Source organism: Talpa europaea, assembly GCF_964194135.1.
Source record: "Talpa europaea genome assembly, chromosome: 2".
NCBI lineage: Eukaryota > Metazoa > Chordata > Mammalia > Eulipotyphla > Talpidae > Talpa > Talpa europaea.
Window position 1 is genome coordinate 32767609 of NC_140068.1, and position 72089 is coordinate 32839697.

A 72089-nucleotide genomic window follows, 5' to 3' on the forward strand; every position below is an offset into this window, starting at 1 on the left:
TTAGAAGTATATGGAAATTAAAGATACCTAATTAGCACAGTGAATATGATAGCCAGAAAATATGTTAAAATACTTGATTCACCAGTTAACAGTATAGTTTTCCAGCTACTAACTCACTCATTTCATCTGTGACTACAAGTGAATATATAATCAGGCTTTGTAAAGAATATCTTTATAGTTCAGTTACATTGCATTCTACTAAAAAAGAAGCCAATATAAGTCAATTGGAGTGAAACAAACTAGTGAGAAATTATTGTTTTTTGAAAAAGAAAAAAAAAACTCATTTCATTGAATGTAATTTCGTATGTATTTTGTCATTTTTGCCATTAGTTAAAGTTAGGTTGTTTTGTTGTTTTTTAGTATAGTAGAGAAAAATATCCTTATTTTTTTCTAGGTAAGAGTCAGAAAAACATTACAGATTTGCTTTAGCTATTATGCTGATCCAAATGATTCTAAGAATCATTAAAATGATGACTACCATATCTCACTTTATTGAAGGAAAAAAAGATATTTTGGACACATTAGTGAATACCAACTCTAATTCTTTGTTAAAAGAGTAAAGAAATGTATAAACATTAGGTTTATTTCCACAGCATTTTTCAAAATTCTAGTAACTGGTTTTATGTATAAGCTACGTTCCTTACATAATAATCTACTTCAATAGACTAAACTTCACACATTACATAGAAAAGCCAGTGCACCTTTGGAATATCTAAATTTTACTTCAAACTCTGGTGTTTTGTTTAATTTTAAAGAGGTCATCTGACTTTCCACTATTTCCTAATGAATAAAAAACTTAGTCTCTCTTGGTTCCCACAAAATGTTGAAAATGAAATTCTGTAGCTTTTTGAAGCATTTATAAGAATTTAAGCTTTTTAAAAGGTCTCATTTATAACCCAAACTATTTCATTGTTATACTTGTGCCTTTTAATTTGCAAGGGTATATAGTGTCAAAAGAATTGCAATTACACCCTGAAAAATAATTTTTATACTATCCTAATTTGATGTTAATTTACATTACAGAAACAAATTGCAATCCAAGTCTCCTAAGCATAATTGGGTACAATACAACAAGCACTGTCCCAAAGGAAGGGCAGTCTGTCCAGTGGTGGCATGCTCAAGGAATTATAGGCCTAATCCTGTTTTTATTATGTGTTTTTTATTCAAGGTAAGAAAAATTATAGGAAAATTGTGGATTTTTTTAGTACAATTATGAACCTTTTTTTTTAAATGATCTTGTCCTTCTGTTTTCTTGAACTCTTCCATTGCAGCATCCGCACTTCAAACAATAGTCAGGTTAATAAACTGACTCTAACAAGTGATGAATCAACATTAATAGAAGATGGTGGACCCAGAAGTGATGGGTCACTGGAAGATGGAGATGATGCACACCGAGCTGTAGACAATGAAAGGGGTGGTGTCACTTACAGTTATTCCTTCTTTCACTTCATGCTTTTCCTGGCTTCACTTTACATCATGATGACCCTTACCAACTGGTACAGGTACTTGTATTTTGTCACAACTTTGCATGTAAAAATTCCAACCAATGCTTTGTTGATTCCATTGTATGTTAAGTCCTCAAAGTTGTTGATAGTCTCCTGCAAACTGCAACTTAACTTGAAATCATGTATAATGAAAGCCAGTCCTCTACATCATTTTGTTCAGTCAACCAGGATTTTTTTTTAATCTACATTAAAACGAAATGTTGTTGAAGGAAATAATATTCAATACCTGCTATACTTTTTATTTCCAAATGTATTTCAAAATAGATATAACCAGCTAAATAGATCAGTGTGAGAAATCGGACTTCCTTGCTTTATTAACAACAGTGTATATTTCCAAATCTTAGTGACTGAAATAGAAAATCTTATGAAACTCTTACAGAAATATACGTTGACAATTGATCCAACAATGTTTTTCTATATTTTAAAACTGCAACCAGTAGTGCATAAAAGTAGATGAATCCTTAGAACTCAAGACTGCAATTTATGATTTCTTATTACTTCAAATCTAGTGGATTTTTTTTTTTTTTTTTTGTATCTGGTAAGAGGTAGTGATTTGCATTATTATTTTTATAAGGAATTCTAATTTTGTCCAGTTGATCACTAAAAGATGTAAGATACAAGTTGAACTGTGTGGTTTGGACCATTGTTTTTGTTACTTTTTGTTGTTGTTGCAAGAAGACTTTGAATATTAGCAAAAGGTATAGAAAAAGGAAAAGGCTTTGGGTTTGTTTTTTGGTGGTTTTTTTTTTTTTTTTTTTGCCTTATTTCTTTGACAGCAGCATTTATTGTTGGGGGGGTGAGGGGGAAACAAACCTTTTTTTTAATTCCCACTGCATCATATTAAGGTTTAAGAATCCAAGCAGTTCTGAATAATTCACACCTTTAAATGTTGAGATGTTTGATCAAAACTATGTTTTCGAATGTTTTATTAACACAGAAATCACCTTAATTTGGAATATATTTCCTTCCCAGTTTCTTAAATCTGATGAAGTGGAGGGTAGTGCACAGGGTTCCCTTATACTTTGAATAGATTATATTCTTGACAGGACAGGGTAAGATTGCTAAATCTTACTATGTTAGTGTTATTTAGTATCCAGAGGTCACACTCCATTCCTTTGCTATCTAATAACTACTAATTCAGAAATAACATAGAAAGCGTAAGTATTATATAAAAGAGCTACTTTAGAAATTTCTATATTTAACTCCTCTAAAGAAATTTGACTCTTCACATTAGCTACTGAAGAGGTAGAGAAACAAGGCAACTTATTAATCTAGCAACTGTCTACTGTTATCAAATTGTATACACAGAACACTTCTGAAGTAATGAAACTTAGTAGCTTAATGGCTGATATCCAAACTCCTTTTTTTGTTTCCTTTAATTTTAGGTATGAACCTTCACGTGAGATGAAAAGTCAGTGGACAGCTGTCTGGGTGAAAATCTCTTCTAGCTGGATTGGCATTGTGCTGTATGTTTGGACACTAGTGGCACCACTTGTTCTTACAAATCGTGATTTTGACTGAATGGGACCTCTAGCATGAAAGTCCCACTTAGATCATTGTTTATTTGAAATTAACAGTATTTCCAACTTTTGTTAAGTTGTGTATGTGTGAACTTCCCATGTAACCTCTCCAGTGTCTGGCATGTATTAGATTTTACAAGCTTGCCATTTTATTCATTATATTCTTGCCAAGCTCATTGATGTGTGTGTTAGAATGAATCAAAGAATTTTTTGAGTATGATGGTAAGTTAGGAAAAGTAGTTAGATTTATCATTGCTGCACATGTGAAATTAAGAGTAAAAACTGCTTAACAATTTGATTTTTAAATTGTGTAGGAACTTGCTGACTTACAAAGTATACAAAGAAACATACTTTGTAAAAAAGACTGCCTTTTGAAATATTTGATGCCTTGCACTATGGGAGACTGCAAAAAATGTCACTTTCTAAGATCAGAATTTACACAGGAAAGAGGGTTTGATGGACAACTGTGTAGCTTATGCAGGAAATTGAGGCACAGAGCCTTCAAAGATTGTCACATTGGTAGGTACTAAATTGAATACCCAACTAAGTTATAATAATTCTGAGCTAGGGATAGTCTCCCATACCAATAGTGAATTTCGTTATTATAACAAAATTTTGTTATTATAAATACAGAAGTATGGCTTCAATGGTGATGCTAGGGGTCAAAAGACAGAGTTTTAAGAGAGATAATTGCGCTAAAAGGAAGTTATGAAAATCACTTTGAAAGTTCTTTCTGAAAATCAAAGATGGACAGGAAGAAACTGCTAAATACTTGACCATAGTATGTAAGCAAAATCTAGTCAGTGTTTGTTTAAAAAAATGAAACTGAAGTACAGACTTAAACATTTCAGAGGCAAAGCTAGGAAAATCCAAGTCTGCCAAAAATAACCCATATTCTTTCAGGCAATGGAAAATAATTTCTATTCAAAGTAAATGCATAATAGATTTTACACCTCATTAGTAATCTATGTGATGTGGATTGCTGGTGTCTAGCATGCCTTCTACCTGTAAACTTGAGGTCAGGAGTATGATGGAATGCTGTAGTATAAAATGCTTACAGTACACTGTACAGTTCAAAAGGTTTTTAAATGCTTTTGTATTTACTGCCATCTAATCAAAAATAGATTATAATCTTTCAACCTGCAAATCAAGCATTATGATTGTTAGCTTCGATAGAAACTTAGTTATTTGTGATATTAGTGACTTAATGAATCAGAAAATCTACATTTGCTTCTTTTAACAATGCAAATGAAATGTAACAATTCAAATTAATTCCCCAATTTTATTGTGTGTGGATACTGTGGTTCCATGATTTTGAATGGCTGTCTGTGTTCTATCTAAAATAAATGAATTCAGAAGAAGTATGTTGTGATTTAATTATTTAGCAAGTCAAATTTAGGTGGCTGTAATACTTACCTACTAAACTCCTGTGTAAAAATAACCTGGTACTAGATAACTGTTCAATTTTTGATTGAGTTGTTTTAAAGTGATTTGTATCTTTTGGTCCTCTGTAAGTAACTTCTAAAGTTGGATCTCAGAGGTAATTAAAGCAATATTCTCCTCCTATACGCACTTAGTGAAGGTGGATCAGTTTGGAGATTTTTTTTTAATCCATGTGATAGATAGCCTACACCTGCTGTGTCCTCCAGACATTTTTCCTGAGTTGCCAACTGATGGTTCTTTCTCCAGCATTTACAGTATATTTTTTACAAACCCATTACTAAAAAAAATAAAGGTAATATGATGTTCTAATCCACAAGATACATTTAAAATGGTCTAAAGTTTCTATGGGCAAGACAATGTCCATAAAATTCTTGGGTATTTCCCCCAAAGAAAGAAAAACTTAACATTCACATAAAAACCTGTATACAAATGTTTTTAGTCACTTGATTTAATAGCTTAAGCTGGAAACAACTCTGATGTTAATTCAGCAGGTGAATGCTTAAACACAAAATGATGCCTCCTACATTGGTATACTACTGAAGAAGGAATGAACTACTGGAATACACTATTTGTGTGGATCATGAGAGGAATGCTGCATTAAAACAGCCAATCCCCTGTTTTATGTGATCAAATATTAAACAGATTACACTTAAATGTAAGACAAACACCTAGACTTTACAACAGGAATAAAGCTCCTTAACCTAAGTCTTAGTAATGACTTCTCGATAGGATATCTAATGCACAAAACCAGAATCTAACAGGTGGATTACAACTAAAAACCTTATGCAACTTACAGAATGGGCAAAAAGAGACCAACACTTACAGAATGGGAAAAAATATTTGCAGATCATATCTGATAGGGGAATCAATACAACTAATAGCAAGAAAGCTGAGTAGACATTTTCACAAAGATATACAAAAAGTCAACAGGTAAATAAAAACATGCTAAATGTCACTAGGGAAATACAATCTAAAGTTACAGTATCACATCTGTTAGAATGGCCATCATCAAACAACATGCCAGGTAAATGTTGGCATGAATGTGGAGAAAAGAAAGTCTTGGTGCACTGTTAGATTATAAATTAGTGTAACTATGGAAATAATAGAGAGGGTCCTCAAAAAGTTAAAAATAGGACTACCATCTGATCTAGCAAGTCCACTTTTGGGAATATATCCATAGGAAATGAAAACACTAACTTGAAAAGGTTATCTGCAATCCCCATGTTCTCAGCAGCAGCATTAATAATCACAAGGACAGACACAACCTAAGTGTCCACTTAATAGATGAACGGTTAATGTATATATGGCATCTATACACACAGTCATGAATCACAATAATGAAGATATGTTGTGAGAAAAAAGTCTTTAGGCAATTTTGCCATTGTATGAATGTCAGAGTAAATACACAAACCTAGGTCAAACAGCCTATAAACCTTATCTAATGCAGCCTATTGGGACCTCTCTCATATGAGTCTTTATTGACCAGAAGGTTAAGTGACGCATGACTATATAATGAAATAGTAAACCACTGTTTACAAAAAAACAAAACTAGAAAATCCTATCATTGGTGACACATGGATGGACCACATATTAGGCTACATAAAGTAAGAAAACTACTGTATGATTTCACACAGAGAATCAAAAACCAAACTCAGAGCCTTGTGATTAACAGAGGCAGAGGTGGGCAGTGGAGTAATGTGGTCAAAGGTACAAATTTGCAGTTACAAGATAAATAGTAGGAAATAATATATAACATGATGACTACAGGTAACACTGCTATATGAAATATAGGAAAGTTGTTTAAAAAGAGTAAATCCTAAGCATTTTCATCACATTACAACAATACAAAGCATCATGAAAGTACTAGGAACAAATGGCAACAAATGTGCAAATTCATAAAAACAACATTCCGAGACTAAATCAGGAAGACAGAAAACTTGAACTGATCATGACTAAGGAAACTGTAACAGTAATCACTAGCTTCCCCCAAAACAAAAGCCCAGGATCAGATGGACTCACTAGTGAACTCTACCAAACTTTTAAAGAATACCCATCCTTCTCAATCTCTTGTGTAAAACTTAAAGGGAGGGAAAACTACCAACTGCATTCAACGAAGCCAACAATATCTGCTTCCAAAACTTGACAAGGGCAATACTAAAAAAGGTGAATCTCTGATGAACATGGATGTAAAACCTGAACAAAAATACCAGCAACCTGAATTCAGTATTACAGTAAAAGAAACATACCATGACCAGGTTGACCCCATACCATCCCTGGTTTACCCCATTCCATCCCTCCAGGGATGGAGGATGGTTTAACGTATGCAAATCAATGAACATGAGACACCACATTAACAAAAGGACAAAAGACATATGATCATATTAATACACAGAAAAAAACATTTGACAAGATCCAACATCGTTTTATGATAAAACCCCTTAATATATTAGATAAGTCATATATGATAAGCCCACAGCCAAGATCATACTCAATGATGAAAACAGAAAGCTTTTTCACTAATATCAGGATTATGAAATTCTTTTCCATTTCCACTAGGATTCAATATAGTGTTGAAAGTGGTAACAAGTGCAATTAGATAGGAAAAAGATATAAAAAGGTAACCAATTGGAAAGGAAGTAAACTATCACTACTTGCAGATGATATACATAGAAATTCCTAAAGATGCCAGTAAAAAGCTATTAAAAATAATGTGATTACAGGGCCTCCCCAGTGGCGCAGCAGTTGAGCGCTGGGCTGCGAAGCTGCCCACAGCCTCTGCAGCACCGGTTCGATCCCCGGCCACCGGGCAAGGGTCCCACATGGCACGTAGACCTCTCCTTTCCCCTGCTGCTCCCCTCAGCAGTGTACTTTGATCCTTTTGCCTGCTCTGCTCCCTGCTCTGGCTCTGGTGAATTCTCTCACCCTCCCGTGCTTCTGACTGTACCCAGTGCTTGTATAAATAAATATATGATATAAATAAATATCTAAATAAATCTTAAAAAAATAATGTGATTATAGTAAAGTTAAGATTACAAAATTAACACACAAGCATATGAGTAGTGTTTCTGTGTGCAAATAATAAACAGAAGTAATCAGGAAAACAATCCCATTTACAATCACAGCAAAAGTTACTAATACCTTGTAATAAATTTAATCAAAGAAGTGAAAGATTAGTACACTGACAACTATTAAGACATTGTTGCAAGAAATGAAATAGAGACAAAAGGAAAGATATTTTGTGCTCATGGATTGGAAAAATTAACATAGCAAAAATGGTTACACTATCTAAAGCAAAACACAGATTAAATGCAACCCCTATCAAAATCCCAATGGCATTCTTCACAGGAACAGAACCAAAAAACTATGAAATTTATATGGAACTATGAAAGATCCCAATTAGCAAAAAAACCCTTCTGAGAAAAAAGTCCAAAAGTGGAGAGATCATGCTCTTTGACTTTACTACAAAGAAATTACAATTAAAACAACATAGTATTGGAATAAACACACACACGGATGAAAGAGGATCAAGACCCCAGAAATAAAACCACTTATGTACTATTAATTTATGACAAAGCCGCCAAGCATTTAAATGAAGCAAGGAAAGTATCTTCAATAAATGGTGTTGGGAAAACTGGACAGCCAGATATGAAAGAATGAAACTAGACAACACACTAATAGTATACACAGAAATTAGCTCATAATGGATTTTATAAAGACTTGAACATAAGAACTGAAGCCATAAAATACATGGAAAAAAACAATCAATGCTTCTTTTCCTTAGAGATATGTTTAAAGACTCAACTTCAAAAGCAAGGAAAACAAAGCTAAAATAAACAAATGGGATTACATCAAATTAGAAAGCTTCTGGACAGTAGAAGAAATTTGCATCAAAACAAAGATGCCCTACCGAATGGGAGATGCTTGCAAACATCTGACAAAGGATATAAATCCAAAATATACAAAGACTCATAAAACACAACAATAAATTTCCCTATTAAAAAATGACAAAGGATATAAATAAATAGTTCTCCAAAGACAACATACAGATTGCTAACAGGCACATGAAAAGATATGCATGTCTTGTAGGGAAATGCAAATCAAGACATACACCTCATATTTGTGAGAACAGCTACTATCCCAAAGATAAGAAACAAGTACTAGGGATGTGAAGAGAAAGGAATCCTTGTATACTCTCGGTAGGAATGTACACTGGTGCAGCTATTATGCAAAGCAATATGGCGATTCCTCAAAAATTGTAAAATAAGAAATTTCATTACTATCCAGTTATCCCACCACTGGGCATTACCTGAAAAATACAAATGCTTTATTCAAAGAGATACATATGTCACCTTGTTTACCGCAGCATTATTAACAGCCAAGAGATAGAAACTCAAAATATCCGTGGGCAGAGACTGATAAACGTGGAATATATACACAATGAATACCACTCAGCTATTTAAGAAAGGATGAAAATCTGCCGCTTACAACATGAATGGACCTAAAGGTTATTATGTTTAGTGAAATAAATGAGACAAGGCAAACATCATATAATTTCACTCTTATGTGGTATGAAGAGAAAACAAAGGGATGAACTATGTAAAAACAAAAACTCAGATAATTAGTGGTCACCAGAGAGGAAGGGGGAAGAAGGGTGGCGAAGCAGGGGAAAAGGAATCAGTTGGATGTTAAGGGGTACAGAATTGGACTTGCACTGGTAAGCTTAATGTAGTACAAACATGCTTGGTTTTTAATGATGCATACCTGAAATGTTATGTTTTACTTCAAGGAAAAAAAATTCATGTCACCAGAATCTTTTTCATTTTATTATATCTATATGAGATATCCATGTAAGTTAGCTTATACATCTATGTTAGCTGAGCCTAATGCTCACATGTTCATATAAAATTACATATAAAATATTTTCAACTATCATTTCCTAGTATGTATAAATCAAAGAATCATGTTGTATGCCTTTAACTTAAACAGTGGTATCTGTCAATTATTTCTCAATAAACCTGGGAGTGGGTTGGGGAGGGAAGCCAATTCCAAAGGTTGTATAAAGTATTATCTCATTATGGAAAAGGGGAGCTTAGTAGTACCTGGAATCAGTGAAGAGAGGGACCATTGTGGATGAGCTGAATGTTTTAAAAGAAATTACCAAATTGTTTCCCAATTGACTATCATTTCATATTCATACCATAAATGCAATTAGCAATTCAGTTTCTTCGCATACTCATAAGCATTTGACGTTGTCATTTTTTATTTTAGCCGTTCTTAATAGGAATGTTGTGATATCTGACTGTGGTTTAAATTTGCCTTTCCCAAATGACGAACGACGTGAAGTATCTTTTTATGTGCTTTTTTTGATGCTCTTTGATGAAATGTCTATTTATATCTTTTGACCATTTTCTAATTGCATTGTTTTTTTTAACTACTGTTAAGTCTCAAGAGCTATTTCCTCGTCCTTTCTTAAATTGTTTGCAAATATTTTTTCCAGCCTGGAACTTTGCCTTTCCACCCTCCTAGAGGGTGTTTTACAAAAATATGTTTATCCTTTATCTTACTTTTTATTGGCTAAAAAGTTTGTAACACTATGACAGACCAGAAAAACACATCTGTGTACTGGACAGAAAGATGTTCTATTCCCCTACCATTATTTTCTTTGCACTGAGAGATAGGATGAAGAGAGATTTTGTTCCTCTTTTAGTGAGTATATTGATGTTATCCAGAGAAAAAGAAGCAATCAAATATGTATACATATGGAGAAAAACATTACAAATATTTAACTCATTAACTATGAAGATTGTTGTACAAGTCCAAAATCTGTGCATGGGGCTGGTAGACCAGGATACATAAAAGACCATTATTTGTAGGTAGGGATGCCTGAGTTGTTCTTGAGACTGCATGGTAGGCATCACAGAACTTTTAGGCTCATAAAAATGTTTGACAGTTCAATCTATTAAGTCAACACTAACAACAGTGAAAAGTCTAGTAAATAGCTTGTACCTTTGATATATATTGAAAAAGGCACTTCACTACTTTGCCCTTTCTTCCCTACAAATTAAATGTCCAATCTAATTATGGGGAAAATGCCAGGTAACCCAAAACTGAGAGACATTCTACAAAACACCAGGCCAATGGTCCTTAAAACTGTCAAAGTTCCAGTTTATCTGTATTGTAATTACCATGCTTGGTACCTTGAAATGCACTGATTTGCTTTATGGCATAATTAATGGCAACCACTTCTTAAAAAGTAGTTCTCATATGCTTGAAACAAAGTTCAAGACCCTAATTCTTCCACGTATTATTTGGTCATTTTTCCAGTCTGCAGACCATTTGTTCTTACACTTCAGCCTTTAAACTCCAGATTATTCATACGAAACACAGTGATATACCCTAAAAGAATATATAGCTCTCTAAGTCACAAGCTATCTCCCAGGGCCCTACTTCTATCTCCCTGAGGTAACAGAATGTTGGAAGTAAAATGGAGAGGCAGGGTACCCACTAGGTTAACTGTCTTCATAATGTGGTACTCCATATTGTACAAAGGCAGCTTCCTCTGCTAAAAACAAGCTGGATTACCTTTCAAGAAATCCATTTCCAGACTTTCAATTTCCACATGTATTCTTTCCTAAAGTTGATCTACATGAAAAGATACCTCAGGACAAGGCACCATCTTTCTTAACAAGTACTCTTTTCACATTTGACAAAACAAAGATACACCTATTTATCTGTTCTGAATCTTGCTAATAAGTTACTTTTGATTAAACCTCTAAAAACATTAAACAGACAATTTTACATATTGGAAAGAGAGTGGTACTAAGTAGTAAAAAAAAATCCTTGTAGTTCAGATGGTTTCTACTTTTTCGCTTTGAACAAAAGGATGACCTAAACCACCAGCTGATAAACTAACAAAATTCCTCCCAATCTCTCTACTTACTGTTTTGAATATAAACAGAACTTTACATCTATAACAGGAAAAAGAAAATTAATGCTCTATTGATAATTATAACATTCACCTCTAGATAAAAGATGAATTTCCAGTAAAATTTTATGCTTAACAGCAGATCAAAATTTGGATTATACTGTATTAGTGAGTACTAAGAACTGTAACAGATAACCAAAAAAATAAAATTCAGAGACAGGAGATAGTAAAAGTTTGTCTTCTCTTTACCTAAAGTGTACAACGGGTGTCTAGGATTAATGACAGCGCTCTCCTAAGCAGCAGAAGCCACATATTACTCTGCATCAAGTCAGTGAAGGAGTAAAGGGCAAGGAGGATTGCATGGAGGAAGTTTTCAAAGATCAGACCTAGAACTTCTGTAAATCACTTCTCCTGTTTTATGTATTAAAACTCAGTCACATAGTCACCCTGTTTACAAAGGTGGAAGAAATCTAACTGCATGATAGGAATAGGAAATCATCTGGTAGTCCGTTAACAGTCTCTGCCAAATACATCTGTACCATTTTGATCCGCTGTATTGATAATTTGCTACAACGTTTTTTTTAATGCTTACAATCTTAAGGCAAAAGGAAACAACTTCAAATATACATGTAGAGAGATGCATTTTCAATGTATGACTTCCACGCATAATAAAAATAGGATTAATATTATTGAAGGACAGAGAGGATAAATGCTGGTTCATATCAAATCAGTATGATATTTAGATGTTTTCAGGTTAATTTAAAAGACGCATGTAACAATAAAACAGAAGTATTAACAATGATCTAAATTCCTTCCAACTATTAAAACTAAAGATTGAAAAAAATCTTAAATGTCATCTCAGAAAGTACTAGGGGTATAAAACTTTTCAAAATTATTTTTACAGTACTTTTACTGCTCCAAAATGAACCCAAGGAATATACACTTGATCACAACTCACAGTGAGGAAGGGAAGGAAAAAAGTCTCTATAAAGTTTTCTCTATACTTGAGCTCCTCTCCTCACCTTAACCCTTCTCTAGGGAACATGATCTCTACAGCATATATGGGAAAACCTTCCAGAGTCTTAAAATAATTCATCAACATTTTAGGATATGGTAGGGGTTTCCTATGACTGTGCTAGGCTTTACTATGAATTTTACATCACCATAAGAGAAATTATAGGATAACAAGAAACAGAATATGGCCAACATGAAGGCTATCTGTAATTCCTTATCAAATACCTCTGTAAAATATTCAGATATTAACTGCCCTGTTCCAATTCTCTGCTTGAAAACGGAATTAAGTGATCAAAGAGGTCCCCTGGCCATTTATATTAAGTCTCTACGATCCTCCTGAGCAACTGTTCCAATAGGAAAAGGTGATCTGATGATCTCTCTTATCTCTCTGGGCAAAAATTAGAGGCCCTTGGTAGCATCTAGTGATAATGTCTTACCTCATTTGGGACAATGAGAGGTATATTTCTCTCAGTTCTTTATTAGAAACAGAAAGCAAGCCAATATAATTTTTAAACAAAGAAGAATTTTAAAACACATTAAATTTAGAGACATTATATTCCTTCTTTGTTGTAATACAGAGTTTGTCTTTTGAGATGAGGCACAAAGATCTGATGTGACTCACATTAAGAAGGGACAACTGACACAGTTTACAGTTTAAGTCTATCTAATTTCAATGAAAAGGAAAAATCATTAACAAGTGGGTATCACCTACAAAGGAGGCACGTAACAGACACCAGTACACAACATTCATTATATTTATTTTACTAAATAGTATGGTTCAAAAAAAAAAAAAAAAAACCCAGAAAAATTTTACTTAGAACTAGTCCAGTGAAGTGGACAGGGTTGATGCCATCCCATCCACTTCAGTCTACATATATAGAGCTGGAACCATATAAGACAGCAAGCACTCATGTATACTTTGCCTTTCCTTTTGAACATGAACTTCTCTGAACCAAGAAAGACAAAGAAAGTTTTACAAGATACAGGCACTTTATGTTCCCAGTTTTAAAAGTATGCCAAGTGAAAAATACTTAATGAAAGTAACTGGAACAGACGAAGTTTTAGGAATTCTACCATTAGCTCTAGTGACTTACACTCAATGGGAACAGACAGCATCAAACAAGTAAGACAAACAAAAGTTTAACTGGGGTTAATAGGCATATATGTAAAAAAAGAAATCCAATTTACTATAATTGAAGGGAAACTGCCATTTGAATCCAACTTAAAGATATGCCAATAATGTGCATTAAATCTTGTGTACCTAAATAGCTGAGTAACACCTGAAAGCTTTGCAAGAGTGTGTGGTTAGTGAGAAAAGCAAAAGGTGCTTTCTATTCCACAGTATCTGATTAGACAAAACAAAGCAATTTACAAAAAAAAAGTACCAAATGATACTTTAAAATAAATAGTTCATCATTTTGATGAATATATACATACATTGTCCACTTCCTGGGGATTTAGCTATCTAAAAGTGGCATGTCACTATCCAGAGGTGCAGGAGCAAGTTCACATAAATAAAACAGTGTAGCTTCACTAGCTTCAGCTTCAGTCAATGGTTCCAGGCGTACAAGCTTACTCTGTGTTGGTTCTGGATCCAGGCTGCTATCCAGAAGCTCATCAACTTCTATGGGTTTATCTATAGTAGACATAACTTCTGAAGAGGCTGTACTTCCCTGATCAACAGTAGAAGCAGGGTTCCCATCCAGGAATGCAAGAAGTGGAAAAGCAGTGTACTGGATAAGCTGCTTGTCTATACAAAAGATTAGAAAAGTGTTCTTTTATCACCAGGTCATATATACAGAGTTCAAGCTGAAGATGGAAAAAGAAATGTGCACATATGCAATCACTACCCTTACCTAGTTTAACAAGAAATATGACAGTGTGTGAGAGTAAATTTAAAATGTGCAAGTCAGGAAAGTTAAGTCTTACTCAATAATTAAGAAATGATGGTTCTTTCAGTTCTCCTAAGGTTAAATGGGAAAAAAAAGAACCACAAGAAATTTGCCAAACTACTACCTCATCATTTTTCCCTATAGGCTGATCCTTGATATATTATGCATAAAACTGAGACCATACATTTTGTGTTCAACTGTTAATTTCAATGAGGCCTCTCCTCAGGTCATCAATAGATTCTAGAAACTGTGCCTCTAAACTAAATGATGTTTTATTTACTCTCAGTTGGGGTTATTTTCTTCTCATCAGCATTATAAAGAAATGATGTTGAATGCTATTTGGCTAGAAATAGTTTTTACGTTAATTTTTAAAAATCTATAAAAATTAAGAGTGTGTGTGTGTGGGGGGTGTGTCTGTGTGTATGTACATATACCTACCTGCTTTGGGTTTAGATTTTCTTCCCTCTTCTGAAACTGGCTGAACTACATTGTTCTTGGCAGTTTCTAATCCTTTATTCTCGGACTAAAAGAGAAAAAAATATAAAAATATTTGCTTCATATTTTATGTTTCTGAAAAACAGCAAAAGTTATTTTAAAAACCTGGCACAATGTATGAATATTGGTATACTATCTGAAATATACAAGAAGGGTAAGAATCAGGAAAGAGAAAGACATTTAAGTAGAAATAGCAAGACTGTCTAAGAAAAACTATTGCTGTCATCAAGTGGATGAAACAAAAGAAACTGAACTAGGATAGTAGTTAAGTATGAAAGGAAGAGGGGCATTCCAACAGAATAGACATAATTTGTCAAGGGTAAAAGATGGGAATGAATCACAGATGATTGGTTTCAAATTGCTAATTAAAAGATAATTCTTCAAGCAAACTCATTTTAAACAGTTTAAAGTGTAAAGTGACTAGGTGTATTACACAGTTCTCTTTACTCATAAAACAGAGTATTTCCCATAAGTAAACATATTAAGAGTAGCTCAGGATAACATGGTGACATCCTTAAAACTATTTCTCTCTATATTTGGAAGCCTTAAAGTTGAGGTGGTGTTTCTTCATTTCCATTTTGTGACTCTTTCAGTTCTTTGCTGTCATCTGAATTGCTTCTTGCAACCACTGTCTTCTCTCCTTCCATCTAACTGGAAGGGGATTCAATCTTTAATGCTGTTAAGTTCTTCAGTGCTCTTTTCAACGATGTTCAATTTGAGGTGCAGAGGTTCACAATGTTTCTGAACAGCTGTAAGTCTCGGATATGTGCATGCTGATTAAGCATATATAACAAACATGCTAATTCCCATTATTCCCCTGTGTTTATCATAAAATGAAGCAGTAAAGTTTCCACAATGGAGAGAAAATAACGCCCCCCTCATATAATAAAAACTACTTAAACCTTTCAAAAATTTTACATAAAAATATGTTCTCATTTATCATTCATAATAAACATTAATGTATAATAAAGCCACATTAATGCAAAACCATTATTATTATTTCCTAAGATAGGTATTTTTCAAGGATGTCACTGTTATTATTTGAAAATGTAAGAACCAGGATAACAAAGGGGTTTCATCTCCCATGCAAATATGTATTCGTTAGTAGTGATCACTTAGATTTCTGTACTGAAGTGTGTAAGGCATCCTGATTTATGAGGAAAGTACTGTAATCCATAAAACAGAATGATAGCTGATATGCCAATTATGAAAAAATTAATCTTGATTCTGTAAGTATAATGAAAAGTCTCTCTCAAATTTATCTGTTGTATAATACTGTAAAATAATATGCCATTGGCTTTTAGCTTATTTATGAAAACTGGACTTATTATTCTTTGGAATAAGGAAGGTGATCCAGAAATGGCTCAATGCCTAGCAATAAACAAATAACACAGCACAATCACTAAATGAATGTATGATATGGGTCTAACATTCAGTAATATGATCACATTTATTGAAATATAAATCTAGGCAAATTACAGCCTACATGCCCAATTCATCTGACTGTTTTTGTAGATAAAGTTTTATTGGAACACAGCCACACTCATTCTGTTATTGTCCATGGCTGCTTTAACACTACAATTGCAAAGTGAGTAATTGTGAAAGAAACCATATAAAGAGCAAAACTGAAATATTTACTAACAGGTCTAGAACAGAAAAAATATGCCAATCCCTAAAATCATTCAGATATTAAGCTCATAATCAATTTTCTAGTTCAACAATTTATAACTTCCATCAACTTCAAGTTACCTATACTATAAACTGAATATGCAAAAAATATAGATTCTCACGTATGACAAATGTCAGAAAATTTCTACCCACCCCCTCTCTTATCACTTTTATTTTATCTGATATGCATTCATTTTTAGATTACTAATGCAGAGTTTGAACAAATCTCTGAGGACCTGATGTACCTCTGAGTTCAATGAAGAACAGGGATTACTGAAAACTTGTATAAATATAAGAGTAAAATATACACCTGTTCAAGACAATAAGCTACACAAAGTTAACAGGATGTTTTTCAAACATCTGCTCTAACAACTTCAAATGGTCCTTTATTATACATTAAAGACTAGTTGTAAAGAAATAACTTATCTATTCCCAACTGCAGTTCCTATATGTTTAAAAAAAAACAACAAAACCATTACTTAAAAAAAGTCCAAAATGCATCCTACATTGTTTCAACTTACCTAGCCTACAATTAGTATAAATCCCTGCACTTTTACTGTATGCTAATAAATGAAGGAACTTATAGAAGACTATAGGTACCAATAATTTTTTTTAACAAAAAATGCTGTGAATTGCTTTTAGAAGGTTTAAGAATATAAAATTAAGCACATAAAACATGAAACAGTCATTTTAATAATTTGTTTCAGTAATATACCTGAATTTGCCAAATTTAGTCAGATAATCTCCCAGCAACCTGAGCACTAATTTCATCCTGGCAGTTAGCTACACAAGTGCCAGTAGAATTGGGCAGTAATTTGCCCCATAATCAAAAGCTGATTTTTACTCTAGAATTTTACTATCTTGATCACACATATTAGGTGAGAATATAAAATGCTTTTTATAACTTGGAGTGATACTGCTCTCTCTACTTACTAGGACTTTTTTCAGATTCTTACAGCTATGGGTCCTGAGCAACATGAATTAAAACTTACTTTTGTATTATTGATGTAATCTGTGGGATTCATCTGCACAGAACTAGTGAAAAGCTGAAAGACCAAACAAGAAAGATGATAAGTTTAAAAATATTAAAAAAGAATTAACTGTGTGTTCAAAAATTTTATACAGCCATGTTGGGTGAAGATATGTAGCTCCTGCACTAAGAAGTTTCCATACAGTAAAACAAGTTTGGAAGAGAGAAGCAAGAAAAGCAGAAAGAAAAACAAACAAATAGCAAACTATCCCGTGAATTAGATGTTAAGAATTTTTCTATAAAAGTGTCATTTGTCTCACTTGAGACAAAAGGTGTTTTTCCCCACCTCCCACTCTCATTTGTTAATTTTTTTCCTTCCTAATGTCTTTTGCCTTAAGTAGCACCAGGACTGAGTTTCTTGCCCTGACACTAAGCCTTTACTAACTACCTGGCTAAATGCGATAAACTTGAACAATCTGCTCTATGACAGTGGTTCCTAGATTATACCTGAAGTGAAACTCTGACAAAATGGCATACCTACTTGTTTATTTTCCCCTCAACTAGCAAGGGGATGCTAAGACCACTGCTTATTGAGTTTCTTAAACCAGTCAGTTTACAGACAAAAGTTTTTTAAGTCGTAAGTTTCAAAGTCATTCATTCTGCAAGGATATTTGAGCATCTAAGAAATAACTGACATCATGAAGAATACAAGATGAAGACACTATTCCTGCTCTCTAGGAGCTTACAATCTAAAAGGCAAGATAAGAACAAAATCCAACAGCAACATATGATCAGATATAATCTAGTATCATATAATGTATGATGGGTCTCAAAAGTACTAAAGAGTTTTAAGAGAAAGATAAAGAAGGAAAATACACAGATACAGATAGACAGACACAGACAGACTCATATACACAGGATCAATAAAAAGTCTTGACGAAGCTATGCAATATGGATCAATCTCTACATATGGTTAAAACAAGAGAATGTAGGGAAAAGTATGTTATAGCATTATCGACAACAGAAGGAGGAATAGTTGTGGACTAACTTTTAAAAACAGGTAAGACAACTACTGCAAATAAAATAAAATAATACAGAGTTGAGTAAGGTGTAAACATAAAGTTCAAAAAAGTAGAGAAAGGTCAAGCTAAGTGGACAAATCCACATTCTGTCAGCAATGAGAGTCTTGGGAAAGGTATGAGCAATGAAATATAGTGATCAGAGCATTTTAGTACAATAAGTATACCAATGACTCACAGGATATAATGAAATGCACAAAGACCATAGGTAGAATCTGCTTCTTCCACACTTTCTAAACACTGATCCTCTCCTTAAAGTTCCATATTCATGGTAGCCCTAAAAATTTTCCAACTCTTCCTTTCCTTTCATTAACTAGTCCTTCTTTCATACCACCTCTACTGATCCATGAAACAGAAGAAACTCTTTCCTTAAGAATAGATAGCTATTCATGATTACCAATCACTGACAGCTCAGTTTGTTATCACTTCAGACACCTCATTATTTTTTCTCCCTACTGAGAGTGGGATCTGAGGAAGACCAGCAGTGAAAACTCATTTCTTTTTTGCCCCACTCCCCATAACCACTGAATTAGGGATACTATCATGTTTTCTCAGGTGTAAGATAGAAAAAAGTAGATCACGTGAGAGGAGTGACACAGTTGCTTGATTCTAAGGTCAGGCCCTTAGTGTTTCACTCCACAGTAGGTTAATCAGTACTGAACTCTGAAGAGCGAAACCATGAACTCTTCAGCATATTTATCATGCTGTTACCATCTTTATCCTCTCAGAAAACAAAGAAGCTATGATTGGATTTTTTGATCTATGATAATACAGCAATTTTCAACAATGAAACAATGATGATCTTAGAAAAGTAGTGGTGACTTGTAAATGCTGTTTTTTGAAAATACACAAGAATTGGTGAATTAGATAAAGCTAAGGAAACCAAGATGACTTCGGGATTACTAGCCTAGGTGAGTAAGGAAAAACCTGTTAATACTACAGAATATTGTAATATAAAATAAAAACATGAAAAGAGTACTGAGTTTAGAAAATAAGGAAAAATTTGTTGTCATATACCAATCTGAGCCAAGATCTAACTGATGACCACAAAGGCACGGACTCAGAACTCAAGCAATATTTACTTTAAAAAATATTAAGAGCAGGAGCTATATATCTGAGAACAATTCTATAAGCCAAAAATCCCTCTTACAGGAAGCACAGAAAAAGGTAAGAAAAAATTAAAGAGGATAAAAGCCTGGGTACCTTGGGGAATACTCACAAGTAGCAGACAGGAAGAAAAAGAAATCTTAGAGGAAAGTGAGAATGTTTAGGTAGACAGGAAAAGAACAAAGAATTCTGGGGCTTCTAAGTCAAAAGAAAAAAGTCTGCCGTGGAAAATCAATAGTGTTAACAACAATAATCTTAATTATAATCCTCACAACATTCCTTCATGTCCGCCATTAGCCACATTTAATAGATGCACAAAAGCAATTAACTTTACCAAGGCTAACAACAGTAGCTAGTAAGTAACATAAGCCAATAATTGAACCCAAATCTGTCTGATTCAAACCAATCTTCCACTAGCCCAATTCAAATTTGGGAAAAAAAAAACACACACTACAGTTTACCTTTCTGGCTAAATCAAGATAGTAGAGATAGCACAGGTTTAGAGTAAATAAACAAGAAATAAGATAATACAGGGTCTCATTAAAAGTAATAATAAGAAATAAAGAAGTAGCAAATATATCTACTCATTTCTACAGTACTTCACTTACTTCTGCAATTAAGTGAAGAGATAGATTAGAGAAACAAAACAGTAAAGGAAAACCCAATAATACAAGTAAAATGTTATCTTAAGAGGAGGGAAGTTGCAATTAACTATTAAAAGCTGATGGAAATGATTAAGGATACAGATAGAAAAACAGAAGAAGGCAGATGTAAAAATTGGCTTTAGATGGATATAAATATTTCCTCTAAGAAAATTTGAGATTCCATAGCTTCCCAGAGAACCAGAACACTGTGAATTATCCCCTGTGAATAGGGAAGAATTAACTGGATGAAGTCTTGAAGACAAACAAGTGGATAATTGTGCCACAGTTGGATTAAAATGATCTAGTTGAAGACTGCAAGGATTAGTAGAGGATCAAAATTATGGAACTTTATTTTCTTCTTACTGGTCTAAAGGACAACTATTCTAAAAGGCTCTTTGATTTACAGTGAAGATTAAGACTGACAATCAATCAAGAGGACTATCAAGTTACTGTTAAAAATCCCTCATTAAAATGGATGCTGAATTCACTTAAGATGATAACACAGGTCACCATGGAAAGGAAATCTTCAAAAATGGTGAAATCCATCCTGTGAATCACTGATGATTTGGAAATAATAAAGTCACATGACATTGACAAAGACTGCTGAGAAGCAGAGATATAAGGTGGTAAATTATTAAAACTAAAGAGCAAAGACAGGAGTAATTCCTTTTGGCCTCACTGAGCAGCTCTTGAAAAAGTAAGACTACAGAATCTTTTAATATGAGAGAATTTGTATTTCAACACAAGAAGTGTAAAAAAAAATGAAACAATAGAGCTTTCTTGGGAAATAGAGAAGCATGTTCAGAACAGAAAATGTAAACACAGAAGAAAACAAGATTCATCTGGATGTGACCAAACTACTTAGGAAGCTTTATGGAAGAGAAGAACAAGAGAGAAGAGAAACGAGAAGTCAGTGAGAAAGTGTTCAGTGCCAGAAGTGTAGTAAGAATTCACAGTCCAGATAATGCTGGAGGTCAAGTTCATAGAAGTACTGATGGGGATTGGAGCAGAGGACACTTAAGATTCAGGGGTGGGTGGGTGGGGGGGATGGGTGGGTGGGTGTGCGTGTGTATTAAACAGAAAATATAAAAAAATATAGTTGGAGTGGAACATATTAATTCCCAATTTATTAAGAAGTGTCTCCATTCTGTTTCCCAGATAAGTATCTCTATTACTAATTTCCACTTATTTCCATTCAGTGACAATTTATTCTACAGCAAAACAACACAGTAACATGTCCAGACAAGACCTAGATTTAATAGTACTGGTAAACAGAGTTGATATGTTATTATGGGGGATTAGCTGAACTACTACTCAGAGATGGGTAGTAATAAACCTCTTTCACTGTCCTAAACCCATCTGTTCATTCTTTCTGATAAACAAAACCATTCATTAAAAAAAATGCAATAGCACAGAATTATCAGAAAATTATGTATTGATTTATAAATATATAAACTGCCAGTATAGCAAAGATGATTCAAAGTACCTACATCAACCAGGAGGTCCGGGTCTATGCTAAACTGTCTTCCTGACAGCATGGCTTGGAAGTCCTCTAAACTGCAATCAATACTGTCAAGATAATCCAGCAGTTCAACCCTAAGGAAAAAAAATTTAAAAAACATCAGATATTAGGTTTTATTGTTTTTATATCTAAAAACACTTTATAATCTAGGCAGACAAATGATTCCTCAATGCACTGAATTCTCACCAACTCTTTTTTATTTTTATTACTTATGTATTTTTAATAGAGTAGTATATTAGTATACCTCCATCAGGTACTGCCACCAAAGTGCACCCACCACCAAATCACCCATACTCTACCACAGTCAACTGTGCTTCCTTCCCTCTTTGTTGTTAGAAATCCTATTTGATATTTGGGATTTCCAAAATATTCATTAACTGAAAACTCACAGCTATTACACCAATCTTTAGTATTTGCTGAAAAAAAGATTCTGAAACAATCCCATCTTTTTCCTTAAACTCTAATTAAAAATGTTTAACCTCTAACTTCTAGTTTTCTTAATGCTATAATGTTCCTTAATAAAAATTATGTTATTCCACAGTCCTGATAAAAAAGCAAATAGTCATAATCACACACCATTTATGGATATTCAAAACACATTATTCCATTAATGTGAAGAACTGCCAAGGAAATTCCAAGACTATCTAAAATCTAAATCTTTCTCAAAATACCACTTTGGGGCTCAGCCCTAACCAAAACAGATTAAAGTTAGACTACATGGGTTCATAATTTGAAAGGAAAATCACTCAAAAAGAAACAGAATTTGGAAAGTCAACAACAACAACAAAAAACAAAAATCTAGAGAACTAGCAGAGCACTCACTTTCCCAAAAGATTGATGTTATCATTTAAAATGGAATCCATCATGGTGACAGGATCATCTGTGGTCAGACTAGACGAGCCATTTAGCTGGACAGCACTAGACATGAGAGGGCTGGTGCCATCACTGCCTGAACTTAGTAATTCTCTGGCTACTTCATTCTGATCTCCACTCTGAATGACAGGTGCATACTCATCTTCATTGTCATCTTCAACAATGACAATATCAGGATACTGGCTACAGCTACATTGGCAATATGAGAAAGAATCAATTACATTTTCAGACTCCACAAATTCATTCTATCCAATCTCCAAGGAAATTCCTCAAACTATGTGTTTTAGTTTTAAATGTCTTGGTTTTAAGCTTAATCACACATACTGATGCATCACATAAGAATCACGTAAAGGAGCTTATCTTCAAAATTAAAAAGTAAATCCGCACTTTTTGTTGGGGGAAAGGTAGTATTTGAACAATTTGGCTTAATTTGTTCAATAATCCAAATGTGAGTTAGATATGAGTTTATTAAGGAATAAAAGTAGTTTTGAATTCTTTGATAAGAAAGTAACCAATATTTTTATGGATTTTATTTCACAATCTTCTTACTTGGAGGGATCAGATATAACATCTTCATTAGTTTCTGGAATAACTGGGATATTTTCTTCATCTGCATTATCATCAGTGACATCATAAATAATGATGTCATCTGAAATTCGTTCCCTTGGCTTTAAACCTTCAGTCCTACTGTGTGGAACCTAAAAAACCAGGGAGAAAATTTATCAAAAAATTGAAATTACACTGACCAGACAACATACCATTTTAAAAATATTTGGGCCAACAAACATTGATGATACAACAGTAAGCAAAACAGTTATGTTATCTTCCCTTAACAGAACTTACACACTAATTGGTCTAAGTATTAGCAAGACACATGAGGTATATAATCTGCATTCTACCACACTATTTTTCATTTTAAGGGACTTTGAAAACAACATGCCTGCAAATATATCCGTAGACGAACCTTCAAATTTTAAAGTATTTTTTTATACACAAAGGGCAACAATGTGCTAAAATGTAACCAGTAATTTCAAGCATTACTAAATGACCACTGTACTGATGGACATTATTTCATCTCAAGCTACTCTGTTTTGATTTTTTTTTTAATTCTTACTTGTTAAGTGGTCATTAACAGAAAATAGAAAGCATTTCAACTATTCAACAATTAAATGTTAGTCTGGCTTTTTAGCAGTAATTTTTTTTTAAGCTACAGATATTTTCAAACTATATGTTAATCAAAAGAATTTTCAATGTTCTACAGCAAAACTAAGGTCATGACTGTCATAGAAAAAATATATAAATTTCAACACTAGATACAGAAGGCAAAAGACACAAAGAACTTAAAAACATACAGATAGAGTAAAATTAACAAATCTTCATTTGAATTTTCAATGCTAAAACCAGAAACAGGTATACTTGATTATTTAAGAAACAGTGATGAGCAGAATCGGACGTTGGTTAACTCTGATATGCCGGAACAAAAATCTGCAACCTTTAATAATAAATCTGAAGTAGTATTTGGAATTCTAAGATTTACAAGTAACAATAATAATCAGATAATGAATATAAACTCTGGCCAGGACTAATTTGCCACTGGGTATAACTCTGATAAAGTATCCAGAGAGTCTGTAACAAAAATGAAACAAACAAAAATGTTTTTTTACAGTTGTTACAGTAAAAAAGTCTACTATATGCACATTTTAATAAAAGTTGGATAAAGTAACCTGCCTTATAATGCCTTATAATATAATGCCTTATAATATAACACATAATCATATTATCAATACATTAATGTTATGATAGTTGAAATGAACTAAATCTCTGTTTAATAAACTTCAAAAGCAAGAGTAGGTGGAAACAAGTTACAATGTAAAATGTTATGCACAAAATAACATTTTATGAAGTTCAGATGTATGTGAAATAATACCAAATATTGTCCATGGATTCACACATACAAAATGGCCATGAAATAATATGTACTAATTTGGGATAATAAAATAGGAAACTGAAGAGGGGTATAAAAATAATTTGGGAAAAGGTAACTTTTCCAACCATATTTGGAATGTCCGATTCCAAATATTATTTGGAATATATATATATTTCATTATTTGGAAATAATGAAAACTGTCATGCCTTAATAAAGCTGGAGGATAAGCACTTTATTATTCATGAAATTTCTTTGTATGAAATTCTGCAGTAAAAAATTTTAGTTTATGATTATAAATATAAAATAAAATTCAACTAAAAATTACTTTATGATGGTGATTATCAGCTGGTTCTTTGACTATGTGCTGAAACAGATTCTTCTTTTGGGCCCCATTAGTGTTCAGAAGTAAAGGCCTGAAAAATCAGAACACATTCATGAAATTCAGTGATTGAAACATGCAATTTTCAAAACTGCTTATAATAATTTAACCCCACAGAAACATGTTTACTTTAATTGTAAAAAAAAAAATTTCAGTAAGGATGTACACACAAGGATCTTTTTAAAATGATTTACATCTTAGGAATAGAAACTGGGGAGTGAGTCTATTGAGGACTTTTTCTGTCCTGTTTTTAGCAAATACAATAAACTATTCTTTTCAGATATTCTTCACTGCTGACTGAATTATATAACTCTTTATGAACTGCACTTACACAGTAAAAAATAGGCAATATAAGAACTAGTTAGTGGAAACAGAGTTGAGCCCATAAAGTTCTGAGCATAATCAAGCATGGTTAAAACGTTAGCCTTACAAAATAACTTTTTATTCTTCCCAATTATTCCTTATCCACTATTCCTATATTTTTGTTGTGACAATGGTAGTTACTGACATGTACAGGCATTACAATTCATGGATGATACACAGATTTTTAAAAACCCTATTAGTGGATTAAATATAAGAGCAGTCAAGTAAAAAAAAAAAATTAAGTTTTTTCCAACACAGGACTTCTTTTAAGAATTTCCCTCACTCAGACACTCAGGCCCTCTAACGCTACATTAAATTGCTAACATGAATGAAAAATACAGTTCTTTTGTAAACCCTAAGGCTGTGTGCCCATTAGCCATTTAAGCTATCTTTATCTCTCAACAACATCAGCAGATGACAGTAACAGGAAATAACACCACTCTTGAAATGTTCAGAATATAATTTAACAAGGGAGGACTGTTCATCTGGGACAACAGGCATATACTCAGCAAATGCAGGCCTTTCTTGGTGATCATTACAATGTTTGGTTGTCTATACACAAGTCACAATGTTTTATCATCAAAACTTACCTTTTACGTTTCAAACTCACAAGTTGGTTATTCTGAACCAATGTAACAATAAACTGGACAATCTAAAAAGGAAAACATAAATTTAAAAATTTCCATTGTAGGTGCCTAATTTTTTAGTCTATATTGCCAAGCCTCAAAATTTAATTCAGATACTATAAATCCTTGACATCACATAATTTCTCACATATTAACACAGTTAAAATTTGGATACATCTTATAATAGTTATCTAAAAAAAATACCAGCTTCCAGGCAGAATGAGATAAAGTTGCTGTTATGTAGGACACAGAGGTGCCTAAGACATTGATCGACCCAGCAATCTATCTACCCACTACCCACTCACGCATCCATTTATCTAATATTCAGAGTTCAGTTATTTGTTTTGGTGGTAAATAACATGCACACCTAGATATAGATCCCAACTTTTTACTTAAAATCCTTTCAAGATGATGCAAAAAAGGAGTGTTTGACAGGGAACCTTTCTCTTACACCAGGTTACACAATTAGAGGCAAAAGAAATTGTCAGCTCTCTCAGAATAGATGATAAAATTTTCAAGTTAAAGTTTACTTGCAGACTGCAGAAAAATTACTATTGAGGTATTAACCATTTATTGAAGCTTTCTGCTGACAATCAAGAGAATTTGGTTTATAGCTTCAAAGTCTGATCACATTTAAAGAAAAACTATAAACAAATCAGAAATGCAAACTAGCCTTCATTTTTTATGACTGTGCTTCTTAAAGTGCGGGCCATGGATGAAGAAGTTAAGAAGCCTAAGAACTTCTTAGGCAAATTCTCAATTTCACTTCAGAACTGCAGAATCTGAAATTCTAAGGATGGAGTCGACCAATGTGTTTATTTAGCAAGTCCTCCAGAGGTTACTAATGTGAATGTGAAAAGTGTTGCCGGACTATTAGACTTGTCCACAGAGTTCTGTAAGTTTTGTGAAATGTAGTAACACAATTAAATAGAGGACTGTAAATTAAAAATTAATATGAACAGCTTTAATTTTTTTCCATATCATCTGTTTACTTTTGGCACTTCTGAATCATGTTGAGTAGTTTGTTCCCTAAAGGAGAAAATGAAGCACCTAACATTAAAGCATTTAACTTCTGTACCTGACAAATCCTATAAAAAGGCAATTCACATATATTATTATTACAAATTAATCCAACACCAGAGAAAAGAGCAGAGCTAAAAACCAACTCCAGGAACAGAGAAAAAATGATCAGCTGTCATCATGCATTATAAAAACCCTACCTCCACCAAAACAGAGATTCAATATCAAACTCAGCTTTCATATGAAACTGAAATGCTATATAAGTATTTTACCAACTATTCTTGCTTTTAGGGAAAATAAGTCCCATGAATTGTGGAGTGTTTCAAGTTAATATTTAGCCAAGACAATGCCTTCTGAAAAAATATTAATGAATTTTAAAAATAAAGTACAGATTAAGATGTATCTATCATATTAAATTAAATATTCCTAATAGTTGCATGCTGGAAACATTGTGAAAGTTCGAAAATATATGCACTTGGACTAAAAAACACTTAGGACAGAATTATGTATTCAATTTTCACTTGTACACTAATTTTAGAGACACTAGAGTATCTATTTTGACTATAAGCCAAAGGTTGCAACTATCATTAATCTTTGTTCCCAGTCTGTTCTACTACACACAGATCCTATCATTCATAACCCTATTTTTAGCTAAAGGCCTTTGAGCACAAGTAAGTTGAAGCTCTCTCCACCCTCCCTCTCCACAAAAAAAATAACCTGTTGCTTTAACTTAGTGTCCAGTTTACTCATGAGCAAAATATAGCTGCCTTAATTACTTTCATGCATCACCACTTATTAGCATATGAAAGCTAAAATGAAAACATTAAATCACAAGAACACAATGCAACAAAGAAATTTTTAGATCCCCCAGTAATTTTCAGCTCAGACAGTAAAATCTAGCATTTAGTTTGCAATACTACATTAACTGTTTATCTGCAGACTAATAATGGCATACACTGATAACTTATTTTTTTAAATTCATAATTAAAAACTAATTTGAAAAAGCTAACTTCCAGAGAATATCTATGACTTTTATAATAAAAAAAAATAGTAAAAGAAAAAAAACTCACACAATAAAGCCATTTTATAGTTAAAAACAAGAAACTGATTATTGATTATGCTCCTAAAAATGAAAGTACCTTAAAGTTTCATCAGGCAAAGCTAATGAGACATTAACTGGGAATACAGAATGACCATATTTAGCTAATGAGAAACTTTTTATTAAAAGGATATATACACCAAATGCTTAATTTGTCTGATTTCATAGTTTTACATATTATCTATGTATCCAATGTATAACAACTGAGCTCAATAACTAGAGACTTTGAGAGACTTTTCTGGGTCACAAATGGTACTCATTATACAAATGTAGGCTATGGGGGGGGATGTGCGGGCGAGGAAGCTTACCTTTCGAATAACTTGTTGCTGTTGTGCATGTTTTGCTCGCAATTCTGACACCTCCTTCCAAAGAGACTCATTCTCACTATATTGTCATTTATTTAAAAAAACAAAAAAACATTTCATCAGAAAACCAGACTGCAGTATCTTTAAGAAACCCCAAGAACTTAACTATACTTGCTTTTACTATATAACTTCATGAGACTAGGAAAACTTTAGTTCAACTACTTATTAATGGTAATTATCTTGACACAACTTTAACATCATCGAATCATTCGTTTTTAACTGAAGCATCTTTTACTCATGGTTTCATACACACACACACACACATGTGTATCTCTGTGTGTATGTGTGTATATATATATAAAAAAAAACTTTAAGGCTTAGACCTATATCCATAATAGTAAGTAGTAGGCAATTTAACTCTGATAATCTGTATTTTACAAGATGAAGACACAAAGATGCAGGAATTTAGAGGATTAACCCAAGATTACACAGATAATTTGGTAAAGGGTTGACGTTAAACTCAAGTCTGTCAGACTCTAAAACTGTCTGGGTTAAGATCTGTCTCAAAAACAAGCATATGAAAACACTAAAAAAAGGAATTTTTTAAAGCATACCCAAGTACATGACAAACCCATAACTTTCCAACAGTATAATTTTAATAACTGTGTAATTTCAGGTAAAGTATATAGGTAGAAATAAAAAGTAAAGGGGACTTATAATTGTAGAAAAATGACCTTTCATCCTGGCTTCAACAACATGATCTAAGTACTAAAGGAACCAATCTCCAACCCCCAACTTATACTTATATAAATGTATCAGCCTAACATCTTCGGATTTCATTTAAAAATATTATTTACCTTTTTAATTCAGAAAGCCTGGACTCAATAGTTTCTTGTTTTATTTGGACCTTCTGAGCACTACTTATAATTTTTGTTAAATCTTCCTGACGAATTTTATTTTCTTCTGGTTTTGAAGATGAAACCTTTCAAAAGGTACAATTAGGAAATTAAACAAATACTGAACACCATATCATTCAAAGTTTCCTTATTTTAAGAGGTTTCTATATTCTGTTCAGGAAATGATATCTAGTTCCAAAGGCGCAGGAAAGGATTCTACATTAAGAATGAACTTCATAGCTCAAAGAGAGAAGAGAGGGGATACACTGATCTATCGATCAATTAATCTATCTAGCTGAACACCGATTATTCCTACAGAGAAAATTTCTAATTATCTCTCTCTATATATATAGAACACATATATATATATATATCACATCAATATGTAAATATGTACGTATACCTTTAAATATGGAGACATTTCCATGAGCAGAAACATCTTAAGACCTTTTATTCTCTTCATTTCCTTATGCCAAACTTCCTGCAATTTTCCCAAGCCTCTTTTTTAATCACAGTTCACATTTAATTAAATTTATTAAGTAATAGCTGCAAACTAGGTCATAATCTTTTATGGTCCACTACCCTTTTATTCCTGCCCCCTTATATTAGTAAAAATATCACATTTCAGCAGAAGATATGAATCATTCAAAAATGTATTATAAAGTACCAAGCATATGCAAGGGATTCATTCTGGGTACTGGATATTCAGCTGTGAACTACAAAAAAAAAAAAAAAAAAAAAAAAAACCCTCCAAGTATAAGACTATCTAGCAGGAACTTACATTTTTTAATTTAAATTAGAATTGAGCCATCTGAATATGGATGAGTACTCACTTCCAGTCAAAATGCAACTATTCCCTTCCCTTTAGTTGACTGAAAATTAAGCCCTCATTACAAGGTGGTACAGGAAAAAAAAATTAAATAAACAATGAAAGCTTTTTACTCTAAATGACTACAAAAAGGGACACATCAGGATTTCTGCAGATTCTTAATCTCAATAATTGAAACATCAGTCTTGGACAAGTTAGCTATATGATATTTTCCTTATTAAATCATATTAACAATAGCTCACCTTCCTTTTAATGTTCTCCAACAAATCATCCTGCCCTTGTTTGAAATAAGGATGCTGAAATTCAACAGGACCATCTCGTTCCTGCTTTACAATTCCAGAGTCAATATGTACTACTTTACGGAAACCATCTGAAAAAATATTCAAAGTCAGATAACTAAAATAGACAAAAATCAAAAATAATGGTACTTCTATGTAATATATTTTCCATTATCTTCCAAATGGGAAGAAATGATTTTATCAATGGATAATAATAAATTTCCAAATAAACTGCTATGTATACTCACACATATTCAGCTGCCTCACAAAGCTTGCCATATTATTGTGTTTGAAGTATTTGGGAAGAATTTCTTTTGCAAATCTTTGTTCATCCAAAACCAGAAAACTTTGGCCATTCTAAAAATGAAAAAAAGTCAATTATTTAAGGTTCTCCAATACTAAGTGATACATATGAATCCCAAATCTGGACAGTCCTTCCATGAAACCTTTCATACCAACATTTTATTCTTTTTTTTTTAAGATTTATTTATTTATGCATACAAGAGCTGGGGTACAAGCCAGAGATGCGAGGGTTGAGAGGAATCACCAGAAAGAGTGGGGAACAGAACAGGCAGACTGACTGAAATACATTGCTGAGAGGAGCAGCGGGTGAGACAGGAGAGGTCTGCTGCGCATGTGGGTAGCTCCCTGGCTGGCGGGGGATTGAACTTGTGCTGCAGAAGCTGCTGATTGTTTCATAGTGCGGTGCTTAACCCCTTGTGCCACCAGGGAGGTCCCCCAACATTTTATTCTTGTAAATGGCAGTTAGTACCAAACTGTAACTAAGTTTTTTGATGTAAATGTCAAACACTTAGTAATATGTCTCACATAAAGCTTCCTTATACTGGAAGAATTTCCATTAAATCAGAAATAAGAAAAAAATAATACAGTATGTACCAAGCATAATACCAGCGTAACTATTTAATTTTGTTTTAAAAACAATGCAACTGAAAAGGAATAAGATAAAGTTTAAGAGAGAAAAGTATTTCATTATTATTTGTAATGATATAATTATATTCAGTGGTTTGTCAGTCTTTACGCAGACTCACGCAGTTTTGACTACTGTAGAAAGACAGGCCAATGGAATAGACATCTCTAAAATAAACTCTCACCTATACAGTCTTTCCAGGATTTTTGACAAGAGCACTATGACCATTCAGTGGGAAAGGACAGTCTTTTCAACAAATGACACTGAGAAAACTAGATACTCCATGCAAAAAAAAAATAAAGTTGACATTACACCATAAACAAAATTAACTCAAATTAGATCAAAGAACTAGGTATGAATTAAAATTATAAAAATTTTCCCATGGAATTAAATAAAGTATTTGTAAATCATATATCTGATAAGAGATTATTATATATAATATATAAAGAACACTTACAATTCAACAACCAAAAAAAAATCAATTAAAGACAAAGAATTTGAATATTTTTCCAAAGATGATACATAAATGTTCAATAAGCACATGTAAAATGGCAAATATAATAAATAGGAAAATGAAAACCATAATCACATGAGATATCACTTCTCACTCAATAGGATGACTATTAAAACAAACAGAGACACACAAAAACACACAGAAAATAACTGCTGATAATGATATGGAGAAACTGGAACACTTGTGCAGTGCTGGTATGAATGTAAAATAGTGCACCTGCTGTGGAAAACAGTATAGTATTTCTTCAGTTAACATAGAATTACTACATGGTCCTGCAATTCTACTTCTACCAAAAAAAAAAAAATTGAAACCAGGGATTCAAAGAGATTATTTGTACATTCATGTACATAATAACATTATTCACAACAGCCAAGAGGTAGAAGTAACTCAAATGTCCACTGACATATGAATAAACAAATACAGTATATACACACAATGGAATATTATTCAGTTTTAAGAAGGTAATTCTAACACATGCAACAACATGGATAAAACTTGAAGACAGGGGCTTCCCTGGTGGCGCAGGTGTGAAAGTTCAGCGCTATCAAGCTATCACCAGGCACTGCAGCCTGAGTTTGATCCCTGGCCAGGGATAAGACCCACAAGGCACAGCGGACCTCTCCTGTCTCGTTGCTGTTGCCCTCAGCAGTGTATTTCAGCATATTTGCCTGTTCTGCTCCCTACTCTGTCTCTGGTGAATCCTCTCACCTCCCAGATCTCTGGCCTACATCCCAGTTCTTGTATGCACAAACAAAGAAACCTTTAAAATCTAAGGATATTATGCTAAATGAAATAAAGCAGCCCTAAAATGACAAATTCTCTATGATTCTACTTATGTTAGTATCCAGGTTAGTCAAATTAGGTGAGACCAATTAGAATGTCACCAAGAAGGGACTAGGAAGGGGAGGGAAATGGAAATCACTGTCTAATGAGAAAGAAGTTTCAGTTTACAAAATGAAAAACATTCTGTAGATAGATGAAAATGATGGGGAAAAAAATGGAATGTACTTAACGATAATGAATTATATACTTTAAAACAGTTAATTTTGTTATATATATTTTATCACAATAAGAAAACTAATACCATTACAAGCGGTATTAAAAATTCCAACAGAAAAACATCAAGTATCTAAAATTAAATTTGAAATATATTTTAAGATCATTAAAGTATTAAAACTATAAAGGACACTGTTGTAAAGCTGTCAATTCTCTATAAATTAATCAATGCATTAAATTCTCCCAAGTAAAAAAAAAAAGCTTTTGAAAGATGTTGAAGTTATGCTAACACAACCAAATAGAAAGTACTAATAGCCAAGAAAAAATTGGAAACAAAGGGGAAAAGGGTATTAACTCTATCCTGTAGAGCGGATAGAATTACAATGTTTATAAGAATTTGGTACTAAGAAGGGATAGTCAAAATTCACATGGAACCAGAAAGGACCATGAAATAGTCAAAAGAATCTTGACAAAAAAGATGAATAATGATCACATCACACCAGACTTCAAACTATACCACAAAGGTGTAATAATCAAAACAGCATGGTAGGGAAATAAACTCAGACACACAGACTGATGATTGAATGGAATTGAGGGCTCAGAAATAAACCCACACATTTATGACCAGTTGATCTAGCACAAAGGAGCCAAGAATATACACTGGACAAAGGAAAGCCTCTTCAATAAATGATGTTGGGGAAACTGGAGTGGAACATGCAAAGGAATGAAACTAGACTATTATTTCAAGTCATACACAAAAATTAACTAAAATGGACAAAAACATGAATGTAAGACCTGAAAACATAAAATACATAGAAGAAAACATAGGTAAAACACTCCACAACACCGGTTTCAGTGATGTCTGTGGATTTGTCTCCAACAGCAAGGAAAAAAAAAGTATATATAAATAATTGGAACTACATCAAATTACAAAGCTCTGCACAGTGTAAGAAACTATCACTAAAACAAAATGACTCCCTACTAAATGAGAAAATATTTGCACACACATATGACAAGGGGCTATATTTAAGATCTGCAAGGCACTCATATAACTCAACAAAATCAAGTAATAACAATCAAAATGGGCAGAAGAGCCTAACAGGCACTTCAAATGACATACAAATTGCAAACTGGCACATGAAAAAAAGTATTGCTTATTGTCAGGGAAATGCAAATCAAAAAACCACAATGATGTAACACATAACATGTGTGAGAATGACCCAAATCAAAAAGAGCAGAAACAAGTGCTGGCAAGGATGTGGAGAAAAAGGAACATCATACACTGTTGGTGGAAGGTAAACTGGCCCAGGCCCCAATGGAAAACAGTATAGAGGTTTGCAAAATATTAAAAATAGATCAACTACATGATCCAGCAGTTCCACTTCTAGGCATCTTCCTGAACAATGTAAAAACATTAACATAGAGGGAGGGATATATGCAATCCTATTTTCACTGCAGCACTATTTACAAAAGCAAAAATATGGAAATAACCTACGTGCCTCAAGACAGATGAGTAGATTAGGAAGATGTGAGATACAGACACACAATGTAATACTACTGATTTATATTTTAAAAAAAAAGATAAAACACTTGACTTTTGCAACAACATGGCTGGAATTGCAATGGATTATGCTAAGTGAAATATCAACACAATGGATTATGCTAAGTGAAATATCAACAAGACATATGACTAGATGGTGTCACTTATATGTGGAATACAGAGAAACAAAACAAAGGACCAGATAAAACCAAACCAGTAAAACCAGTAACAAACCCTGGAAATATGATTAGAGAATTGAGGTTAGCATGTGGGGGAGAGGGAAGGAAGAACAGAGAGGGGAGGAAACACAACTGACTACAATGGAAGACTATGGGTAAACTGGTGTTGAGTGTGCTGTGACAACATGCTCCTGAAGAGTGTGATCCTATACCTCTGAATCATGTACAATGTTGTAAACCAATGTTGACTCAATTTTAAAAAAAAGATATAATCAGGCAGATGAATAGACTAGAGAGTACAGAGGCAGAAGTGAATCTATTTGGGAATTAAATAAAGTGTAGCATTCAAATAAGCCAATGAAAATCAGGAGAGAATAGGGATTAAACCAGTAAGACAAAAAAATTCAGTGTGAAATTCAGAGGTACGATCTCATTCATAATTGAATATACAGCAAAACAAATAATGATTGTTATTTATTCGACTGGCAAAATTTAATGTTTAAAAATAACCAGAGGTGGTTATTAGGTAAAAACTGAAGTTAAAAATACATATTTATGGATGTATTTCACTATTTTAGACAAATTTTCCCACTACCATACTTCCACCTAAATCTACTCACCTCATTTGTCTCTTCCTTCACTGAAAAATGTAACAAATATTTTAAAGCCTCCTCCAATTTAGACACATTTACTCATTCTAGGTAAAAATTGTTCCTAATTTCCCTCCACACTACTGAATTCATTTTTTAAAAATGTTAAATGCCATACTCAATGCCCTCTTTTCAGTTCTGATCTCCTACACCTCTGTGGCATTTCATTTGGCATTAATGACAACCGCCTTCTTAAATGCTCTATCTATTTAGCTTTGAAACTGTGCACTTTCTATTTCTCCTATTTCCTTTTCATTTTCTTCCATCTCTCAAGAGGTAACATGTTTTGAAGGTCGCTAGCCTCAATTACGACATGTTTTATACTCTTTCCTTAGGCAATCTCATCCACGCCAGTACATCTAGTTACTGAATTTATTATGTATGATTATCACATCTATGCCTCTGCCCTGATCATCTCAAATTTCAACCTTGAATTTTGGCTGTTAACATTTTTACACAATGGTATTTAATTTACTATGTTCTCAACCAACTGTCTATTTCAAACCCATCTGCCTACTCACCCCAAGTCAACTTGTTCCTGTACCCTCCATGCTGGCATGGCCCTCATGAAGTTAAACTCTATTAAGTTTTACTTCAACAACAACAAAAATTAAAAATTCTCAATTTCAAAAGCTAGAAACTAAAGGTGGAAATATTAAAATTATTTCCTTTAAAATTAAGGGAAAAAAGTCCTATGATCACTACTTCTATTTAACACCTTAATTCAAGTCTTACCTGCTGCAAAAGACAACAATAAATTGATGGTATAAAGTTCTACAAGAAAGAACAAAGCTATTATTTATAGAAGCTATGTATGTAACACCCAGAAAACCCAAATCAGTAAAATTATTAGTTCCCTGGCATAGTATAAATATACAAATGTTACTTGTATTTCTAATTACCAATAACTGCAAGAAATATATTTATACCTAAAGGATGCCATTTACAACACCTATAAGATATGCAGCAAAATAATCTTACAAAGATGTGCAAGATCTAACTATTAAACTTTGCTAATCAACAAAATGAATTTAGAAGTCTGTCTTGTTTGTGGGAATGATCAGTATAAGGATATACATTTTCCCTTATAGTTTTGAAGCAATACCTATAAAAATTCCAATAATTTTTAATGAAACTTGAAATACATATGACATGTACATACTTTCTATATGATATAATTTTGTTAAAAAACAAAAATAAAAAACTTATCAATGGGAAAAGAAGGAATTGTTCAATAAAGGGAAGAGGGCAACTATTCAGTTTTATTTACAGATAAAATAGGTTGGAGTCCCCATTTCACAAAAATCAATGCCCTGTGAACTGAAGAAATGAAATGCACATCTAGAGAGCTTTCGGAGAACATGGAAAAATATGTTTCTCTCCTTGAAGTAGGTAAGAGAAAACATCCTGAAGAAACAAAAAGCATGAACCACACAAAAGAATGACTTATTAAATTATCCTACAATTAATAGCAATTATCTCATGAAAAGAAAGTAAAAAGTCACAAACTGGGAGAAGACAGCAACAACTGATACAAAAATTGGAAATATAGACTATATAAAAAATGTCTACAAATAACACAAAATAAACCACTCAACAGAAAAATGGTCAAACATTTCATGAAATAGTAAATACAAATTATAAATATGAAAATGTGCTTGAAAATATTTTTTGTTAAAGATTTATTTATACAAGAAACGGGGTACAGGCCAGATGAGCAGGAGGGTGAGAGGATTCACTAGAGACAGAGCGGGGAACAGAACAGGCAGACTGACGAACTACACTGCTGAGGGGAGCAGCAGGTGAGACAGGAGAGGTCTGCCACACCATGTGGAACCCTCAGCTGCAGGCCAGGATCAAACCAGCGCTGCAGAGGCTGCTGACAGCTTCACAGCGCTGCGCTCAACCACCTACGCCACCAGGGGAGGCCCTGTGCTGGAAATTATTAATCAAAATATAAATCAATACCTCACTGAGGTGACTCTTTTACATCCATTACTGATAAAAATGAAGAACAATATTTAAGAATAATATTTAAGAATAATTAAAAAATTAAGAACTGATAATATTAAGTTTTAAAGATGTGACTTAATGGAAAATCTTTAGTAGGAATATAAGCTTGCTTGATCTCCTTGGAAAACAACTGCACTATGTTGAGGCTAACCATTTCATATCCCATTTTTCCAGCAATTTCACTCATCAATTTTTTAATTATATACACTAGAATATATAAAAATATTTATAATAGCATTTAACATAGTTCGTCATTTTCTCTTTCACAATACCATTTTCTTCAATTAACTTCTGTGACCTCATTCTCTTGTTTCTTCTTAATTTCCTATGCTTTTGTCTTCAAAACCTTTAAATGTTGGACTACACTATCTTTCAGTTCCTTCTATCTTCGTTTTCCTGGATGATCTGATCCAGTCTCATAGTTTTGCCACTAACAAGCCCCAAATTCCACCCTGAATGACAGACTTATAGTCAGACATCCTATCATATATTACCACCAGAAATGTCCTGGAGGGTAGAAGTGATTCAGGTTATCAGAAATATTCCTGTTCTCCTTCCCAGCACTGCATTTCTGTATCTCCTGTAAAATCAGGTGTATGAAATAATTTTCAAATACTAGGGATCCATTTGTAATCTCAAGTTAACATGGTCAAATAGAATCCCCACCTCCAAATCCTCCTCCATCTCATCCTGTTTCTCAGGCCAAATCTATTAGTCATTCTTAATTCTTCACTGACCTTCCTCCAACTCCAGCCAATTTATCATTAAGTCTGGCAGCTTTGCTTCACAGCAAATGTCAAATCCAACTACTTCTCAACACCTCCATTGCTACTACCCTGGTCTCAGAGTTACACTATTTTCAATACAATTGTGGAAAACTGAGATGGTCTTCCAACTATTTGTTTCAATTCCAGACTCAAGGTCATAAGGCCCTACAATATCTGCTCCTGCCTCCCTCCCTGACTGCATTCTCTAAAGATACTCACATGGGCCTTCTCCAAATGAACATGCTATTCTCAAGGACTTTACAACTGCCACTACCCATTGTCTGGTGCATCCTTTCTAATCATTGGGGTCTGCTCAACTGACACTTTCTCAAATAAACTTCCCTCATTACTTAAAATACCCCTCAATCCCAGTCATTTTATGTGCTAGTTATCAATTTGGTGCTCCAAATTCATTCATTTTTGTTCTGCATACATGGAATGGGTTCCCTTAAAAACCTGACTTTTCTAGCCAGAATGGTGTTAAGCTTTGTCAACAGAAGTTACTAAATACTACTTAAAAGGGGGAATTCTCCTTCCTGGGTTTAGTGTGTCCTTGCCAGACTCCTGCAGTGCAGATAACATTCTCCAACACCTTGCTCCAACAGCATGGAAGTCTATAGTATCCTAAGCCAGCAGATTCCCCCAGCACTCCCTTTTCCCTTGGGAGCTCTCAAATCACAGTAAGTCTAGCAGGATATATGCCCCTGAATAGCCTAGAGCAAGAACTGATAAACATTTTCTTGAAGAGCTAGCCAATAAATATTTTAGACCCGCAGATCTAAGGTCACACCTCTGCATTTGTAGCAAGAAAGCAGATATAGAAGCAGATATAGACAAAATGTGTACAGACTGCACATGGCTATGTTTCAAGTAAACTACAAAAAAAACAGATGGCTGGTCCATGGGCCATAGTTTGCTAACCCTTGCCCAAGAAGGCATACTTCCCAGCAACCTCCAAAGAATGGATTTCCACTGTCTCACCAGTTTAGCACCAGTGAGTTCTTTGCCATTCGGTAAGACAGTCAAACTCTCTCCAACAAGGCTAGAGGTTTGAAGGGAAGCAAATACTCTTATTTCGATGCCTTACTGAGGCCCTAACAGTGATGGCTGATTCCTCTAAATATTATTTCTTAATTCTTCTTTTTCTTAATCCTGTTCTATTAAACTTTTCTGTTCAAAATACTGTGTGACTTCAGTCTCCTAATTAGACTCCAGCTGACAACACTCTTCTCTTTATGCTGCCTTATTTATTTTTGGTACTTACCACTAACTAAATTTATATTATTTGTGTTTGCTTAGTTTTTAATTATCAGTATCCCCACTAAAATGTAAATACAATGAATGTAAATTCACCCACTGTGTTCACTACTGAATGAATTCTAGTAGCTAGCACACTCTCGGGTTATAACAGATTCACAACAAATATCTGTGAGTGACTGAAGAAATGAATCTTTGGTCACAGTGGATGAAGTTGTATTTTTTGAATTTCAATTTCTGGATTGTATCAAGTGAAGAACTAAGTGACTCTTGCTTATATCTGCTCACTCATACAACCATCATCCACTCATAGCAGTTTCTTTAGTCTCCACTTCAAATTAGTAAATAACCTGAGTACAAAAATTCCACTTCATTGTCACTTAAACCTGTGAGGTTCAAACAATACAACACAGAACTCTCCTGAAACATTTTACAAGGGGAAGAAAATCACTACTAGGGGAGGGTACAGTGGGAGTTTCACTTTAGGCCTCACCCATAAATACTGGCAAGCTTCCAAAGAATAGTGAACAGTTGTTACTGCTCAAATTAATCCTTTGGAAGTCTTGGTTAAAAACATTCAAAATATTCTATAAATCTCATATTTTAGCCTTGTTATTTTAGCCCTATTACTTTTCAGAATGGAAATTTGTAACACTTTTTTTAACAGAGTCTTTAACTTCTAAATGTTTATCAATGGTTCCTTTTCAATCTCCAGCTCATTCTTCTGTGTATACTGAAAAAAGGTCAATGAATCTTTCAACTCCTCTATAAGGTCTATAAGATGGATTTTACCACTATTCTGCCACACATATGGGCTTTTTTGTTGTCACTGGGAATACTATAATAATGCAGTGGTTGCTGGGAAGTTCAAAACAATACTGAAACATGGGAAATATAAGGGCCTGGTGCTTACATTGATCTAAAACCACTAAAATAAAAGGGAAGAACTTATTTCCACTCCTTTTCCTCTTATTTTCGCATTCATCTCTGCTGATTTGATCCCTCAAAGAAGAAAATGCCAACGCACACAGAAAGGTAGAACAGATTTGTATGCAGACTTTCCTAAAAATCACTTCTAGATCTTCTCAAGCAATCTGAGAGAGAGAGGCAATACACTGGCGAAAAATGACCTTTGCTACTTTTATAAGGCTTCACTTCAACATATAGAGTATCAGATTTCACTAGCAGTAAAGGCTACTCTCACCATCAACAGCAAGAACATATTCAATTTCCACAATCTCTTGTCTCTGAATATTAAGCTTCCTCAGTTACTTCCAAGCTAAACCTGTGTCCTTTACTTAGGACTCTGTTGCATTTAAAACATCTTTGTACAACAGACTATCTCTGTCCGTGATTCTGGCACTAGAATGCCAGAGCCAGACAGCTATACAAAAACTTTGAAATAGAAGAAATATAAAAAGAAAAAAGAAAATTTCCACGGGGAGAATATCGGTGTATTTGGAATCTTCATCTAAAGACAATTCTATTATTTGAGTCATTAAAATTTAATATAATTTTGATTGCTCAGAATGAGAATGTGGACGTTATTTCATTTTGTCATACTACAGTTTTCAAGGAAAAGTAAACTTAAATAAGTCTTTAGAAATATTAAGCCAAGTTTTTCAAATTGTAGTTGGTATATTTTCTCCCTTCCTTACACTCTAGAAAAGTTATTTCTCACAAGTGAAAAACAATTTCGTGAAAGACTACCTCGTTTCCAAAACATCTGCTGCTTCTAAAAGGTCTTACAATGATTTTCACTCAGATAGTAGAAATACTAAATTACCTCAACAGAAATTCAGCAAAACATGTTTGAAGGAAACCAGAAACTACCATAAATAGTGACCTTTAAAAGATGACATTAACTTATTTTGGTTTTTCCATGTAACACTGCTGTTTAATTATAAAGTTTTACCTACCATTATTAACAGTGCTTCTAAAAGAATTCTGTGAGAGAGTAAGAGAGCTTCCCTAAGCAACTTAGCTTAGCTCTAAACATTAATCCAGAATTGTCCACTGACTTGTGAAGGGACAACAGTTTCATATAAATACTGTGCCAATCTGTATTGAGTGTAGTGCTCCAGATGGAAAATTGATCTGGGAGGTCAGAAATCTATGTTAGAGACCCACGTCCAGTAACAGGTAAGTAATCTAAACTGTCTAAATCTCAAATCCTCATCTAGATAATAATGAAGTTAACTAGATGATCTCTAAATCTTATCAGGCATAATTCTATCATTCTACCATTTTCGATTACTCATCAAACAGTATGTACTTACTGTGCCCCTGACACAGTCTCTGCTCTCACTGAATTTATAATTTAATTATCCCATTCTGTATTAGAAAATGAACAACTATACCATAACTGGAACTTACTGAAGAGATTTTTAAATGACTTGTTTATTTAGTTTTGAACTCAAAAAAATGATCCATTTATGACTGAAACTTCACATTTAATGTAATAAGAATATTAAAATATGTCAGCTAATGAAATTTATTATACCTATCACTGACATAACAGACTTTAATTAAAACCAATTACTAATACATTTAGGCAACAAAAATAAGACAGTCCATGAAGTCAAAAAGGTATGATAAAATCAGCTTGGGTAGGGGGAAGACTTTCAGTCCAAGTCTAACATGTAAACAAGACTGAGTAACAACAGTTTGTGCTGATCCATCCCTGTCAACTTTTAATCCTTTTGACTGATGAAAAGCATGAGACATATGGTTATTTTTAAGTGTATGCTGGTGACTGGCTTCCTTTTTTTTTCACTTCTTTACACAACTACAAAGAATTCATCAAATGCTTACACACATCCTCCAGCTCATGCTGACCTTCAAAAAAATTAAGTCCTATAGTGGAGATTTTAAAAATGAATAAATAACAGTATTATAAAGCAGAACATGGTGTTACAGTACTCAATAGTATTCTATATTAGATAAAACCAAATAATAAATCTGAGTTCTAATCATAGGAAAGGACTGAAAAGAACGGGAGACAAGGGGGAGATAACATTTCCTCAACACTACACAGGTGCCAAGCACTGTGCAGACAGCTTTCACTAACTCTCCTCCAGACCTTTAAACAAGAAAATATCCAAACAGGTATCACCTGCAATAAGAAAAACCCATTCCTTCATAAAATGAGGACAGCCTAAGATAAGATATACCCTAACGCACAGTGTTTACATAAGTCATTCTGCTTACAATCTTAATATTTACACCTAGGAGGAGTCTTGCATCACCTAAGCAATCCATTTTTCTTATGAACGATAAAACAGGCCAGACAAGAAGGTGAACTAAGGGCACGATCAGAATCATCAAACCAATAATCAAGGCATCCACCCCTACCACTCTTGTGGCAACTAATGAAATTAAGCGATTCAATTTGGTCCCTCGCTAAGTTACTAAACACCTGTTATTTTTATTAAAATGATCATAAAAATCTGTTCCTATAAATGGCTCCGAATCTGCAGGGAATAATTGACCGGTTTCTCTATAGTATTGGAAAGCAGCAACCTGCGACTGCCGACTTGGCTCACAAAGATCCGGCTGCACGGCGGGATCTGTGCACATCCTAGCGCGGACAATCGGGTCCGGGAGGCAGAGGTTTCCTCAGAGAAACCCGAGCGGGGAAGACCCCGGCCAGGGGCTCTGACGCCCCCGGCGCCTCCTCACCTGCGCTCTGGCCGGCGCAGAGGATGAGTGTGCAGTGACGCGGCTCCCGCGCCCTCGGCTCGTCGGCCGCTCTCGCTCCAGCCGGCAGGTTCCGAACGCGAGCGGGCCGGACCGTTACTGGGCCTCCCCGGCCGCGGCGTCCCGCGCGGGCCGCCCCTCCCCCACCGCGGCCTGAGCCCCGAGGGGTGGCGTCCGGGACCCCCCGCGACTCCCCGCGCGAACAATACAGGGGGCCTGTCGCGCGGCCGAACGCCCAGGCCCGCGCCTCCAGGTCACCCCACGCCGCGGGCCTCGCCAAATGCGTCGCGCCGCAGGCCGCGAGAGACAAGCCGCGGGAGAAAGCGAGAGAACGCGTTTCGTCAGGGGGTTCGCGGGCCGCCGTGCCCTGACCCGTACCTGGCTCCAGGTGATGAACTCGTTGGTGTGGGTTTCCTCCACCAGCGTCCACAGCTTGCTGAGGAAAGCCGGCACATTCGAACTCTGCTTCATTGTTACGGAGGCGCAGGGATTCCAAATTCTACACCCGAACGCGGCAGGAGCGGCGGCGACGGCGGCAGCTGCTGCTCCCCCGAGAACGCCCACAACGCAGGCGCAGCAGCTCCCGGGCCCCGCCCCCCGGCCCAGCCAGCGCGCAGCCAGGCCGGGAGGCCCGGCGGCCGCACGTGACGGACAAGGCTCTGCTCGCGGCCGGGGCGCTCTGATGCCGCGCCGGTCCCGTTGCCGACCAATCCCAGGCGCCGATCTCACGGCAGGGAAAAACGATTGGATGCTCCAGACGTGGAGGGGGTGGGCTCAGGAGAGGGCGCTGTCTTCTCATTCGCCTTTTATTCAGGAACCCTCCTCGTAGCGGGTCTTCGGGGGAGCGAGCCGTGTTTGGTTGTTTCACGTGGAAACGGCTTAGGGTTCCTGGGCCGCGCTGAGCGACAACAGAAAGTCCTCAGAGGCCTCTGAGTCATGGGGTTGGCAGGCAAAGCGTGGTTTGCGCTAGTCAGGAGGAAGGAGTATAATGATTCACATGGTGGGGGGGTGGAGGGGAGTTTTAAGCATAATGTGCTAGGCCCCAAATTGAAAGTGTCTTAAAAATAATGCGTTATGTCCTTATTTATTTATTTATTTTTAGTAAACGGGCCCTTAAAATGCATTGATCAAAAGAGGAATTTAAATACCTCACTATTAAGCACACACTACTGTTACGCAGGAACAGTAGACTGCACATTCAATGCTGTTTTTAATACAGACATTAAATAACCAACCATATGCTCAACATAGTTAAAATAGCTGTTTCTGCATGTACTTTGAAAGTATGTATTTAAAATTATTTCTGCTGCTTATATCTTTGTTAGCATAAGATAGTTTGGTATAGTGGGAAAAAAATGATGGAGGAAGAGTTAGACCCAGTTTTGAGGACATTTTAATGAATATTCTGGTACTGTGTAATTTAGAACAATCCCTTAACCTCCCCATTCCAATTTTCTTCATCTCTTCACTGACAATAAGAATAACTCTCTTTTCACCAATAAGAGTGGTTTTAATAAACTTAATAGAAACAGAAATTCTACAAGAAAAGTTTTTTGCAAAAATGAGCTTGTGAGCCTAAGAATTCACAAACTTGAGGTAATTTAACATTTTATGGGATTCAATATAGGGTTGTTTGCTTCCTGAGCACATGTGAAATAACTCATTAAAAAAATAAAATTCCCAGTGAGCTTTGTGTTCGGCTCTATTCTGTTTGCTGAAGCAAAGTAAGATATATAGCAGGTTACATCTGACAATGGAACTAATATTTGACCAGCCCTTCTATATATCCATGGCTTTGCATATATTATCTCATTTAACCTTAACAACAACCCAGTGAAATAGACCTTATTTTCCTAGTGAAGATTCTGCAGCTCAAAAGTAAATGAATTTACCTATACAACAGCCAATAAGTGGGAGGGATACACCCAATCTTTAGTGAGCTCAAAAGCCACTACTTTTTCTATTGTATGATATAGCACCCTCTTGACCTTTAAGAGGCTTACATTCTAACTTAAGAAATAGGATAAACACAATGATGAGCAAATCATTCATATTTTTAAATTTAATAGCTAAAGGCATAGCATAAAATAAGTAGAGGTTTCCCCCACTATCATAGTGTTTGTATGCTACCTTTCATATGCTGTAGTGTTATAAAGTGAAAAAGCAATTATTAATTTATATGGATTTTTTTTTCAGTATTTCCAGACCCTCCAAAAAAAATCTAACAAATTATCCCAAATGTCACATAAAACCTAAAAAAATACTGGCATATATTAATGAGGGAAAGATACTGATAAATGTGCAGCCTGTAGAAGATAGCTCCACGGGAAAGAGCTTGGCAGTGCCATTTGCTGCTTGGGGTGCAAGGTACCTATATAATGGCTCACTGCAAAAACAAATGCTGATAGCTATTTTCCCTTTTTGCCTTTTGTTTGAAAAGTGAAAATCATTTTCAGATTTCTTTCTATTAGCAAAACCAGATACTGATACAGGTCTTCTGTAAAAGTGAAGTGGCATAACTTTTGAAAAACGTAGGCTTTTTGTACTGTAAAAGTTTACGAGCCAGAGTTAAGTGAATTAAAATAGTAAGGGAAGATTTTATAAAGAATGGGGACTTTTTTATAAAGTTAGGTCTTGAAAGATATATGTGTATGGGGCTCTAAAAGGAAGATAATAGTGGACAAAAACATAGATGCTAGCAAGCACCGTCTATCTGTGGAGATCAGTAGTTCAGGAGGTAAAATTTGGAAGTGACACCTACTTCCATATATTTTATTACTTTATTACTTCCCTCTAAAAAGAAAGATGTGGTTAGATAAAAGAAGAAACTCCTCTTTCTACAATCAATATACACAGGTAGAGGGCTGTGCTTTGTAAGATCCTTGTATTTGATCTAAGGCTCTGTTGTCACCATCTTGAAAAATATTAATTTTTAAACATGGGACCCTGCATTTTCACTTTGCACTGAATTATTCAAAATATGCACCTGCTTCCAATGTATTACATCTAATAGACCAGTGGTTCTTAAACTTAAGTATGCCTTCAAATTACTTAGAGGAGAAAAACCATCAATATAACAAATGAATATGCATCTCTTACCAGGTAGTATTAATAATACTCATTAAGTCAAGTAAGAAACTCATTTATTAGCCAGGTAACCTAGTGATGGTACCAGGAATTAGATGTGTTTAAAATCACGTTAACTAGAATAGGATTGAAGCCATGTCTTTTGTACTCTGAAACGTATACTTCTTTCCTTTACATCAATGTGTCTCAAACTATAACTAACATCAGAATCACCTGGTGGAAATGCTCAGTAAATATTTATGGAATAAATAATTTTAGTTTTTGAAAACTTTGAATAAAATGCACTCTCCCCAATTATGAGGAAACCCTGGCAACTTACATCTCTGTCCTTATAAATATTTTATTTTATAAGAGAAGAAAATGAAGAAAAAAAGCTTAAATGTGGTTCAATTGAGAAATACAAGATTGAGGAGTTATTAGTGAAGCAAGTATCAGATTCCTGGAAATGCCAACCATTATTAATTAAACGTCATAGAGTTCCAGGCTTGAGATTAGTTATGCCTATAAAATAAGCAATCACAGTAGAAAAATCTTAAAGATCACCAGTAGACTTTTGAAGAAAGAGCTACACAATGAAACATAATTTCTTAATATTTTCAAGAAGGCAAAGAAGGATCTTCTCTTTTTTCAAGGGTACAATTTCTGTGCATAAGATACTGGTCAGAGGAACTTTTTTAATGGGAAATGTGTTAGTACCACTTCTACCAGACGTGGGCAAGGCTGCTCTACATGAGAAGCTTCCATTGTATGCCAAATTTGCTAGCATCTGACCAGTCACCTAAGATGATGTGCAAGCTAGGCCAGATTTCTGCATGAATTTGCTTGTTCTGGAACTGAAAGTCCTTTTCCCTACATGCTCCCTCAGTTTCAGGTAAGCTATGATGGTTGTCACTCTAATTTCAGCCTCTTCCAGTTATGGATGTTGAACAGGAAGCAGTGGCTCATCAAGTTAAGCCAGGAACTTGTACAGAAGCTAGTGTAGATGAGGGATCTAAAACTTTAATGTAATTCCTGCTCTTTGTGGAAGTAGAATAGAGGTCTCTTTCATAGAAGCCCTAACAACCAGTTGATGCATGATAAATAAATTTGATAAATGGAGAAAAGATACATACTCCACAAATCAAGATTCTGATGGAGGCCTATCCTGTGCAGAGATATTTGATAATAAAACTCAAAACCAGAAGACTCAGTCAACTCGCAGCCTTGAAAACAAAACAAAGGAAAAAAAAAAAAAAGAAAGAAAGAAAAAAACAACAGTAGATTAGCTATGTGGCTTGTGAGATAAGGCCTGTGAGAGTAATATCAGGTGAGGGCTCCAGTTTCCACTCCCTTGTGACTGGTTTTATTCCAAGTAGAGATGGTAGTCAAGATAGAAGGTGCTTGGACTTCATCTTTCTAGATAGTGGGGTTTAAGTGATCATTTTATTCAAATCATTTGATGGTAGATATCTGAGCCCCCTCAAAGATAGTGGGTTATGTGGCTTCAGTACAGAAACCTATCTGTGCCTTGAATACCAGATTATACTTGAGAAATGAGCTTCAGTGAGCAGGTAGTCACTGTCATAGTTGCATGCCATGATCACAGAGGTATGTAGGGAGAAGTGGAAATGATCAGAACATTTATAAATTCTTTAAAGTTAAGCCAAGTTCTTTGCTGTGGGAAGGAAATGTTCTTTCTAATCTGTGTGCTTATAGTGCAGAAATCAGATTAGAGGTATCCTAACAGAATGCAATGACTTCTGATCTTTCAGAGAAAAATCTGGCATTGTCTGAAGCAAGGACTTGCTAGGACACGTTTAAGAACAACTAATTAATGGCAGAACTCTTGATTTATAAAGCTCTTATATAGCCTTTATATTTGCTGTAATTTACTTTAAAATCCTGCTATTTAAACACAGGTAGCTAGTGGGACAGTTCATAGTAATTTACACCCAACAGGTAGGTGTAGTTAGTTAACATTTGAAATAACCTAGTGTCAGCTAATTAACATTGAAATAGGAATGCATACTCCAGGGTGTCTAGCTAGTATTTGAAAGATTAACCAAAAATCTACCCTATTTGAAAGACTAACCAAAAATCTACCCTCCGAAGGCTTTATCTTAACTTTATTTTTTTAGCAATAACAGAAATTTTATTAGTTAGGATAACAGATGTGGAAATGGATGTTTCTTGATGAAATGACTGAAATTTAGGATATGTATATTGGCTAGAAACAACGTATTAGCTTTCTCCACTCTTGACTAAACTGGGTATTAAAATAGTTTGAGTCAGTAGCCTATGCCCTTTGGAGGTACCCTAACCATAGGATTTTCATAGATCTTGAATTCAGAGTACCTTTCAGTCCAGGAGATTTGGGTGGCTTGGTTCAAAAGTAAATATAGAGGCTTACATACATATTTTAAAATGTTAAAAGATCACAGATCAAGTTAACAAACTATTAGATAAAATATGGTCTATTCTCCTACCTTCACAAATATATTTCATAATAACAAATTTGAATGATATATATATAAAGTGACAGTTTCATTGAACAATAATTTGGCAAAATATCCAAGGCCAAAAATTATATTTGACAATTTTTATTGTCTGGTATTCTGCTGATGGGGTAGTAGTGTTTTAGATGACTGATGAAGTCACATATAATCTATACGACTGATGAAGTCACATATAATCTATACATCATTACATGTTTATGACATGGTTTTATCTTGCCTTTTATCTCACCAAAATCATTAGTTAGGTTGCTCATTAGTTATGATTTTCACATAAAAAAGATTTTCACATAATCTATGTTCTATTGATGGTAACGAGAGTATTAAAGATGTAATGACTTAAAGCACAATTATGTTTACAATTCAAATTGCATATATTTTCAAAATGTTGCTTAAAAGTAATTTTTAAATGAATGCTATATTCAAGTTTTTAATATTAAAACAATACTCAGTTGAATTAAAATTTTAAGAAATAAACATACTTTAAAATTAAATACAAATTATATGACATTTTAAATGTTTCCACCTTTTGGCTACTATGAAGGATGTTGCTATGAACATTGCTGTATTTACATAATCTTATGCATTTTGCATTTCTCACTTGACAATATGTGGTGGAAATTCTTTCCAGTCAACTGTTACAGCTATGATTTACTTCCTTTAATGACTCCATGGTATTCCACAGTGTGTGCAACACATGTTCAATCATTCTGCTATTGGTGGGCATTCACTGTGTTTTGAGACATTTAATTATTTATTTTTTCACTCACTCTGAATGATGCTGCAAAAAAATCCTCATACATGAATCATTGTATACTGGTGCTTTTACATCTCTAGATCAATGAATTCAGATTTCATGTAGAATTTGCATGGTAAATCTATACCTTCTATACCTTCTGTGTTGGCATTTAAGAAGAAAGTCCTGCTTATTAAAAAGCCCCACATTTGAGCTAACAGTATGCTATTGTATATGTTTCCAACACCATGATGCTCCTAGCAACCAGAAATGTCAACATGCTTCTATGGCAACAGCAAATATTTAAGCTTGATAGAGAAAAATCTAGTATTTTGTGTTCAGGCTAGTTTTGGCTCTTAGATAAAAATAAAGAGACATACTTAGTCTCTGATATTTTCATTATACATTAATGAAGTATGAAAAGGTGCATTTTATTACATGTGTCTTCATGAGCACTGTGGCTGAAGATCTATTCCATGTTGTTTCTGGATCTATTTCATTCTGGTTTACTTTTCACTCGATTAAACTTATAATTATCTCTTCCAGTCCCACTCAGTTGTATAAAGAGAGAAAAGTTACTAGTGTTTACTGCACTATTTATTGAAGTTAAGACTTAAAGAGTCTTAACTCTGGTATGTGATGTACCTGAAGTGTGTCTGGCATTCTCACCCCAAAACAGCATATTCCCTTTTGATTCTCTTTACTCCTCTGACCATGACTATGACATGGGATTCAGTCATAGTTTTCTGATTTACACTCCAGTTCCCACGCTAGGGCCGAGGCCTGCCTTGAATACCTTTGCACTTGACTGGGCTGCTCCCTTAGCCCTCAGTCAGGTTGGCCACAGACTGGTTAACATACTTAGAGGCCAATTAACAAGGCTTTATTGCAACACATATAAGAAGTGCAACCTCTGGCCTGTACCCCAGTGCTTGTATTCATAAATAAATAAATGTTTTTAAAAAAGAAGTATAATGAGGCCTAACTCCTTCCTCTGTTCTAAGCCTTTACGTAAATGCTATCTTTTCTGAGACCCATCCTGAACATCCTATTTAAAATTGGAATTAGGGCCTCCCTGGTGGTGCAAGGGAGTAAGATGCAACCTATGAAGCTATCCACAGCCACTGCAGCTCAAGGTTGAGTCCAAGCCAGGGTGCTACCCTCATGGTGCAGCAGACCTCTCCTGACTCGCCCGCTGCTCCCCTCAGCAGTGTGTTTCGGTCAGTCTGTCTGTTCTGTTCCCCACTCTGTCTCTGGTGAATCCTCTCACCCCCCACACCTCTGGCCTGTACCCCAGTTCTTGTATGCATAAATAAATACATCTTTAAAAAAATAAAATAAAATTGGAATTAATTTCGGCACCACCAATGGTGGACCCCTAATCACTTTTCATCTTTGTATTTTCACTGATATGTCTTGAGATTATGGAAATATGCCTGGCACTCATAGGTATTCTATAAATATTTGTTGAAAAATGAAAAATTAATGAGAAGAGCAGATTTTTACATAACACGATCAAGTAAATTCATAACCAGAGCTGGCTAAAAGACGTGGTATAAAGGTAGACCCTATATAGTGGTGCATTAGCTTCAAGTTAGCAAAGAAAGTGTTTAGATTAATCCTAACAATAGGAAATAAAAATCAAAGTACTTCATTGTTACTGTGAACTGTACTCCCTCAATAAATACCTGTCCAAGATTCTCTGTACCTGCAAAGGAAAAAAAAAATTGTTTCACCATTGAAAAATTTCAATATTAATATGTTTTGGGGGGTTACAATAAACATACAGAATTCTAAACTTTTAAAATCAGTTCATTTTTGACCAATGGTAGTTCTTACAAGATCTATACATGTATACTTACACATAGAAATATACATTTGATTTTTATTCTCACTTTATTTCTATTTACATAATTATCCTGCTTATCTGTTTATTCCAAAAAAAAAATTTCTCCAATTTTTTTTATATCAATGGAAGATATTTTAAAAAAGCATTCTCGGAGTTTGGTAGACATGGATTTGAACCGTAGGTCCATAAATACAACGGTATAATTGTGGAGCTATTGAGGCCTCTTATTTACAAAATCTCATAAAACAGTTCTAAAATTTTAATTAAATAATGAATTAACTGTGGATAGTTATGTAATAGTAGATGTAATAGCAGATGTTTCCTTGATTCTGTCAAATAGTAAAATACCCTGAAATGGTAAAATATTGTTTATAAATTTGAGCAATTATGCCTAAGTGTCTTCTGAGCTTATTTATAATTTTCATTTTCGTTAATGAATATGCAGGTCTACATTTCTAAGACATGGGCTGCATTGATTTGCTTAACTAACATTTCTTTGAGTGACCATTAGGAATCCTTAATTATATTAGCTCCAAGCAAGTATAAAACTTTTGTGATCCCTAAAAAAAGAATATAATCTAATGAAGACACAAATGAAAATGCACAAAATAAATGCACAATATAATTAGAGAATATTTTGATATTCTATGGACTAGAACTATAGTGAAATAAAATGTCAGAGTCAGCTGGAGAGAGTAGAAAAACTTCCATATTTGACTTGGTCTTCTACTCACTCTTACCATAACAACAACATGAAAACAGGGACACTTTTCAGAGCACTTAATATGTTCCAGCAACAGTAGTAAGTACGTTCGGTTTATTAACGCATTAATTCTCAACGGCGCCTATGAATTAAGTACTATTTCTATGCTATCTTACAAAGGAGGAAAGAGTAAAGAATGAGGGTTAGTAATTTCAATATTCAACTTGCCATCAAGTCTACAGAAAGGTGGAAGAGGTTACCAAAATTTTATGGATATTGCAAAAGAACAATCCTTATTGTGTGACATATCATGCACAAAATTCCTAGTTATTCTTTCACCTCAGATTCACCTTGTTCATTCCATTTATACTAAATGATAACCACTCCTCAAGATTCGTTGCAAAGGCTATCTCCCTATAAAGAATTTTTACCTTAATCCCCTATCTTCAGAGAAAAATGTTATTTTTTTATGTTGCTAATATTTTACACCCTTGATAGCTATTTGTATCTAGTTCTTATATTATGAAAAACAAAGGAAAGTAATCTTTTTTTTTTCATTTTTGTCTTCCTCAGTATTCATTTTTGCTCCCCATCTCCTCTAATCTTGGTACCTAGTACATATCTGAGTACAATAAGCATGCATCAAACATTTATAAAAAAATAAGCTTATGAATGTAGTCATAGATAAGTAACAGATAAGTAATCTAACCTGTCTAAATCTCAAATCCTCATCTAGATAATAATGAGGTTGACTAGATGATCTCTAAATCTTATCAGGCATAATTCTATCATTCTACCACTTTTATTACATATTCCAAAATTTTCAATTACTCATCAAACGTTATGTACTTACTGTGCTCCTGACACAGTCTCTGCTCTCACTGAATTTATAATTTAATTAGATAAAAAGTTAGCTTTTAAAACAAATAAAGACAAATTTTTAAGATAATGACTAAGATTAGATGACAAGAACAAAAAATTTATCAGTGGATTGATTTAAAAAAAGGTGAACCAGATAAAAGGAAGAAATTATTAAAAACTACTTAAAGAATAAAATAGCAGTTTAAATAAAATGAAATTTCACAAACGTAAAATAAAAACAGAAAAGAAAAAATAAACGTGGGGCAAAGGAGTTGTGGAAATGAAAGAAACATGAAAAAATAAATAAAAAGGAAAGAATTGTATCTATGTATTTTATATATATAAAGAAGAGAACATGACACAGTAGAGAAGAATTCGAATAGGAATTTTAAAATGACCCACGTTGTGGGAATAAATCTGTAAAATGACATTTTCAATAGAGGTCATGAGTAGTGCATTTGTTTTGAGGCACCCCCTCACCTAAAGTGAAATGTCTTCTTGTAAAGAATCCCGACTCTTTACTCTCTTTCAATCAAGGAGGTGCTGAAATATTTAAAAATGGTGTTCTCAAAATATTTTAAAGATAAATTGACAAAAATTATTTTCCTAGTCATATCTGACAAACAAATAATATTTGGCAAGAATGAACTCCATTAGGGAGAGCTAACATTTTCATATTACTTATGAGAACAAAGAAATATTCCGACCAGGAGTTCTGCATATTGCCAGCCTCCTGCGAGGTCAAGCAGGGTTAGACAGCTCTTTGTGAAACACTAGACTCGCCGACATTCATGGGCTGGCGTGAGAGTTCTGCTCCCTCTGGTGTCTACACTGAGTTACTGCTGCGATCTTTAAATGCGTTTATTATTTTTGGCCTCTGAGTTAAAAATAAATACATCACAGAAAGGCCAGTTATAAGAAAAATGTTTTATAAAACCCAGAATCTCATTCAGAGACTCTTAAATGGTGTTTAGTAATCATTTCTTTAATACATTCCACTTTCTCAGCACTAGAATTGCTTATTCTCAGCAAAACTACTTTTTTTAATATGCCACAGAAAATTGTATTGCCTAGAACCAGATTTTTCTTCCTTTGGTTAATATCAGTTTTCTTTCAATTAAGGGAAGGACCATGAATTCACAATAAGTTACTTCCTTAGTGGGTATTTTTTCCTAAGTATCTAGATGAAGTTACATATTTCAATGACTCATTAAGACACTAGAATAATTTTGAAATTCTATCTAAGAATGGTTCCTATTTATTTGAATATTTTAGATATTTATCCAATTTAATTTTTTTATTTAAATTTAGAAAAGTGTGGTTATTTCTAAGTTCTTAGAAACCATTTGGCATTATATTTATAATATTAACTAAATCGCATCTGTAATATATATTATAATAACACTGATGCTACAAAGATGAATATATTTCAATTTTTGAAATATTCTTTTCTATGATCACCAATCCACTGGACATCCCCAACTGGGTTAAGCAAATAGGACAAACCACCAACATTCTAAACATTAGGCAGGGCAGCAAACAATGAAAAGGGAGAGAAGACAATGTAAGAGAAAAAAGGATTGGGGGGAGAATGAATGAAGTTAAGGAGATTAAGAAAGGAGCAATGATGTATATAACAGATAGGAGTTGAACACCCAAACATTTTTGCCTGGAAGATGAGAATTTGGCTTAGTTGCCTTTATCATCAATGCTTTAATTCAATTCGTCTTTATATAGATTTTGACTAGTTTTATAAGTTCTTCAAATTTTATCATGTAAATAGAAATTTAGCATCTTTAGACTTAGGAATTAACTTTATCTGATGGTAAACATGACTTTTAAAGTTATTTTTTAGAAAATAGTTTTTGTTATCATAGCAACACTTATCCTTATTAAAAATATTAAAAAATAAAATAAAAAGGGTAAATAACGAAAATTAAGGGCCCTATGATTCCTTTTCCCATCTACAGCAGTATTATTCACCAGGATGCATAATTTATATATATAACTTTATTTATTTTTGCAGAGGCACTCACAATTACATATAATAACTCATTTCATCCTCAGAACAAACACCATGAAATATGTACTGTTACAGATGACCAATCAGGCATAGTAAAGTTTTTTTTTTTAAGATTTATTTATTTATTTTTTATTTACACAATAGCTGGGGTACAGGCAAGAGGTGCGGGAGGGTGAGAGGATTCACCAGAGACAGAGTAGGGAACAGAACAGGCAGATTGACTGAAATACACTGCTGAGGGGAGCAGTGGGTGAGTCAGTAGAGGTCTACTGCGCGATGTGGGTAGCTCCCTGGCCGGGGATCGAACTCATTCTGCAGTGGCTGGGGATTGCTTCATAGGTTGCGTCTTAACCCCTTGCACCACCAGGGAGGTCCCTGTAATGGAATTTCTTTAGAAAGCAGAGTATATAAACTTTCTGATTATTTATGTGTCTGAAAATACTTCTGCCCTCACCTTTGATGGATGGTTTTGTGGTATGTAGATTTCTCTGTGGAAATCATTTTCCCTCAGAATTTTGAAAACATTCTTCCACTATTTCTTATTGTTTCGTACTATGACAATGCTAATGATAGTCTGTTTTGTTCCTCTTAAAGGATTTTTTAATTTCTGCATTAGAAAATTTAAGTAAATTCTCTTTACTTATTGTTTTGAGGTTTTGCAATGATATGGTTCAATGTATGTCTTTTATTTCTTTTTTTTAAAGATTTATATATTTATGCATATAAGAACTGGGGTACAGGGCAGAGGTGCGGGGGGTGAAAGGATTCACCAGAGACAGAGTGGAGAACACAACAGGCGGATTGACCGAAGTACACTGCTGAGGGGAGCAGTGGGAGAGTCAGGGGAGGTCTGCTGTGTCATGTGGGTAGATAACTGGTGGGCTGAGGATCGAACTCATTCTGCGGAGGCTGTGGATAGCTTCATAGTGCTGTTTAACTCCTTGCACCACCAGGGAGGCCATGTCTTTTATTTCTCTCTTTTTTTTTTTAAAGATTTATTTAATTTTATACAAGAACCAGGGTACAGGCCAGATGCGCGGGAGGGTGAGAAGATTCACCAGAGACAGAGCAGAGAACAGAACAGGCAGACTGACGGAATACACTGTTGAGGGGAGCAGCATGTGAGACAAGAGAGGTCTTTTTCGCCATATGGGATTCTCGCTGGCAGGCAGAGGCTGCAGACAGCTTCACAGTGTGGCTCTCAACTGCCTGCGCCACCAGGGAGGACCCCTGTCTTTTATTTCTTAATCAGACTAATATAGGGTGTTTCAGGCTACAGACTTTTACTGAATTACTTCAGCTGTAGATTTCTTCCATGACGATGAGAGGTGACACAAACCTCCCTTCTATTAACTGTGCTCTCTCTAATGTTAGACAGCTTGGAATAAGCATCTGTGCTTCCTCTTCTCATATATATATATATTTATCTTTTAGTTCTATTATTCAGGAAGGATTTTAGTATTTATGTTTTGATTTGACACATTTATTCTAAGATACTTTTTAAAAAATTTTCTAATATCACTGTGTTCTTTCATTATGTTTGTTTTAAACATGCACTAGATATAGTATCTTCTTGAATATCTCTGAAGATACAATCAGATGTGCTTTTTTAAATTTTGTGATGAAGTTCCTCTGTTTTTCCTGGAATCACTTTTACTTATTTTGATTTTTCTCATTTGTATTACAGGCTTTTCTTCTTGGAACCTATTGATGGTTCATGCTTATCCATTTATATTTTTAAAAAGGTAATAGAAAAACAGAGTTTCCATCAAGGGCAGTTACTGTACTGTACCAGCAAGTTAAGGGTTTTTTTTTTCTTTTTTTTAATCTCTTTTTTTTTCTAGTTTTTTTTTTTTTAAGATTTATTTATTTATGTATGTATACAAGCACTGGGTACAGTCAGAAGTGCAGGAGGGTGAGAGAATTCACCAGAGCCAGAGCAGGGAGCAGAGCAGGCAGAAGGACCGAAGTACACTGCTGAGGGGAGCAGCGGGCGGCAGGAGAGTTCTGCGCGCCATGCGGGACCCTCCTCCGGTGGCCGGGGAGCAGCCGGTGATCGAACCGTCGCTGCAGAGGCTGCGGGCAGCTTCGCAACCCAGCGCTCAACAGCTGCACCACTGGGGCGGCCCGCAAGTTAAGTTTTAAATTATGTGGCTGGTGAACTGAACATTACAATTTGGGACTCCTAAATATCAGAGAGTCCTAACTCCCACACAAACTGCCTCATTTATTCGTAAGCAGGATATTCAACTTTTATAAAGAATGACAGCTTTTACCTTTTCCTACTTCGCTTCCTATTGTCTTCATTTTTCTTCCTCTCTCCTTCCCTTCTGTTTTTCCTATTTGCTGATAACACGACTTTTATATTAATATAAAATAAATAGACTGGTTTAATATTAGAAGAAAATCTAGCTGTTAGCTCTCCAATTTACTAAGGTGAATTAGAGCTTAAATTATGTTAAAGAAAAAATGTTAAGTAGTTAGAGTTATAAATATTCGTGCTAGAGTCGAACTGACAATTGCGTTCATCTAGACATGATTAGAAGTCATATTCCAGCAGGTCTACATGAAAATTTGCTCAGAAAGATGAAAAAAGTTTCTATTTTATAGCTCATGATGAGATTGTTCAGTCTCTGGAACCACAGTTTATATTCAATATTAACTTTACATATTTCCTCTAGGTGGTGCACAAGGCACAGTAATGTTTGAAAATCCACAGTCAAACCCTAAAGTCTTTCTATATATTATTCTGAATCTAAATAAAACCAAGCCTCTTTTATCTACTATAATTGCATAATTGAGATACACACTTGGGAAATACATGATGTTATATTTTGGCATGTATATAACAATTGCTTGGAATGTAGTAAAAGGTATGTTTATTTTTTTCTTGGTGTTATTATAAAATTAACATTTAGTTCCCAGTGAAGGAAAATTTGCTCTATCATATTCATTTCTTTCAGTTAGCTCAAGTGAATGATAAATATCCAGATTGCAATACTACCATCAGCTATACAAAAATCACTATAGAATGAAAATAGGTCTATATTCACGTACTTCAGATAAACTCTTGAAGGTCTGTACTGCTGTTGTGCCTTCATAATTATTAAAAAATGCCTATCTTGGGGTTCCCTGGTGGCTCAAGGGGTTAAGACGCAACCTATGAAGCTATCTGCAGCCACTGCAGCACGAATTTGATCCACGGCCAGGGAGCTGCCCACATGGCACAGCAGACCTCTCCTGACTTGCCAGCTGCTCCCCTCAGCAGTGTATCTCAGTCAGTCCACTTGTTCTGCTCCCCACTCTGTCTCTGGTGAATCTTCTCACCCCCACACCCCCCGCCTGTACCCCAGTTCTTGTATGGATAAATAAATAAATCTTAAAAAAAAGTCTATCTCTTCCCTAACATCAGTGAAAGGTACAGGGGATCTGAATGCAATGGCATGAGCCCTTTGGATTGTCTTTATGTGTATTGCACTGGATAGAAACCGCCACAAGAGTGCAGGGAAGGCTTTTTGCAGGAAATGGTATGGCAGTCGTTTGATGAGCACTGTGTAGTATGAAAGGATACAATCACCTTGAGGTGTTAGTATGAGAGTTTTACTTATTTATAAAATTTTACCTGCTTTTATGAAAGAAGTAGCTATGTTCAAGTAGCTGCAAAATCTTTATTAAATCTGAATAATTCATTAAGGTTCTGGGTTTTTTTGCTTCATCTGAATGACTAATTGGTCCAGAAGTTTATGGTACTAATTAAGGTCTTTGTTTATCAAATTAGCACATCTTCATTCTTCTATTGTAATGGTAGATAATGTGATATAGTTATTTTGTGAACAATCTATCTTTAGCAAAAATAATGTATTAATAATTATCATGATAAACATTTAAGACTTGTTATTCCAGAGTTTAGTAATTTAAAGGCTTTGTTAAACCCCAAATATGTAGTGTAGACAATTGTAAAATACCTCTGAATTTCAGAATTCTGTTGAGATTCTCACAGAAAAGAAAATTTTTTTTAAACAATTTTTTTTTTGAAAGATTTATTTATTTATTTATTCAAGCACTGGGTACAGTCAGAAGCACGGGAGGGTCAGAGAATTCACCAGAGCCAGAACAGGGAGCAAAGCAGGAAGAGTGATGAAATACACTGCTGAGGGGAGCAGCGGGCGGCAGGCGAGGTCTGCGTGCCATGTGGGACCCTCGCCAGGCGGCCGGAGATCGAACTGGCGCTGCAGAGCCTGCGGGCAGCTTCGCAACCCAGCGCTCAATCACTGCACCACCGGGAGGCCCAGAAAATAAAATTTTAAAATGAAAGTCTTTTAAGAAATGGAATGTGCAAAAGCTTGGAAAAGAAATTTCTTTTTTCGACCTTCACTTTTGTCTTCAGTATCCTCTTGGTCAACTTTAAATTATAACAGAAATGCATGCCATTACAAAAAGAAAGTTAAACAATACAGAGGAATGTAAAAAATAGAATTCCGCTCTCCTTGTCCCCAGTTTTTCTGCATTCCTTAGAAGCAGCCATTATTAAGAGTGAGGTATGTTTAATCCCTGATATTTTAATATATAAGTAGCTATATATTTTACACAAATGTGATATGCCCATATGTCTATTTTGCAACTTGTTATTTTTATTTCTTGAGATTTGAAAAAGATTTATTAAGAGAGTTAGGATTATGTCAGCAAGTTCAGCATTCAGAATTCTAACACTCTTTATATAACATGTACACCCCTATTAATGTGCTAACAATATTCAGTCTTCTATTAAAAATTAAACAATCTTTTTTTTAAGATTTATTTATGCATGCAAGAACAGGGGTGTAAGCCCAGAGACAGAGTGGGGAGCAGAACAGGCAGATTTACTGAAATACACTGCTGAGGGGAACAGTGGGTGAGTCAGGAGAGGTCTGCTGCGCCATATGGGCAGCTCCCTGGCCTGGGATGGAACTCATGCTGCAGTGGCTGGCGATAGCTTGATAGTGCTGTTTTTAACCCCTGCGCCACCAGGGAGGCTCCTAAAAATTAAACAATCATTATACTCACTATTATATTGTATTTTCTGTCAACTCAGTGAGAGTGTCTGTACATTTTAAAAATATTTTTATTTTGAAATAGCTATATATTGATGAGACATGGAAAAGATATGTAGAGGGAGGTCCCATACACCCTTCATTTACCCTTTCCCAATGCCAACTTCTATAGTACAATATGAAAACATTGGTAGAATGCACAGAGCCTAATTCCTTGAGATTCATTGAAGCTATTGCTTATTCTTTTCATTTAAGATTAAATTATAAGTACCCTTCCATGTAATTACTTATAAATCAGTCACATGCAAATATATAACATAGACTCTTTACCTCCACCACCTTCCAAAGGGATTCTAACATTTCCAGAAAAGATTATAGGTTGTTTGTGGTGCCATTTGAGGAGAAACAGGTTCAGATATGGAAGGGATAAAATCAGTGAACTGATTTTTAAAGAAAAAAGTCAGGAACATTGAAGGTATGATTTGTGTGGAAGGTTCAGAAGCATCTAGTGCAAAGGGAAATGCAGGGAGAAGAACCAGGAGAAGAGGAAGCCATTAAAAAATTCCTCTGGGTTAAGGAATTGGGGGGTTGGGGATTGAGAGTTTCTGGAGTTTGGGAGGTGAGGGAAAATAAGGCAAATAAAGGGATTCTACCATGTTGTTGTGAACTATACATTTGGAATCTCTTTTTTTTTCATGTTCTTTGATAAATGTCAGTTAAGGATTTGGGTCAGAAAGCCTACATCCTGCTGTATGTTGTGTGCTACTGCTGCTGCTGCTGGTGCTGCAGGAAGGAGACAATAGCGTAAATTGCAGTTTTTTTCACTTCCTTCTGTCAGTGTAGCACTCGTTCATAACACAGCCTGGTAAATAGTATGAACTAAGCAAATGTTTGTAAAACTTAAAGAATAGTGATATCAGGCTGTGCTCTGCTTTCTCATTTCTTTTAACAGCAGTACCATCATTTCCCCCCTCCACCTGTACCTCAAACCGTTTGATATCATCTATGAAATTTTATTCCTTTGCTAATCTGTTACCAATCTGTCACCCAATCCTATCCATGCTTATTCAATAAATATTTCTTGACTCCTACTCTGATTATTCATTCCAGGGGTCACACTCAAATATTTATTGGGTCAGGCTGGTAATAGAGCACTGTGGTGTGAGGCAATAGGGTGTGGCTAGGTTTTCTGAATCAGAGAGATTTGGAATTTGAAGAGTAGCAATATAAAAACACCTATCTGAATCTTACCTTCTAATTCTGATTCATTTGAGATAGACAAAAAAGTCTAGCTGAGGAGGATCGAAAAGTTGCTTTTGTTGTAGCTGGAGCTATAGGCGCACTCAACTTGGGTATGTGGCAAAGACAGTGATCCTATAAAAAGGAGACTTTCTCACTCACATTCTTGTCAGGGCTCTGACAGGCCTCCTCTCCAGGGCAGAGTTGTAACATTTCAGTTGTGCTTAGGATAGAAGATAATGGCTACTCTGTGCAGGGAAATTGTTCCCAAAGGGAGAGGGTGGGAAAGGAGCTCTGCCTGTCTGGTTTTGGTTGCCAAATTTGTCGATCAAATATGGTATGGCATATTCCATGAATTGCTGTTTTTATTGTTTTTAACATATTGAATATAAGCATTAAGCCTGTGGTTAATCAGGAGTGTGGCATTCCCTTTTGGGGATGAAACCTCATGAGATAATTTCCTTTTCCTTGAGGCTACTCCCCTCCTTCCAATGATTGAACCTTCCATTACCACTAGTTGTCAATGTAGATTTAGCACCTAGAAGGCAGGGCTGTGTATTAATTAACATTTTGTAACCATATTGACTATATTGTCTAAAATTACTTCTCAGAGTTTTGCAATGAGATTGAATGAAAGCTTCAAGAGAATCTGGCAATAAAACTGCCGTTAACACAGTGATGTCCCAGATTTAAATATAATGCCTCTTAATTATAAAATTTCTGGGCAGATTCCAAAGATTTAAAGTCTCCAATCAAATCACATTGCTTAAGTTAAATTAAAACCAAAAGATGTTAAATCCTCCCCAATTTCTAACTCATTCTCTCTCTGACATTTGGGTGGTCAGGTTTCCCCTTGGTGTCTGAAACCAGAGTATTTACTGAATGTATTACATGGCAACCCCAATATGAAATGGGTTGTTCTTACTGTGGGTCCTCACCTGAGTGCTTCAAAGGGACTTATAATGAGACTCAACTGTAGGCACACACAAAAAAGTTCATAAAAGGTTTATTTACAAAAAGGGGAAATGAAGAAAGGAATAATTTAAGGAGAAAGAGGGAGAGACAAATTCGTGAATGGGTCTTACCAGTTCCTCTGAACTGGGACTCCAATAGCATGCCAGTGAAAAACCAAGGGACCCCTCCAAGGCCCACATGACTGGTTACATACCAAGCCCTGGCCGCGTAACTCCACCCTTATTTCCCAACAATTCTCTCTTTGGTGATGATGACATTGTGGGACTTGTAATTCTTGGTTCCTTAGATATTTATGGTCTGGGGTGGGGGTGGAGTCCATAAAACCTGTGTTCCTGGAGTTTGTTCAGGACATCCTCTCCTCCAACAAATGCACTAGTTCTTTCAGTTGCATCAGTTAAATTTTTCATATCATTGCTTTAAAAATGTGTCCAAAGAGTTAACAAAGCAAAATATCATCAATGCAACAACCCTACACTTACCCAATGTAGAAAATGGGCCAATACCTTCTTCTAGAATAGTGATCCCAACCAAAAGTATGTACCTAGTAACTTGCATTTAAATTGTCAAAGTCCCTGTATTATTAGAGAGAAGGAAGCTATAAATAGATGAATAGATGGAGATATTTGTCTTTGTTCAATTTTCTGACTATGATTACCATTCTTTCAAATCCATGACCAGTGAAATGGAAAGCCCGAGATCTCTCCTAGCAAGAGTAAATTTTGGCACTATCCCATGACTAGAATCAAGGAGTTCATTCATATATTCTGCATTTTCCTCATGTCGTGATGTGGCAATTCTGGCTCATGGATCTCATTTGCGGTGCTTTTTTTTCCTTTCTGCATATTTAAACTCTTTCATTTTCCATTTTTTCCCTGTGAGTTTTGTGCTTCTGGAACACCAAAGCTCTATCTTGGGGACTGTCTGGAGATGGGCTGTGAGCAGCCCTTTTCAGTTCTGTTCCTGTCTTTTCCTTTTAAAAATGAATTTCATAATCTCAGAAACCTCCTGCCAGGGGAGTTTTGCCCTAGTACCTTCCAGAAAATTCTTAATAGATTTCTGAATTGAAGTTCCTTTTGATAATTCTGAAAACTGAGCCCCAGAGACCTTCCCTTAAAGACATTGTACTTAGTTTTTCAGTATTTTCTCCCACATCATTTTCTGAAGCTATAGGTATTTGTCTCTAGCTTCACTTCTCTCTACTTTGTTACACCTTTAGAGTTCAGTTGAAGTTTTACCAGCTTCTTGTTTCCTTTCCTTCTTAGCATGGCTTGTTTGACCTAATAACATGTTTCCCCTTTAATTTATTCTTTGCACTTCTATTCTGTTCCTCTGGATTATGGGTGGGTGCTTATAGTGGGATGAGGAGGGGATTGACAAACCACATATTGTCAAATATATCTTGTCCAACTTGTACATTTTTTCAGTTGGATCATTGCACCCAGAAGATACTCTCCCATCAGAACAGCATGTAACTCAGATTCCATCTGTTTTTGTCCTTCCTGACTCTACTTCAATATATCACACCTTTGCTTTGTCATCCCCTAGGGTTCTAAATTACCTACATTTGTGGCATGTTCTGTTAGGGCACTGTCTCACTCAAACTGATCTAATAATTCTTGGGACATTTTACCATAATAATCCTGACTTTTTCCTCTCTTTACCAGTTCTAGTTTTTTAATACTTTTTTTTATTGCTTATTTAACCTTAAGGAGTTGTTTCCCAACTGCTTTTGCAATGGACTTTATACTTACAGCTTAAGAAGTCATATCTTAATAGTTTCCAGGATCTTGGCCTCCTTGGTGGGGAATCATCTGTTTTCTGAGATTTTCACTTTTATCTTTCTCTCAGATCATGTTGGACTTTAGTAGCCATTAGAGGTCTCTTCCTTTTCTAATGCATTTTTAAACAGCAAAAAATCCTGGCTAAATCTTTTTTTTTTTTTTTTTTTTTACTTTTTGTATGTTTCTGTTCTGGTTCAGAATCTCATTGTACTGTCAACCTTTTCTTCTATAGTTGTCCACCTGGAATATAAGGTAAATTTGAGCTAGATTTTAGAGGGCCTTGAATGCAAACTTTGCCCTGTAGATAACTCTGATGTGGTTGTAAATTAGAATTATCTGGGGAACTTTAAAAAGTCAATGCCCAGACTCACTTCCAGAGATTCTGAGTTAATTGATATGATGGGAATTGGATGTTGGTATTTTTATTTTATTTTTTATATGAGCTGATTTTAAAAGCAAATGAAATTCTCATTTCATTCTCTAATTATATCATAAAATTCTGCCTTTTTGCAGGTAAATTGTATTTCAAGAAAACCAACTTCTTCAAAAGACCACTATGTATTCCAAAAGCAAGTGATATACTGATATCATACACAAAGAAACTATTTACTCAATAAGTGTTAAACTTAATATCTGTATAAGCTTTAGGTTCCAACAATGAATGGCCCATACATCATCCTTACAGAACAGGAACCTAACTAAAACTAAGCAAACTTAACTAACTCAAACTAAGCAAATACAAGTCAAAGTGAAATATACTTGAGCAAGATATGCAAGATATTAGCTCAGAAATTGTCATTCAGTAAAAAAGACAATCTAAACAAAATTATAAATTTGAAAACATTTAAAAATTATTTATAGCAAAGTAAATAAACACTTTTTAAAAGAAAAAACCATATATTTGATGTAAACCGAATTTGCTTAATTCAATGGGTGCTATGTGAAATAGTTTTTAAGCTATTGTAGGGTCAGGAACGGACACAGTGCAGGTTTTCTGATCCCATGCAGACTGGGTAAAGGAGGAGTCAGAGTCCTCAGTGATTTTGCAGGTTTTTATTGGGGTTCAGCGGGTACGTGGCAGGCAGGGGTGCTTGGGGGCCGGGAGGCTGGCAGTCCTCCCAGCCCCCAGCAAGTCTCCACTATCTGGGCCTTCTCCGGCCTTCTCTCTGCTTCTCTTCAGCTTCTCTTTTGGCTGCTACTGGCGTCCCCGTGACACCACCCTTAAAAATCACTGTCTTAGCACCGGTGCACCCACTTCAGGTGCCCGCCATCAGGCATGCATTCAGGATCACAGAGTTCCCTCATCTATCCTGATGGCGGGAGGGCAGAAAAACCTGATTTTTTACCTTACCCTACAGCTATTAAACAGATTTCTAGTTCTGACAAATCAAGTCCCTTAAATTAAGAAAAAAGACTGAGTGCAAGTTTCCTGGGTTTCCTTATTTATTTTTTATGTTCACCACATGGTTTACTGAATATTTTAAGCTCACGGTTGAGACCTACTACTCAGAAAAAGAGGGTTCTTTCAAAAGACCACTGCTCATTGACCATGTACCTCCTCACCTGAAACTTCTGATGGGAATGTACAAAATCATTAATAATGCTTTCATGCCTACTGTCTGAGGAACCCTTCTGCAGCTCATGGATCAGGTGTTATTACTTAAGAAATACACTTACTAAGGCTAAAGCGGCCAGAGATAGCAATTCCTCTGACAGATCCTGGCAAACTTACTGGAAATCTGGAAATGAGGAGAACCAATCTAGGTACCATGGAGAACATAAAGGATTCATGGAAGGAGGTCACAATGTCAGCATAAAGGGAGTTTGGCGGAGGTGATGACTTTGAGGGGCTCAAGACCCCAACAGAAGAAATCACTGCAGATGTGGGAGAAACAGCAAGAGAATCAGGATTAGAGGTGGAGCCTGAAGATGTAAAATTTGAACAGATGAGGAGTTGCACTTATGGATGATCAAAAAATGTTTCTTCAGATGGTATCCACTCCTGGCAAAAATGCTGCAACATTTAGTTTCTAATTGGTCTCTCTTGAATAATTTCTTGCCCATATCTCTGCTACAATTCATCGTCTGCCTTACTATTAGGAAATGCTTTCTGAGGCATTTAATCTTCATGCTGAGCAACCTGTTGCTGATAGAATGCGTCTCACAAAGCTTTTTATAAGCAGTGCCATGCAATTGCTCATTTGACGACTGTCGTATTTACTAGTCTGTCGGCTTCCAGAACCATTACCGATTTCACACACAGGCAACCCCTTCACTGTACAGAGGCTCTTTATCGAACTCTCACCTCATGCTCATTCCACACAGAGGGAAGTGGGGGTGGGGGTGGTGTCCAACGAGGGCACGCGATCTCGGCAGCCGAGGCTGCTCCATACTCCTCACACAGTGAGCTCAAGTGCAACTCCGCCTCTCAGGCAGCGAGTTCACGCTGGAAGCCTCAGAAAAGGCAGTGAACTAGGCCTGATGCTGCCCTTAGGGTTGTGAGCTAATGCGAGACTCGCTGCCCTGGGCGGTGAGCTCAGGCAAGACACCGCCCCTCAGACAGCTAGGTACAGGGACGCCTGCTCCCCCACCGCCAAGGCCTTGAGGCCAAGTGAGACCCCAGACACCGCCCCCCATGGCAGCGAGGTCCAGCAGGACTGTGCCCCGCACAGAGGTGAGTTCATGAGAGTGTGGCTCCTCAGTCAGGGTGCTCCCGGGTGACCCACCCTCATGGAAGGGGACCCCAAGAAGGCTGTGATCTCAGGGGCCTAGGCTGCCCCATGCACCTCTGATGATGAGCTCATGCCAGACACAGGCCGGCACTGTGATGAGGTCACTCTGTTGGTGTTTCAAAATGTGATTCTAATTCACATTTTTTAACTCTCAAGAACTGTGAAGGGCCTCACATTGTACTCAGTTTGCTATCTAAAAAGTCAGTCTGCCACAGTTTCAAGATAGTATTATAAAACAAGAGATTCATTAGCGATGAGGAAAGTTTATTTATCATTTATCAGTAATTTTTGTTCTGGACCCCTAAATCCTGTTTCCCATATGGTGATGTAAAGCAGGTCAAATAACAGTTGTACACAATAGATTTCATTACAGAAGATCTACTAATTTAGGGGACCCAAATATTTTATTCTGAAAAGTACAGGGCTTACCCTTTGTCCACTAAGGAGAGACTCTGTGTCTTCTGTATAAACATCTTTGGAAGGATAATCTGAAACAAAGGTTAGTCAGTGCTTGCTTTATAAAATGAGCAACATGAAATAAACCTGTGGAAAACTGACTCTCGAGAGTTGAAACTGCTTTGGTAGACAAAAGGGAGCCTGAAATTGTTTTTATTTTATAGATATATTTATTTATTTATTCAAGCACTGGGTACAGTCAGAAGCGCGGGAAGGTGAGAGACTCCACCAGAGCCAGAGCCGGGAGCAGGCAGACCGACGAAATACACTGCTGAGGGGAGCAGCGGGCAGCAGGAGAGGTCTGAGGACCATATGGGACCCTCCCCCAGCGACTGGGGGTGGACCCTGCTTGCTGCAGAGGCTGCGGGCAGCTTTGCAACCCAGCGCTCAACTGCTCTGCCACCGGGGAGGGCCAAGCCTGAAATTGTTTTAAGCAGGCAAATAAAAGAAGCATTTTTAAATAATGCTGATAATGAGATTTTAATTTTAATTTTAATTTGATAATGAGATTTTTATCAGACAGGAAAGTAGAGAAAAACCTTGGAAGATATTATGCTAAGTTGGGCAAAAGTTAAGAAAAGGCTTTCACCGGATAACAGAAGACAGGGATTGGCATAGGAAGGAATTAAACACAAAATTGATGAGTGTGGATTAGATTCGATATGAGGGGTGGAAGATAGTAACAGAGTCCAATTTTAGATAGACATAGAATCCAGTTTTACTTGCGGGAATGTTAATTTTGATTTTTTAAACAGATAAAGGGCTATTCACATTATATATTTTTTCTTGAATAACTTTAGAATTTGTATTTTTCAAGTAATATATTCATTTCATCTAATATGTCAGATTGATAGGCATATTTTTTTTTTAACTTGTCTTCCCATTATCTCTGGATAAGTAGTATGGCCTAGGGAAACATGCCTTCAACTTTGGAATTGTTAAGACCATCCATCAATAATTATTTATTCAACTTCTACTAAATACTTTACGCGGTTTTAGGAGCAATAGATACCTTTGAGATTATATTAAATCTGTCCTCATGGAGATAATACTCAGATAAAAGAAGATTCTTTGGTCTCTGAAGTAACATTTCCTAATCTCTGTTGATAGTGTTCTTGGTGTCCATAGATAATTTATCTGGTAGAATAGCTAGAATATCAGGTACAGACCACAGGATTTCTTTTTTTAAGCCAGAGAATTTCATACATGGGTTCTATTTAATGGTACATTTCAAACCAGAGGTTGTGAACATGACGAGAAGGTACAGGATGATATTTAGCACATAGGTGACTTTTCCTTATTTGTCTATATTAATTCCATTTCATAATAGCAATACAAAAGCCAAACAAAATAATTTCCAGTTGATTTATGCAATTTTTGTGAATCACTTTGCTCTTGGCCTGAGGCCCTGCAGCAGTCACCTAAGGCATGGGCTATGATATCTACTCAGAAATGTGCTACATAGCAGGCTGCCAGCCTTAAATAATTTAGCTTTGTTATTTCACTCAGCAGTATTGTGGCTTTGAGGGAGATGAGCCTAATGCCAAACTCTTCTTACAAAGTAAAGCAAATCAGAGTCCGGAAAGTGTATATCTCTCTTAAGAGTCTTCTGATCCTTGGCTATTATGTGAATTATTGTCTTCTCAGTGTGATAAAGGAGCAACCAGTATTTTTGTTCTCTTAGTATAAACCCAAAAGTGCTTCTGGCTTGAAAGTAGAATTAAAGGCTTCGTCTAACATTTTCAAGTTTGACTGGGGTTTTGGTAACTGAATATAAGACTGTTGGAATGCTTGGGGTATTGGAGGGGCTATCAAGAGTTCTTAGATTATTCAAGCCAGATAGTTTACTTGATGACAGATTGATTTCAAAGAGGAAAACATGACTTAGCTCTCTCTAAGCTATTTAGTGTGATGTGGAAACATACTCTTTCTTGGCCTGTATTCAAGTCTGTATAAAGGCTGTACTCAAATCTCTGGTTATCAACTCACTGTATACTTGTTCAAAATTGAAGATTGGGAATAAAACAGACTTTGATAGAAATCAACTTATAATTATATCTTGTGATAGTTCTTTGGGATTTCAACAGTGAAATCATCTTATCACTAACTATCCCTTCTAGAAGGGAAATGTGAGGGAAAATAAGAGAGCAATTAAATACATATTCAGAATATGATGTGCTGAAAAGTCTGGGGATTTTCTGAATTTCTCAGAAGGGTTTATTAGTTATATGTGCATCAGTTATAATTTAATAAATAACTAATCACAGCACTTTCACAGGATAGCCTAATTATTAAAATGAGTATATATTATCCTAACCGTTAATAAATGCAATTAAATGAGCTTAGATGGTCTTTTTTGTAAATGTAATAAATCATGGTCTAATTCACCTATTTGGCTGACCACCTGCAAGTTACTAGAGGCACACAGTGCTGTGAAGACAGTGGATTTGAAATTCAGGTTAGATTTTTCATTACTCCATTTGTTCACTGAGCTATGATAGTCTACCAACAGAAGCTAATAATATGTGCTTCCTGAGATTGTTATAAATATTGTGTTTAATATTCTCAGCATTAAAACAGGAACTCAGTAGTTGTTCAGTACATTGGGTTAAATTTTAGAAGTGTAGCAAGGGGATTGACCTATGCTTGGGCATTTTGCCTTTACCTTGAATATTTGTAGTTACAGATAAAAGATCATTAATCCCATTAAAAATAATTGAAGGAGAAAACACACATCAGAGACAGTCATTTTTAATGTGGGGCATAAATATAAAATATCTTTTTACCCTTTCATTAGTTCAGAAGACTTTATCTGCTTTCTTCAGGGCAAAAAACCCAAACCAAACCAAAACAAAAACACCTGAAAAAAAAAGCTAATTAATCTGATCAAAGTTCACTTTGTTAATTTTTCCAAAGGAACTTTAAAAGAAAATCATCTTTTTTTCTTTTTCTGTCTTGAGTCTTTTGTAGCCAGGAAATTTGTAAACTTGTTGATTTTTTCTTTAGGCTGTATTTAGCATCTAATTTTTTCATGTCTGCTGCCATACTAATCAACTCCCTAACTACACTCTCCAAACTATTACTGTATTCTTATTCCCAATGTATTATATTTCTGTGGCCACATCTGCACATCTCTTTATTAATTTTCTCACTTGAACTTGATTTTTTGAAGAGTTCTGATAGCAAAAATAAATCACATTTACAATCTGTTTGGTACTTAGGTAGTTTATCATTATCTTATAAATCCATTGATCCATATTTTATAAATATCATTCCTATTCCCACATCACCTCTCTTACCAGTCTCTACACAACTTTTAAAGTAGGGTTTATTTCCCATAAATCTTCTTGACTTTAGTCTACTGCAATTAATTGCTCTTCTCTCTGAACTGCTAAGCATTGATTGATCACTTGGCCAACATGTGTAACCTAAACTGGATAACAAACTTTTAGGATAAATTATCTATTATCTCTCAATGGATTTCAAATTCCCCAAAGACACATTTCCTATCTTATACTTCCTTTTGGTTCTTTAGGTTACTTCTTCCCATTCATACCATCTAGACACTGATTACCATATCTGGAGGTGATGTGAAAATGAAGGAAGACTTTCCTTCATAAAGACAAGAGACTAGGAAATAGAATATTCACCTGACATGAAAAACAGGGCTTGGAGAGATTGGATAAAGCTACAAATTTCATGGATGGTTGCAGGTTTGTATTCAAGCCAACCACTTTGTCCTTGAGAAATAGTTTGTATAGGGAAGTGTCCTAAATTCTTCCAAAAGTACACTTCTCAGTGCTCCCAGTAATACGTCTCGTCGTTACAAGATATATTACATGGATGTCTTGGGATGTCATGAAAGGTGGCTCATGGGAGAGATAATAAGTAGGTCGGGAACAAATCAGGGGAGAAGGTAGGAGAGTGGCAGTGGTAGAATTCTTAGCATTGCAAATATATTATTCAAGATGGTCTATATTCCAGCAGCATTGGCATTACCTGGGAAATTATTAGAGATGCATATCTTCAGGCCCCTTTCTAGACCTCCTGAGTCAGAATCTTCATATTAATAAGATCCCTGCTTGGAAAGCATTGACCTAAACATCCACTTCCTCTATGCATACAGCCACTATCATTGAGCTGAAACTTGGTTGTTGAGTAGATCTCTAAGTTGAATATTCAGAAGTGACACTCAGGATAGCCAATAATAAGGATAGGTTGTTTAAATGCTGGGTTGAAATCTGGTTTTATTTCTCCATTAGTGCATCAGTGCTTCAAAAGTTAGCGTTGGTCTTGTACAGCTTATGCAAAGATGGGGATGGAGGATGATTGAGCTCCATGTGTGTCAGAATAATATTTTTCAGATAACAAACTGAGACTTAATAAGAATTGGGTGGAGAATAACTAAAATAATCTAATTATGAATGAACTAGAGTTTTCAAGTGTCTGTTCCTGTCATTAGGATCTCCAAGAATTTTTTTTTACTTCAAATATATTTTTGCCAGTTTTAAGTGCTTCAGGACAGGAAAACAGTTGACCATCTGGTTTTACTAAACACTTTCTCATGTGCAAGGACAAGATGTATTACTTGGAGCAGCTAAGAAGTGCACTGTTGGAAGAATTTAGGACAGTTCTCTCTACAAACCATTTCTCAAGGATGAAGAGCTTTGCCTGCATCAAAAATTAAAGGAATTTTTGTGGAATACTTCTGATTCTTTCTTCATATGCTTTATTTTTCTGTAGGTAGTGTATAAGGAGACATTTACTTAATAACTAGAGAAGGTATCTCTGGTTACATACAATGCTACATGCCTACCTTTCTCTTAATGGTAAAGAAAACGTTATTATCCAAATTTCTGTTATGTGAATTCTTTCATTTTTCTTGTTATTTTTATTATTGGATTACAGATTACAGATGGTAATTAACTAAATAACAATTTCTTATTTACAAGAAAAAAATTATAAATTAAAAAAGACCAATGGGGCCTCCCTGGTGGCGCAGGGGTTAAAGACAGCACTATCAAGCTATCACTAGCCACTGCAGCCAAAGTTTGATCCCTGTTGGCCAGGAAGGCCAGGGAGCAACCGACATGGAGCTGCATCTCTCCTGCTTCACCTGCTGCTCCCCTTAGCAATGTATTTCAGCGGACTTGCCTATTCTGCTGTCCACTCCCTGGTGACTCTTCTCACCCCCCACTCCTCT

General features: G+C 35.2%; 2 protein-coding genes across 4 annotated transcripts in view; one reads left to right on the forward strand and one right to left on the reverse strand.

Moving 5' to 3' along the window:
• The window catches only part of SERINC1 (serine incorporator 1), a gene marked incomplete at both ends in the record, with an annotated part of 17107 nt that extends 14081 nt beyond the window's left edge, over nucleotides 1–3026 (forward strand). Inside the window, 3 exons of the mRNA XM_084227786.1 lie at nucleotides 1024–1168; nucleotides 1272–1502; nucleotides 2891–3026. Coding sequence (XP_084083912.1) covers nucleotides 1024–1168; nucleotides 1272–1502; nucleotides 2891–3026 — 512 coding nt within the window. The remainder of the gene's footprint in view (nucleotides 1–1023; nucleotides 1169–1271; nucleotides 1503–2890) is intronic.
• Nucleotides 3027–13864: 10838 nt separating this feature from the next.
• Nucleotides 13865–43411, reverse strand: HSF2 (heat shock transcription factor 2; the record flags this gene model as incomplete). Of its 3 annotated transcripts, XM_084259573.1 has the most annotated exons (13): nucleotides 13865–14157; nucleotides 14738–14822; nucleotides 17455–17508; nucleotides 21753–21858; nucleotides 22607–22846; nucleotides 23207–23355; nucleotides 24910–24997; nucleotides 25917–25978; nucleotides 28380–28455; nucleotides 29234–29358; nucleotides 30344–30471; nucleotides 30628–30736; nucleotides 43301–43411. In XM_084259573.1, 13 exons carry the CDS (start codon nucleotides 43391–43393, stop codon nucleotides 13865–13867), a joined length of 1608 nt encoding a protein of 535 aa, XP_084115699.1. The 3 variants fall into 3 exon arrangements, with proteins under 3 accessions (XP_084115699.1, XP_084115698.1, XP_084115697.1); XM_084259572.1 differs by lacking the exon at nucleotides 17455–17508 and having other exon boundaries at nucleotides 22607–22840; nucleotides 43301–43393; XM_084259571.1 differs by lacking the exon at nucleotides 17455–17508 and having other exon boundaries at nucleotides 43301–43393.
• Nucleotides 43412–72089: the final 28678 nt, after the last annotated feature.